We start from the raw sequence: 72,089 nt of genomic DNA, 5'->3' as shown, positions 1-72,089 counted from the left end.
CTACGGTCCGTCCTCCGGAGCGGACCCTCCGCCCTGTCCATCCCCGGCCTGTCCAGCCTACGGTCCGTCCTCCGGAGCGGACCCTCCGCCCTGTCCATCCCCGGCCTGTCCAGCCTACGGTCCGTCCTCCGGAGCGGACCCTCCGTCCAGTCCTCAGCTTCGCTCAGCTCAGTCTCAGTCCAGTCCTCAGCTTCGCTCAGCTCAGTCTCAGTCCAGTCCTCAGCTTCGCTCAGCTCAGTCTCAGTCCAGTCCTCAGCTTCGCTCAGCTCAGTCTCAGTCCAGTCCTCAGCTTCGCTCAGCTCAGTCTCAGTCCAGTCCTCAGCTTCGCTCAGCTCAGTCTCAGTCCAGTCCTCAGCTTCGCTCAGCTCAGTCTCAGTCCAGTCCTCAGCTTCGCTCAGCTCAGTCCAGTCCTCAGCTTCGCTCAGCTCAGTCCAGTCCTCAGCTTCGCTCAGTCTCAGTCCAGTCCTCAGCTTCGCTCAGTCTCAGTCCAGTCCTCAGCTTCGCTCAGTCTCAGTCCAGTCCTCAGCTTCGCTCAGTCTCAGTCCAGTCCTCAGCTTCGCTCAGTCTCAGTCCAGTCCTCAGCTTCGCTCGTCTCAGTCCAGTCCTCAGCTTCGCTCGGCTCAGTCCAGTCCTCAGCTTCGCTCGGCTCAGTCCAGTCCTCAGCTTCGCTCGGCTCAGTCCAGTCCTCAGCTTCGCTCGGCTCAGTCCAGTCCTCAGCTTCGCTCGGCTCAGTCCAGTCCTCAGCTTCGCTCGGCTCAGTCCAGTCCTCAGCTTCGCTCGGCTCAGTCCAGTCCTCAGCTTCGCTCGGCTCAGTCCAGTCCTCAGCTTCGCTCGGCTCAGTCCAGTCCTCAGCTTCGCTCGGCTCAGTCCAGTCCTCAGCTTCGCTCGGTTCAGTCCAGTCCAGTCCTGCCCTGCCCTCGGTTCAGTCCAGTCCAGTCCTGCCCTGCCCTCGGCTCAGTTCAGTCCGGTCTTAGTTCAGTCCCTCTCCCATTTCTCTCCCTCCCGTCCTTCCCTCCCTCCCGTCCCTCCCGTCCTTCCCTCCCTCCCGTCCCTCCCGTCCTTCCCTCCCGTCCTTCCCTCCTGTCTGTTCCCCTTGTTTTCTGCCCTTCCTGTCCTTTTGGTCCCTTCTGTTCCGTCTGGTCCCTGTGTCTCTGTCTGCTCCTTGGTTGCCCCGGTGGGTTTGGTTGGGTCCATGGGGCGCCGGGAGGCGCCCGTTGAGGGGGGGTACTGTCACGGTTCCGCTCCTCTGTCCTGTCTGTTTGGTTGTCTCCCATCCTCTCCTCTGCCCTGTCTCTGTCTGGTTGTCTCCCGTTCTCTCCTCTGCCCTGTCTCTGTCTGGTTGTCTCTCGTCCGCTCCTCTGTCCTGTTTGTCTGGTTGTCTCCCATCCGCTCCTCTGCCCTGTCTCTCCCCTACAGCTCGGTGCCTGAGTGGAGTCTAGCTCCTCAAGCTGACTCCACTCAGGTAATCAACGACCTGCACAGCTCCCGGACAGCTGACAACCATTTCACTAACGACTCACCCCTACAATAAAGACCGGCTCAACCTTCCACTCCCTGCCAGAGTATTGAACAAGCAACCATGCAGTTCGGTTTGGTCTCTAGCCGCCTTAGCAGTTTCTGTTTTTGAGTTCTGCCGTGTTTTTTGACGTTGTGTTTCTCCTGCTTTTGTTTAGTTCGGCTGCCCGGGAACCCCCACTCCTGCCTGGATCCCCCACTCCTGCCTGGACCCCCACTCCTGCCTGGAACCCCCCACTCCTGCCTGGAACCCCCCACTCCTGCCTGGAACCCCCCACTCCTGCCTGGAACCCCCCACTCCTGCCTGGAACCCCCCACTCCTGCCTGGAACCCCCCACTCCTGCCTGGAACCCCCCACTCCTGCCTGGATCCCCCACTCCTGCCTGGAGCTCCCCGCTCCTACGCCCTGGTTTTCCCCCACCTAGCCACCCTCTTCACCCCACACAATAAACCATTCGCACTCAGCCAGCCCTGGTAGTGTGGTTCTCTGCTCTGGTCCACCAGCTCCGTTCGTGACAAGCGTAGAGGAAAGCAGAGGCTACCACAGTGTCATAGAAAGTCCTTAGTAGAGGTCTGCACACTCCGAAGGACCTCAGCCTCCTCAGAAGGTGGAGGCGACTCTGGCCCTTCTTGTACAGAGCATCAGTGTTGTGGGACCAGTCCAGTTTATTGTTGAGGTGAACACCCAGGTACTTGAAACTGCCCACTTTTTCAATGTCCTGCCCCTGGATGTTCACTGGTGGATGTGGGAGTGTCCTTCTCCTGAAGTCGACCACCATCTCCTTCGTCTTACTGGTGTTTAGGCACAGATGGTTGCGCTCACACCAGTCCACAAACTCCATGATGACCAACCAGCTCGTTCCCCTCGGACACACGGCTCACAATGGCGGAGTCATCGGAGAACTTCTGGAGATGGCAGCTGTCCGTGTTGTAGGTGAAGTCCGAGGTGTAGATGGTGAAGAGGAAGGGCGAGAGGACGGTGCCCTGGGGCACCCCCGTGCTGCAGACTACCACCTCTGACTCACAGCCGTGCAGCCGCACGTACTGTGGACGGTCAGTGAGGTAGTCAGTGGTTCAGGCAGCGAGATGTCCATCAACTCCCGCGGGAGGATGGATAGATGAATTTACACAGTGCCTTGATGGAGAAGGTAAAAGCAGGATGACCAAATGTGGCAGAACAACTATTAAGATGAAGTTTTTTTTTAAAAAGTCTGCTGTCACATCAAACGAGTCACCATTATTAATAATGTTTAATGTAATCACTGTTGAGCCACAATGCTTTCGCATAGAGATACAACACTGGCAAAGGGAATATGCCAATTAACTACTTAGTAGTACTTTATACTAAAACAAACAAGAAAAGCATTCAGAGAGCACAGTACTCCACCAAGGCTGTTCATTCCCTATATGGCATTGTCAGAAATGCAGCATTTTTTTCCCCCAGAAATGCAGCATTCATTTATTGGTTATTGATTATCCGAAACCACGGAAACATAGTACGTGGCCATTTAATATAGATGAACCCACAAACAAAAGGACCTTGCACTGAGTATATTATGTACAGATACCGAATCACGTGGCCTAAATATGTAGTGCGTTGCAGGAATTAATGGGACTCAGAAACACCCCCACAATTTAATCAGTTGTTCCTTGTATCATTTCTGACTAATAAGTCGGCAGCAGTCAGTTTGTAGTAGAATCTCAATCATGCAATTATGAGCAGGCAGCTGATGTAGTGTTCACTTGCAGCCATAGTTACAGTGACACTGTGCTGCTATGTCGTAATGATACAGGAATCTTCAGCAAATCTGTGGATCCAGACTGTAGGTCACATCACTGCCAAAATCTAATCAGTTGGTCCTTGTGTCATGTCTGACCTTTCCTGAAAATTTCATCCAAATCTGTTTGTCTGTTTTTGAGTCTGTTGGTAACAGACAATCAAACGGACAGACAAACGTAAGCTGATCGTCACATAATTCCGCCACGTTCCTTGGTGGAGTAGTTATCTAATTTAAATTATAAATTCAAGTTAAATGGGAATTAATGCCGTCCACATCAGCAAGGGTACACGTGATGCACATCTTGTCAATTCATGGTGAACATCTATTTTTGACCACACAAAATGTTCATGCAAACTGTGCACAAGACAGGAGAACAAATGATGCTACAAAAAATGGTAAGATGAGAGATTGCATGAAGTGATTTTCTGTTATCTACATATTTGCTGATGTTAGTTGCTGAAAGACATGCTTTGATTTGTATGTTTTCCATCAGCAGAGCCTAAACACAGCAGGAAGTCCTGATATCACCAGAAATCTTGTATTATGTTGACCCACCAATAATAATCACAGATATAATACTGTAATCCAATTTGTAACCAGCTGCTGTATTCTCCTGTGCTTTTCTGTGTTCAATGTGTACTTAATATAGTAGTGGTCTGCACACATCGACATTGAAAAAAATGAATTGGCCTTAAGATGCGACCAAATTATACTTGGAAAACACAACAAATTTAAATCAAGAATTTATCCGACAATGGAGAGTGTCTTTGAAGAGGAAGAGACCACCGACAGAACCAGGATCTGGGAGGGCAGCCGTCTGCCTTGCCTGGTTGGGTTGAGGGGAGGGAGGAAAGACTTGTATTGTGAAAGAATACATACAAACAGATAACAAACAAGTAAGCATTAACACTAGAGAAGTTGGTGGAACCAATAGCCACATCAGGACCTTGTTCAAGAATCCTGATGGCCTTTCAGGAATTCGAATGTCAATTTAAACAAGTTGCAGCCTGTTCAGGCCTCACTGATATGGTACATATGTTCAATGTGAATGAGTATGTTTAAACCCAAACTATGATCTTTCCTGAATCTATAACAATGATCTAAATGACAATGATTTGCAGTCAGACTGTTGTGTTGGACAGAAGGGGATGGCTTAGCGAGACAAGCAAAATAGTTATGGAGAGCGGATACTTGTTCCCCATGTGGAGATGAAAACTTTGTAATTTCAATGGTTAATTCTCGCAAATAAAAATGCCATAAAATCACCTAAAAATCTGATAAGATTTTTACCAATTAAAGAGACAGCCATAATTTGATATTTGGTGCTCAGCATGTGAAGCTTCTCTATAGTTTAATAGTCTAGGAGCTCACAAACTCATTAAAACTGAAGATGATTTGGTAGCAATAAGACCTTTATCAAAGAGAACTTTATAAAACCAGTATTACAGAAGCTCATGTGTAGTTTAAACAATGAAGTCAGTATCACTGGCACATACTGCTGCAAGAGTACAAAAGATCAAATCAATTCTGACAACAGAAAAAGTGTTACAAATCCTCATGTAATCCTGTCATTGGTGATTCAAGAAAAGTTTGTGAATGCTAATATATAAGCAGAAGGTTTCTTCTACATTCTTCATTACCAATTAGCATTCATGTTAGTGACTGAAAAACAAAGCTATACAATACAGCGCCCTCCACAATTATTGCCACCCCTGGTTAAGATGGGTTGAAAACCTTAAAATAAATTAAATTTTTATTGCAGAAGCATACTCTCACACTGAAAATGGCTGAAAAATGCATTATAGGAGAAAATTAGGTGCTATTTGTTGGCAAAAGGGGGTTGTACAAAGTATTAACATCAGTGGTGCTAATAATCGTGGCACACATGATTTGATGTAAAAGAATTATTTCTTAATGTGTGACTTTTTTTCCCCCACTGAATAAATGCATTTGAATTAAAGGTTGGATTTTCCATTTTTTTCACTGTGGTCCTATATTATTTAGAAAAAAAACTGAATTTATTAGAAGCCAAAGAACACATCTTAATCAGGGATGCCAATAATTATGGAGGGCGCTGAAGGTCCTCAGTTGACGACGTCCTCGACTTACGGCGTTTCATGGTTATGTCGCGGTCTCCCACAAATTTATTAAGAAAATCACGTTGCATCATACCGACATATGCTGTTTGTGACGTTTAAACAAATTTTACGCGTGAGCGAGTTGGCAAGCTGAACGGACGAATACATCATCACGTAGTGCTATACAAGGAAGACGACTTTGTTTACATTTGCCGGATGTACGTCACATTGGATTGTGCTACATTCACTTTTTTTCATTTGTATTGTTTTTTGGAAACTTTTTGCCCTTCTTTATGGTTCCCAAGCACAAGTCAAGCTCTTCTGATGGTAGTGGAAGTGACACTAGATATAATAAAATGTTCTGTTTATTTGTTTATGTATTTTTAAAATTTTAACCGTACACTGTTTTATTGTCCTAGATTATGATTTTACCACTGCATTAGCGTAGGCGAGTGACAAACACTACTAGACAAAGTTTGGACACACTTTCTCATTCATTTGAAGAAAAGAAAGTCCAAACTTTTGACTGGTAGTGTAAGTACTTAAGTACATATGTGAGTTCCGACTTATGGCAAAAATTGCGTCACGTCACACAGTAGGACTGGAATTCTGGTGTAAGTCAAGATCCCCCTGTATTGTCCACAGACTTATTTAGGCGGGTCGAGAGCTGAGGAGAAGCAAACGCTGGTCCTTAGCTCTGTAGGTTGTTGCTCGCAGGTTGTTGTTTCCTGTAGGAAAACAAAAAAGCTGTCTGAAATGAGCAGCCAATGTCAGGCTTATACCCTCAGTCTATAGCAATTAAGTCAAATTAGTTTAATCTAAACACAACTACTGACTAAGATTTCATATTGGACTGACTTTCTGACTTCAGTTGAGGTAATTTTGTACTAACTTGTCAGTAAACTGTTTGCCCTGTGAATAATTCAAAATGTTGTCTGAGTGAAATATGAGTGAGAGTCTGATGGATCAGTTCATATTGAAGATATTGAGGGAAAACTTTCCTGAATAAAATAAAGAACAGTTGAACTTCAGTCATGTTTTAGGTTTGAGGGCCTCCGGGTTTGAAATTGATCAGGTATGTTAGTAATCCAGCTTAGTGAGACAGGCCTCAGGTACAGCTTGTCCTTCATTTTTAGACCATCTCTTCCTCGGAGCTATTTGGAACAAATCAGTTTTTACTGTGCCACAAGCGTTCCCTCAGAATTTAAACACTGTTGTAAAATAAACAAGTTGCACCCTCAAATAAACAAGCATACAAAAACTGAATCAAATCTTGATTGTGGTTTTCAATTTGAGACAGAAACTCTTCTTTGTAAAAATGCAAATTTCATAGTGTCTTGTTTTTTTAGTGTCCTCGTCTTTGTGTTTTTTCTACTGTGCCTTGCATGTTTGCCACATTTCAATCCCTTATATGTCCTGTACATGTGGTAGACTTGACAATAAAGTTGACTTTGATAAATGTCCTACATTTAAAAAGAACAGTTGCATCTATGCATCAGATTTAAACAACCGAAGAACATCAATGTGCAGAACAATTACCGTAGCATTGGTGACATTTGTTGTACAGACACAAAACACACTGTATACTGAAGAGTATGCAAGCTGATAATATTGGCATAAAATCCATTGTTTGATCAATCATTGTTTTTCCATTGAAAAGCCATTGAATTTACTCTAACCCTAATCATACTGTTCAATTACAGAACACCATTCTCAATTTTTTTGATGAAATCTTGGTTTTCCTGAAAGTATTTGAACTATCTAGCATTTTGTCTTGAGAAAAACATCATTGCAACATGAAAATGTCTTATTTTAACAAAGTAAACATGAAAATTTTTCAAATTTTCTTTGAAAATATGATGCTTTGATATTCTGTAACTGCCATGAATATGAGACCATAAGTGACATTATGACCTTTTGTTTTTGTTTGCTTTGACAACATTAATAAAAGCTAAAAAAAAAAGAAAAAAAAAAAGAAAGCTTTGTGAGAATAGGCAAGGCAAGACAAGGCAAGATTATTTGCATAGCACCTTTCATGTCCAAGACAATTCAAAGTGCTTTACAATAATACATCAAGAGCCTTACAGTGAGGTGCAGATAGTTAAACGATATTGTGCAGATTTCATGCATAGGCGCATGAGAAAAGAAATGTTTTTAACCTGGATTTAAAAGTGTCTACATTTTGTGAAAGTTTAATCTCCACTGACAGTTTGTTCCACATGTTTGAAGCAGAACAGCTAAATGCTGCTTCATGTTTATTCCGGATTCTGGCCTGGACTAACTGGCCTGAGTCCTTGGATCTAAGAGCCCTGCTAGGTTTGTATTCTTTGAACATATCACAGATGTATTCTGGGCCTAAACCTTTCTGCCCATCCAAAAAACAAAACAAAAAACAGTAACACACGCTGCTATTTCACTGGACCACCTTTAGCTTTGAGAACAACAAACATTTGCTGTGGCATCGATTCAATACGTTTCTGCAATGTCACAGTATTTATTTCTGTCCAGAGTTGAATTCATTTTCTGGCAAGATCTTTCATTGATGATGGAAAAGTCGGGCTGCTGCACAAAGTCTTTTCCAGCACAACCCAAAGGTTCACAGTGGGGTTGAGGTCTGGACTCTGTGGAGGTCAATCCACGTGTGAAAATGACGTCTCATGCTCCCTGATCCACTCATTCACAACGTGAGCCCCATGAATCCTGGCATCATCATCTTGGAACATGCTCATGCAATCAGGGAAGAAAAACTCCACTGATGGAAGGACCTGGTCATTCAGGATATTCAGGTATCAGCTGACCTCATTCTTTGGGAACATAACGTTGCTGAACCTGACCAACCCCAGATCATAACCCTAACCCTCACAGGCTTGTAGGCACTAGACATGATGAGTGGATCACTTTATCCACCTCTCTTCTTACCCTGATGCCCCCATCACTTTGGAACAGGGTAAATCTGGACTCATCAGGCCACATGACCGACCACATTTGTTCCTCAAAGATGATGGTTCACCACTATCCTTCCAGGAATTAATAATGCATTGGACGGTTCTTAAGCTGATTTTAGTCATTTCAGAAATCTCCTTAGTTGTTGTTTTTTTGTTGTTGTTGCTTGATGCAGGCCAATAATTTGATCCTTCTGAGACAGATTAACATCCATTCCATGACCACAGGATATGTCTTCCGACATGGTTGTTTAAGAAATGAGAAGCTCCTCACTGCTTCAGCTAGAGTTAAATAAGTTGTTGCAGCTGAAACATATTTGTCACTGCAGTAATTATCCAATGGAATGCTCTTACCTATTTGCTTAGTTAAATCCAAGAGCTGATTTTTTGCATTTAATCATATTTAATTAGGGTACAGCTTGTTCTTGCACAACACCAGAGTCGTCAGTTAAAACACAGAAATGTGCCAAGAACTGTCTTGTCCTGTTTTATTTAGATATGACTCATTTTTTATATTACAATTTGTTATGCTGCTTGTTTTTGTGGTTTTCCCACCAGTTTGATACATAATCTGTGTGGAATTAAATCACTCCTTTCAATAACTTTTGCTTAAAAACTTTCAGACTTCTGCCTTGCTTCCTTTCCAACCTGACTCCTGTGCTCAGCATTTGTTTCTCTCCTCTTTGAACTTATCAAACTTTTTGTATGTGTTTGAATACTTTTGTATTTCAATATATCAAGACATGTCCAATGACACCAACCTTCTTAGATGTAAAAGTTGCATCAAAAGCTAAATTTAATTTTGTACAAATATGCAGAAAAAAAATCCAGAATCGGGAGATATTACTACTTCCAATAAAAGGTCAAAAAGGAGGTTCAATGAAGTGAGTGAGACCTCACCATTTGACCTAGAAAACATCTAAATCTGTTATTAATCTCTGCATTTGTGTTCAGCATCATGTTTTGTTACAGCGATCACCAATCTTTCCTGGCTAATTTAAATCTCAGAAAAATATAGTTTAAGCTGATTTATTGTGTTTTTGCTGTCACTCTGGTAAAGCAAGATATGCTAACTATCTTTGAAATGAAATACTTTGTTTTAAAGTACAATGTATGAATGAAATTTGAATAGGTTGAGTGGAAGTGGAAGAACAAAGCCCAGAAAAGTGCAGTACCTTGAATGGCCACATGAGGCTGACCCAAAGTCATGAGTCAATCCTCATAGACCTCCATGTTAAAATGCCAAATTTAACAGCAGAGCTAACTATGTCCTCAGTTTGACAAAAAAAAATGACAGTATTAGTCTCTATAGCTAATTTCACTTTCCTGACATCTGCACAGAGGGTGAATTTTTATATAACTCACCCATTTTATTTGTATTAAAGTTTGTAATTATGCTGCTTTAAATGATGGTCCATGGTGTTCAAAACAGGAATGCAAAGAGTGGCATCACAGAGGGTTTGTTTGTCTTTACAGTCAGCATCTGCACACTTTCTATGCTTGTCCAGAATAACAGGAGCTTGCAACTCAACACTTTCTGGATTTATATTCTTGTTGATCATCATGTCTTAGGCAACACCAAAGGGCTGTACTATGAAGCCAGACTAGTGGGTTAGCAGGTGTGTTGAGTTGAAAGTCACAGTTTTCAGTATCACGAAGGCTAGGTCTCCATGGTAACTTCTGCTGTGTAGCTAACCTGGTCCAGGTTCTGTTCAGAGTGTTGGATTTAAATCCTCTGTAAGAAGCATCTCTGTCACGACTCCCTCTTCTCCCTCTCCCACCTGGCTCCCCCAAGACCCTCTCCCTCCTCCTTGTTTTCTTTTCCTCCCTCGTTTCTCCCTCTTCCTCTCTCCCTCCCTCCTTCCCTTCCTCACTGTCTCCTCTGCAGGGCGTGAGACGGAGTACGGCCACCAGCTGCCTTTCATCAGCCTAATCAGTGTTCCCTGGAGTCCGGACAGCTGACAACCATATCACTAATCATCTACCTGGCAATAAAAGACCGGCTCTCACATCCATTCTCCGCCAGATTGTTGCATTAAACTCACGAGTCAGTGCTGTCTAGCCATTGTAAATTCTGTTGTGTTTTGAACTTCAAGCTAACGTGTTTTTCTCCTCTGCCTACCTCAGATCTGCTGTCTGGACTCCCCATACCTGCCTATTCCCCTCAGAACTGTTTGAACCTCGTTTCCCCTGAGCTCCCTCCTTGGTTTTCCTCAACACTCCTGCCTGGATCCCCCACTCCTGCCTGGATCCCCCACTCCTGCCTGGACCCCCACTCCTGCCCGGATCCCCCACTCCTGCCTGGACCCCCACTCCTGCCTGGAACTCGCCGCTCCTCTGAACCCATCTCCTCGTCCACCTCCATCCTTACAATAAAACCAGTTACTACTTCACTTTGCCTCAGTAGCGTGGTTCCCTGCTCGAGTCCAGACCTGCCTGGTGTGACAGAACAATCTGGCCAACGACATGGACTCGGGGAACCCGCTGCCGGGGCCGGACCACCCATCTGGACCCGATCTTTTCCACGCTGTTTCCGTCCATGGACAGTTACTGGGCCAACACGGCAAGACCCTTCGAGACCTTAATGACGCAGGTATGCATTTAAATGCTCAGCTAGAGACGCTAACTAACCAAATGGCACAAGTTGCTTCAGCTCCAGCCATTCTAACCCAGCACAGCCATGCACTGCAGGAACTCGCTAACTCTACCAGACACACCAGTTCACAAGTCGACAGTATTACAGCCCAGCTTAGCCAGATAGCTGCCACGCTTGCCCAACAATCAGTCTCTTCCAACCCACTACCAAGCCCTTCTCCTCCACCTGGACCCCCAGCTGCACCCGCTGCACCGCCGTCCCCGACCCGCGAACCACACGTTCCCCACCCAGAACGATATTCAGGCAGTCAAGGAGCCTGCCGTGAGTTCCTAATGCAGGTCTCTCTCGTCTTCGGCATGCAGCCCCAAACTTATCGCACCGATGAACAAAAGATTTCCTATACTCTCAACCTACTTACCGGGTCAGCACTCCGCTGGGGGACGGCGGTGTGGCAGAATCGGAGACCAGTCTGCCTGTCTTACGAAGCCTTCACCGAGGAGATGCGGCGAGTGTTTGACCATCCTGTGAAAGGAGGAGATGCATCAAAACGTCTGGGGAGCCTGATTCAAGGGGGGCAGAGTGTGGCAGATTACGCCGTAGAATTCCGGACCCTGGCGGCAGACACCGACTGGAACGATTCTGCACTGAAATATCAATTCCAAAGAGGGTTGAATGAGGATTTGAAGGATGAGCTCGCACCGAGGGATGAAGCACCGGATTTGGATGCTCTTATTGAGCTAACGATTCGTATAGACAACCGGCTGAGGGAACGTCGGCGTGAGAAAAGGGCTCACCCCACCCAAGCCTCCCGATCTCCTCAGACCTACCGCTCCAGTCTCCCAGTCCAGCCCCGCTCCTACCCCGGCGGACACGGCTCCAGCCCCCCGCTCAGACCCAGTTCCTTAGCTCGTCCCTTGCCCTCGGCTCCGATCCTACCAGTGCCGGGGAGGAGCCTATGCAGCTTGGCCGGGCCCATCTCACCGAGGAGGAGAAGGCGACCCGCCGGCGACTGGGGGTCTGCCTTTACTGTGGTGGGATGGGTCACTTTGCATCCACCTGCCCGGCCAAGCCGGGAAACGCCGCAGCTCGCCAGTGACCGGGGAGGTCCTGGTGAGCTGCACTACGGTCTCCCCCCCGTCGACTCACCTTCGGGTGACGGCCACTGTCCTGTGGGGTGTTCACCAACATCCAGTCGCGGCGCTGGTGGACTCCGGGGCTGAGGGCAATTTCATGGCTGAAGTCCTAGCCAAACAGTTAAAAATCCCCTGTGAACCAATTCGACCTCCCCTCAGTGCAATCTCTTTGAATGGACGCCACCTAGCCCGAGTAAAATACCAAACCGTCCCAGTTACCATACGCATTTCTGGAAATCATACAGAATCCTTGGTATTCTGCATCCTGCCCGATTCTCACACTCCCCTAGTTCTAGGTTTCCCCTGGCTCAGACTACATAACCCCCACATAGACTGGACTCAGGGAAAGATCCTCACCTGGAGCCGGACCTGCCATGCCTCCTGTCTTGTTTCTGCCCCCGCCCCGGTAGTCCCACACCTCCAGCCCGACCCCCACCTCCAGACCTTGCCGGCGTCCCCTCCGAATACCATGACCTTGCCCCGGTTTTTGATAAGGAACAAGCCCTGTCCTTACCCCCGCACAGACCCTACGATTGTGCTATAGAACTTCTGAAAGATGCCCCCCTACCGACAGGGAGGCTCTATAACCTGTCCAAACCCGAACAAACAGCCATGGAAGAATACGTCAAAGAGTCCCTGGCCGCCGGCCTGATCCGCCCTTCCACATCTCCAGTCGGGGCAGGATCCTTCTTTGTTGGGAAAAAAGACGGCGGACTACGGCCCTGCGTGGACTACCGGGGGCTGAACAAGATCACCATCAGAAACAGGTACTCCCTTCCGTTAATTGATTCGGCATTCACTCCCCTTCATGGGGCCCAGATTTTCTCTAAACTCGATCTCCGTAATGCATATCATTTGGTTCGGATTCGGGAGGGGGATGAGTGGAAGACGGCATTTAACACCCCTCTGGGGCATTTTGAGTATTTGGTTATGCCATTTGGTTTGACCAATGCGCCTGCCGTCTTCCAACATCTCGTGAACGACGTCCTGCGGGATTTCCTGAACCGGTGCGTCTTTGTTTACCTCGACGACATCCTGATCTTCTCCCGCAGCTTGGAGGAGCACCGTCGACACGTAAGAGAGGTACTGGAGCGCCTTCTCGAAAATCGCCTTTTTGTTAAGGCGGAGAAGTGCGTGTTCCATGTGTCGACGGTGCCCTTTCTCGGTTACATCATAGCTGCGGGAGAGGTCAGGATGGACCCAGCTAAGATAGCGGCGGTGGAGGATTGGCCGGAGCCCGGGGACCGCAAACAGCTCCAGCGGTTCCTGGGCTTCGCCAATTTCTACCGCCGCTTCATTCAAAACTACAGCCAGATCGCAGCACCCCTGACAGCCCTCACTTCCGCGTCCTGTAAATTCTCCTGGTCCCCTGCCGCGCACCATGCCTTTGTTACCCTGAAATCTCGCTTCACCTCCGCTCCTATTCTCATTCAGCCAGACCCGCACAGACCGTTCATCGTCGAGGTCGACGCCTCGGACACCGGGGTGGGGGCGGTGTTGTCGCAGCGCACTGACGGAGATGGTAAACTTCACCCTTGTGCTTTCTATTCCCGCAAGCTCTCTCCTGCAGAAAGAAACTATGATGTAGGCAACCGGGAACTGCTGGCGGTGAAGCTGGCGCTGGAGGAGTGGAGACACTGGCTGGAGGGGGCTGAGCAGCCGTTCCTGGTGTGGACCGACCACAAAAACCTTCAGTATCTACAAACGGCAAAAAGACTGAATCCTAGGCAAGCCAGGTGGGCCCTATTCTTTGACCGCTTTCATTTTTCTCTGTCTTATCGCCCAGGGTCCCGCAATGGAAAACCGGACGCTCTTTCTCGAGTTAACTCAAAAGACAACTCCCCAGAGAAACCAGGAAATATTCTGTCCCCGCGCCACCTGGCTTGCCTCACATGGGATATAGAGACCACCGTCCGCCGAGCCCAACAGACACAGGTGTTCCCTGAGGTCGGTCCCCCAGGAACGCTGTTCGTCCCGGAGGCCGCCCGCCCAGACGTCCTCCGGTGGAGCCACTCCGGTCAGTTGTCATGCCACCCAGGGGTGACCCGGACGCTGGAGGTTCTTCGCCGGAGGTTTTGGTGGCCTTCCATGCTCAAGGATTGCCAAGAATACATCGCCGCCTGCTCCGTCTGTGCACAAAATAAAATCTCCACCCAACCCTCCCCAGGACTGCTTCACCCTCTCCCTATTCCTCGGCGACCTTGGTCCCATATTGCACTAGATTTTGTAACCGGCCTGCCCCCGTCCCGCGGCTTTACCACCATCCTCACCATCATTGATCGTTTCTCCAAATTTGGTCACTTTATCCCACTATCCAAACTCCCTTCCGCCCGAGAAACCGCAGATCTCCTCGTTTCTCACATTTTTCGAGCCCATGGTATTCCAATCGACATAGTATCCGATAGAGGTCCCCAGTTCACCTCTTTAGTCTGGCGTTCGTTCTGTTCTGCTCTCGGGGCCAAGGTCAGCCTTTCATCTGGTTTCCACCCTCAAAGTAATGGCCAGACGGAGCGGCTAAATCAGGAGATGGAGGCCACCCTCCGGTGTATGGCATCCAAGAACCCCAGCTCCTGGTGCTCACAGCTCCCCTGGGTGGAATATGCTCATAACACCCTCCCCAGCGCCTCCACTGGCCTGTCCCCCTTCCATTGTGCCTATGGATACCAACCGCCCCTCTTCCCGGATCAGGAGAGAGATATTGCCGTGACATCGGTGAGGGATCATCTCCGGCGGTGTGCCCGCACCTGGCGACAGGCTCGCGCCGCCCTCCTCCGGGCCTCCCGTCGTACCCAGAACCAGGCAAACCGACATCGGTCCGAGGCGCCGATCTACGCTCCCGGTCAGCGGGTCTGGTTGAGGTCCAAGGATCTGCCCCTCCGTGCTTCCCCTAAGAAACTATCCCCCCGATTCATCGGTCCATTCACTATTGACAAAATTATCAATCCCGTCGCCGTCCGCCTTCGCCTGCCCTCCTCGATGAGGATCCACCCCACTTTCCATGTGTCCCAAGTGAAACCGGTTCAGGAGAGCCCGCTGGCCCCTCCGTTCCGCCCCCCCCCGCCCCCCGGCTCCTGGATGGGGATCCCATTTTTACTGTGTCCCGCCTCCTGGACGTCCGCCGCCGGGGTAGGGGCCTTCAGTATCTTGTGGACTGGGAGGGCTATGGACCGGAGGAACGCTCTTGGGTCCCTAAATCCCGCATTCTGGACCCTTCCCTGATCCGGGACTTCCACCGAGCCCGTCCCAACCACCCCCGTCGGGCGCCGGGAGGCACCCCTTGAGGGGGGGTACTGTCACGACTCCCTCTTCTCCCTCTCCCACCTGGCTCCCCCAAGACCCTCTCCCTCCTCCTTGTTTTCTTTTCCTCCCTCGTTTCTCCCTCTTCCTCTCTCCCTCCCTCCTTCCCTTCCTCACTGTCTCCTCTGCAGGGCGTGAGACGGAGTACGGCCACCAGCTGCCTTTCATCAGCCTAATCAGTGTTCCCTGGAGTCCGGACAGCTGACAACCATATCACTAATCACCTACCTGGCAATAAAAGACCGGCTCTCACATCCATTCTCCGCCAGATTGTTGCATTAGACTCACGAGTCAGTGCTGTCTAGCCATTGTAAATTCTGTTGTGTTTTGAACTTCAAGCTAACGTGTTTTTCTCCTCTGCCTACCTCAGATCTGCTGTCTGGACTCCCCATACCTGCCTATTCCCCTCAGAACTGTTTGAACCTCGTTTCCCCTGAGCTCCCTCCTTGGTTTTCCTCAACACTCCTGCCTGGATCCCCCACTCCTGCCTGGATCCCCCACTCCTGCCTGGACCCCCACTCCTGCCCGGATCCCCCACTCCTGCCTGGACCCCCACTCCTGCCTGGAACTCGCCGCTCCTCTGAACCCATCTCCTCGTCCACCTCCATCCTTACAATAAAACCAGTTACTACTTCACTTTGCCTCAGTAGCGTGGTTCCCTGCTCGAGTCCAGACCTGCCTGGTGTGACAATCTCCTTTTAAACAAAGCAATTCCTGATGAGTATTTGAGCGATACAGATTCTCAGCTGATGAAAAAAGTTTTATCTGTAAACACCCTGAGCTGTACCAAACCACTGAATGAAACTCTTTAGTTACCGTACATACACTGTATGCATTGTGTTGCCATGGGAACCCAACGTGTACTTAGTTGATGATGAACAAATCGTATAAATATGTGAAAGTTTGGTCCCAATTTACTGCCAAGTCTTTTTACATGCTGGTACTACGGCTGGTAGAACAAGCATTAAAATATTTGATTATTCTACTGGTATTTATTACAGTGAATTTTCAATCAGTAACATTAATTCTACTTTGATTTGGCCACAGATTAAAGTGATTTCCTGCATTATGGGAAACTGTCAGACCCAAATGCATCATGTTTAAATATATATGAAATTGAAAGTGTAATAGTTTTATTGCGCAGCTGTGAGTTATCAATAATCAGCTGCAGTGATCAGTAAAATAAATATGCAAATTTAACAGTTTTTTTAATCAGCATTTCTGCCTTGCATCATTTCCAGTAACGGCTTTTTACCATCATAAATTTTTATATTCCTCGTAGCTCTCTATAACCTGTTGACTGAAGCAGCTGCACACAATCTGTTCATTTACTGCAAAAGAAGAGTCACATGATGCGTTAAACTCCTCCTTTTATGTGAACAGAGTTTGAAGCAGAAAGTCTGAGTAAAAAATGAAAGTTGAAAGCCTCGTTTGTGATACTGGATATTTCTGACTGTGGTTTTAGTTTTTGTCGAGTCGACTTACATAAAGAAAGCCTGGATATGTTGAACTGTCTTTGTAGTGCAGCCCTCAAGGATCAGGTAGTTACTGCATAGTGGGTTTGTTATGTTCATACAATTTTGTTAATGAAAGGTTTTCTTTCCAAAATGGTGACAAGTGTTGGATGTGTGTTTGTGCTAATCTGCCATTGTTGTCTCAGTGAGGCTGGATGGGATCACGACGAAGTCAACAGAGCTTTGGAGTGGGATTGGCAGATAAATATCATTAGCATAGTAATAGCAAGAGAAAACTAATGAGCAGGTGATCCAACAAAGGCTGTTTTGTGTTAAAGAACAGGTCCAAAAAGCATCAGTTCTTGTGGTGCACTAAAGAATATGAAGTAGTCTAATCTGTCCTCACCTCACATTTTTAATCAAACCAAAGCAGCGTTGTGTGAGGAGACAGCGAAAGATTTGGAAAGATTGGATTGGTCTGAGTGAAATGAATTCTTTTGTGGAAACCTGAGACTTTTGTTGTGTTTGGTTCAAACGATCAATCATCATTCTGTCACTAAGTATTACTCAAACTACAACAAGTGCTGGTTTGAATACATTTCAAGATAGATGGAATTTTGCATATCTATGGTGACCCTGAGAGGGGTCTGTGCTATGAGAGCTCTGAGATGATGCATGTAAATCAACAAAACACAAGCAAAGGGTTAGCTTTAGGGTACGGTTTGGAAATAATACGGATTTTTTTATTTGCTTGTGTTTTGTCGAGCTGCACATGTAATGAGCTGTCAGGGCCACTATAGTTGTCACTACTGTAGCATTCCAAAAACTGGGGTAATTTAGAAATTAGATAGATAGATAGATAGATAGATAGATAGATAGATAGATAGATAGATAGATAGATAGATAGATAGATAGATTAGGATGGATGGGTGGCAAGATTAAATCTATATACGTACACTACTGTTTAAAAGTTTGGCGTCACTTAGAAATGCCCTTATTTTCGAAATGACATTTGACATTGTTAATGTGGTAAATGATTATTCTAGCTGGAAACAACTGATTTTTAATGCATTATCTACATAGAGGTACAGAGGAACATTTCCAGCAACCATCACTCCTGTGTTCTAATGCTACACTGTGTTAGCTAATGGTGTTGAAAGGCTCATTGATGATTAGAAAACCCCTATGCAATTATGTTAGCACATAAATAAAAATGTGAGTTTACATGGAAAACATGGAATTGTGTGGGTGACCCCAAACTTTTGAACAGCAGTGTATGTCAAACATATCTTGTGTGTAATTTAGGTGGCAGTATAATACTGCTATTTTATTACTCCACCGAGGAACGTTTGTCCATCTGTTAGTCTGTTAGTCTGTGTGCAACATTGCTCAAAAACGGAAAAACAGATTTGGATGAAATTTTCAGGGAAGGTCATTAATGACACAAGGACCATGTGACTACATTTTGACAGTGATGCAGCTCATAGTCTGGATCCACGGGTTTGTTAATGATTTCCGTATCATTGCGAGATAGCGGCAAGGTGTCATTGTAACTATGACATCATGTGAACACTACATCAGCTGCCTGCTGACGATCACATGATTGTGATCCTACTACAAATCCACCGCTGCAGACTTATCGGGACTTACCCGTCGGAAATCATACAACGGCTGAGCAGCCTTAGCAAAGTACTGCGCTCTCTTTGTGCTTTTCTTGTGTTACCTGTATTGGAAGGAAAAATAAATGTGAAAGATGCAGAATTATTCCTTTAAATGAATGCATGTGTTGTAGTGTTCCAGTAGCATAGTTACTGTAATACTGCAAAGTCACAAAGATGATCTCTATTATGACAAACAAAAGTGCACAGTGCTTGTTTTTTTTAGTTTAAAGGTTGCAGAAAAAAATGCAGTGAAGCTTTCATCCACTTTATCCTATAGATTGTGTTTTCATCTCCATCATGCATTCAGTCTCTTTTTATATCTCTACGATCTGAAGACGTCTATATCATCATGTGGTCAGGCAGAAATCAGAGCTGACATGTCCTTCTGGGAAATGTAGTAAAAAGTATCGGAAAATGACTTCCATGATTGAATGAAAGCTGGAGAAAGCAAGTGAGAGCCTTCGAGAGAACATGAGGCTTTGTTGCTTCTTTGTTCTTAGTTTATATGTTTTTTGCTCTCTGGTTTTTAATTTAAGTAGTTTTTTGCCTTTTATATCTTATTTTGTACATTACATTTCTAAAGTTGTACTATTTCTTTTATCTCAGAAGTGTTTACTTAATGTCTGCTGTTGCACGAAGAGAGAGTACTGTAATTTCGATTCTGAGTATGCCATGTACATATTGAAGAATTGACAATAAAGCTGACTTTGACTTTGACAGCTGTGGGGAAAATTCAGAGCCCTGGACAGCAGCAATGACTCACCTGTGGATAGAAGAACACAGCTGTATCATGCAACATGCAGCAACCATTAACTTAATGATGGTCAACAGTGTAATACCAGCAAATAATGTAATGAATTTGGCCATTTTAAAAGCAGTAAAGCCAATAATGTAATAACTTGCCAATAATGTAAAATGTTAGTATGTTCTTGGTTGGTTATTACGTCAGTGGCCTATCATTAAAAAATCTTGGGAAAAAATCCTTTGAAAATGTAATAACTGCAGCCTGTACTAATACATAAACAGGACTGCATTTCTTAGAAATAAAAGATTTTGTTCACAGTTTTTGTGCGGTTTGCTCATCAAAAATAGGTATCGTGGATGGCACAGTTGTCATATTCATTCATCCAGGATATGTCCCATGGAGAGCTCACCCTCTTTAATTATGTTTGCAAGAGTCGATTTGAGAATCATTTGTTGTACAAAATCTTTATTTAGAATATTGTTTGTTTGATTAGATATCAAAATTCATAATTCCATGTCAGCATCTGTATTGGATGTTGCTTTGTCAAATTAATTTATCACATGTTCTTCCTCGGAAAACAGTTCATTAAAACTATTTCAAACATTTCTCAAGGAAAAGCGACTCAGTCCTCACTTAAAACTGTATTTAAATAACTGGACTGGTACTATAATGGCACAAAACTCCAAAAAACTGAAAAGTTTTATGCACATACTGAACTAAGGGAAAAACATCAACATAAAATTGACATCCCTTCTTCCAGAAAATGTTCATAACTTTGTACATTACTGAGAAGAATCCCGGCTTTCATCCACCAATTGTCCTTGCAAAATAACTGTTTTATTTATAAAGTAGACCACTGTTGGTCCAGCAGCCTTGTAGAGCTTTATAATACCAATTTAAGAGTCATTTTCTGTCAAGTTCAAGGCTCTCTGCAAGTGCTTCTTTTATTTATATGAGACGAAGTGCAATCCTATTTATGTATTGTTATGTTATTGGCTGCAATACGAATTTTCTAAATGCTAGGTCAATAACATTCAATGATATTATCACATATTAAATATTGCATAACATGTTGGTCGCTGACAGGTGTAGATACATGCAAAATCATAGAATCACTCTAAAAAAACCACTAAAATTCTTGATAAAATGTCATATGACCAACGTCATATTATGCCCGTAATGTCTTCAAGAAGTACAACTTATTGAGAATATTTAAAATTTCAAATTTCCTTGTTTGATGTAAAAGGTGCTATAAGGAGTCTCCCCACTCCCCATGTCTGACTTTCTCCAAAGAAGGGCTCACAGTGGTCTCAGGACCAGGTCTTCCTTTAGAGGGGACTGTGACGTCCCACACAGAAAAACAACCTTTGGACAAAATGCTCTGTCTGTGAAGGCCAGTAAGATCTGGAACAGTCTTCCTCTCTCCATAAGGGAGTGTCCCATGTCACCAACCTTCAAATCTCTCCTGAAACAGTGGCTGAAAGTGAACCAGTCTTGTGACCATTGACTTTTAACTTCTTTGTGCACTTTTTGTCATGTGCTTTTATTGTGACCTATTGTCTGATGTTTCACTGTTGTATTTTGTTTTTTACCTGCCTAGGGACTGCAGATGTAAATTAGCTTTGCTGCTAAATCTGACATATTTACATCTATTTCTCTCTAAATCAACATTCATTCATTTGCACTGTCCCTATCAAATGAATACATAACATAATAATCAACCAATAACGTAGTAACTTATTACATTATGGCCAAAATGTCATCACTTTATTGGTTCAAAAACTTCAGTGCATTATTGGCAAGTTATTATGTTTCTTACTTCATTACATTAAAATGGCCAAAAATACTACGTTATTGGTTGCTACACAGCATCTTAGCAAACAGACATGAAAGACATGTTCCAGACAAAAGGAAAATACACTGCAGTGTCACAGTCACACAGCTGTGTAGTGACATTATCCAGAGACAATTAAGAGATGAAAGGAAAACTAAATGCATTGCAAGAATGTTTCTAGAGTTACTGCTCTCTTTCTACAGTAAATGTAGAATCAGTACTTTGGCATCCAAAGCTGCACATTAACCTCCAGATCCTGAGTGGAAATTTGGGGGTTCTTGGATTTTTCTTTTTGCATCAAATGGACGGCTGTTGAGCTGAATTGCGCCGGGGCAGTGGGTCCTTGACAAATTCCCTCTGAATCTCTTTGTAGATGTTTTTTTTCTGACAGTGGAGTGATTTATTTCAAATAATTTGGAGGTCTTTTTAAGTCTCTTGCCAGAATCACAGGCATCCACAACCTTTTTCTCTGAAGGCATTAGAAAGCTCTTTATCTGATCTTGGCACGATGATACCACACACTTCAAAACCAAAAGAACACCAGACCTAAGACTTCACAGGTTTAAATAAGACTCCCCGAGGATGTTCGAATCAGTGGTACTTAATCTTGAACCACTGATTCTAATTTTACAGATTTGACCATGTGATCTGATCTATGCAGAAAATAACTATGCAGATGTTTTGTCATCATTTTTGTTAGTTATGGGACTTGTGTGTTTTATTGGTGAACTGACCCTTTAGAAATCACTTGGTGTGCTTTTTATCCAGGCAAATTTCTCCCAGAGAGAAATATGCTTGGCTATTCTTGTATTTGTACATCTCTATTGTAAAGATATGCTGCTATCATTAATGCTCTTCTTCAACAATAACATTTTTGCAGAAACTGACATCTTTCTTGTGGAGACTTTACAAAGACTGCAGAACCTGAAGACATGAAGCTGGACTGGTATGTGCTTTAGTGTGTTTTTGCTTTCAGGAGGTAATACTTTACTGGGGCTTTGCTGAATGGCCTCAATGCAGTGAAGGACGCATTCTATTCTCTGTTTTGTTGGTATTGCATCAGTGATGGAAGATGAACCTAAACCACTGCCATTGCTCCTGTAACACCTGACTTTTCTCTTCCATTTTGTTGTTCATCCAGGGCTATAAAAAATGCTGGGCCCAGATTACTGTATGACTCTGTTTGGGGGCAGCGTAAATCCCTGGGATTTTTACATTTGCTCATGCCCAACCCATTCAGTCTTTCCTACCACACACAGCTCTTGGGATTAAACGGATAGAGAAGGGGGCAGGGAATCCACCGGGAGCTGGCTCTTTCAGCTCTTGCTTTGAGGATGATGGTCAGCGGCCGTTATGTAAGCCAAGTGGATTTCAAATGCATAGTTGAGCCATTCTCCTCTGCGGTGCACGGTGCCTCTGTCTGTGTTCCACGAACTGGGCTGCCCACGCACACTATGCAACACATATGGAAACACTGGTGTACAGTAACCTATAGAGTCCCTGCCTCCCATGCAGAGCCTTTCACACGCTGAAGGACACTGATGCCTACAAACACTTTTTTATCATATATTTATGTTATTGTTTGCAGACAGAACCGGACAGCTCATGTGTTGAACTGCCACATATAGGACTTAGACAACGCAGAGGAGACAGGAACGTGTCTTGTCATATTCAGCGGTTGTTTTTAAGCTAATGATGAAATTAATGATGAAATCCCATTACTCAGGCAGGTTTGAAGCAGGGCTGTCACACTTTGGCAAAAATAGAAATATAGGACAAACCAAACAAAATCATTTAAAAGTCTGTGTGCTTTCCAGCTACTATCTGGTTTGGACAAAACCAAATATTGATATGCTCTGATGCCAGCTTATTATAGCCACACTGCTAAAAACTGATTAGGGATGTTATCTTGAAACAGCGGTAGTAAAAAAAAAAAAAAAAAAAAAAGACTAGCTAACTATCCCTTCTGCATCATGCTTCAAACACACACGCTTGATTGTACACTTCAGCAAAAACATGGACATTGCGATGCTATGGTTAGCATAAGGCTAAAGTATTGGTAACACGAACAGCCATTCATTGCCAGTTTGCATGGTAAATCTATGACCGTTGCCATGAACTATTACAGGTAAATAAAGTTAGTGGTTTACCTACCCAGAAGAAGAAAGACAAGCACAGAATATATTAGTTATTGCCTCTTTCTATGATGCTTTGGAAAACTGACCAAATGGCAACCTCTGGGACTGAATGATAAAATTAATGTGCAAATTCCAAAGGCTGTAGTTCCTCGAATGGCCACTAGAGGCTGGCTCCAAAAACATGTCAAGCCCCATAGACCTTCACATTGACATGCTCAACTTTACAGCTGAAATAAACACGTTTACAGAGGTTACAAGTAAAGGTTTGATGTCCACAGCTAATGTTCACTTTTCAAAACAACTCTATTAGGGTGAATTTTACATAGCTTCCCCATTCAGATTGTATTGAAGCGGAAAGTTATGCACAGTCAAGGGCTGTTTTTATGTTACCGTCATGATCAGACTCTCTTTTTGCTAAATCTGTTGCAATGCAGTCTAGGCAGTGAGTGCATATACTGGAATAACAACTTTTCCTGCATGATTTTTTGCCATTGATTCATGGTTTTCACCATATAATGGGAAATGCTCACTGAGGAGAGGAGGTACAGAATTCTAGTTTCTTTACGAGACCACTTAATATGGAATGACACTTAAAAAAATCCTGCCAACTGCAGCTTTAAAATTTTATAGACCAATAAGGATGTTGGCCAAAACTATGTACATGGCCAAAGTTTTAATAAACCTAAATTGTAATAACCTTGCATTTGTGAGCAAATTGAACACAGTTCTCGAGCAAATCTTCCATCAATATCAGATTTTATTTTGCATATGAACAATTCCTGATATCCATGCATACAGTATATTGAGCTCACAAGGTGGTAGATAGAAAGATAGAGAGAGCAAGAGAGAAAGATAGAGAGAGATCTTTCTTACTAAAATATATATTCCACCTAATGTAAGGGACAGTACTGTAGGGTATAATAAGACAGCAGCAACCCACATTGCTTCCACTCAATTAGTGTTACAGTGTCACAAATGAGATTATTAAAATTGGTTAACTTCACTTAGAAACTTGCAGTTATATTTTCAACCAAGTTTTGTATAAATCTTTTTTTTTATTGGCCTCATAAAACGTTGCTTCATTTAACTGTAACCTGATGATATACCTTATTATACACTGCTCAAAAAAAATTAAAGTAACACTTTGAAAACACATCATATTTCAATACGGGGAAAAAAAAACTGGATCTTAGCATTGATATGGACTGGATAATGTGTTAGGAATGAAAAGTGCCACATAGTTTGATGGGAATGAAGATTATCAACCCCCAGGAGGGCTAAATTCAAGACACCCCAAAATCAAAGTGAAAAACTGATGCGGCAGGCTGGTCCATCTTGCTGAAATTCCTTGGCAGCAACTCAAAATGGTATTCAGTAGTTTGTATGGCCTCCATGTGCTTGTATGCATGACTGACGATGCCGGGACAAGCTCTGAATGAGACGACAGATGGTGTCCTGGGGTATCTCCTCCCAGAACTGGACCAGGGCATCGCTGAGCTCCTGGACAGTCTGAGGAGCAACCTGATGGTGTCGGATGGAACAAAACATAATGTTCCAAAGGTGTTCTATTGGATTCAGGTCAGGTGAGCATGGGGGCCAGCTAATGGTATCAGTTCCTTCATCCTCCAGGAACTGCATGAGTTCTCTTACCACATAAGACTGGGCATTGTCGTACACCAAAAGGAATCCAGGACCACTGCACCAATGTAGGGTCTGACAATGGGTCCAAGGATTTCATCCTGATACCTAAAGGCAGTCAGAATGCCATTGTCCAGCCTGTAGAGGTCTGTGCGTCCCTCCATGGATATGCCTCCCCACACTATCACTGACCCACCACCAAACTGGTCATGCTGAACAATGTTACAGGCAGCATAACGTTCTCCACGGCTTCTCCAGACCCTTTCATGCCCGTCACATGCGCTCAGGGTGAACCTGCTCTCATCTGTGAAAAGCACAGGGCACCAGTGGTGGACTTGCAAATTCCTGTGTTCTATGGCAAATGCCAGCCGAGCTCCACGGTGCCGATCAGCGAGCTGTGCTCCACTAGAGGACGGTGGGCCCTCAGACCACTCTCATTACATCTCTTTCTGATTGTTTGATCAGAGACATTCACACCAGTGGTCTGCTGGAGGTCATTTTGTAGAGCTCTGGCAGTGCTCATCCTGTTCCTCCTTGCACAAAGGAACAGATACCTGTCCTGCTGATGGGTTAAGAACCTTCTACAGCCTTGTCAAGCTCTCCCAGACTAACTGCCTGTCTCCTGGAATCTCCTCCATGCGCTTGAGACTGTGCTGGGAGACACAGCAAACCTTCAGGCAATGGCACGCATTGATGTTTCATCCTGGAGGAGTTGGACTGTCTGTGGAACCTCTGTAGGGTCCAGGTATCACCTCATGCTACCAGAAGTGACACTTACCCTAGCCAAATGCAAAACTAGTGAAAAACAGTCTGAAAATATTGGGAAGGAAATAAATGTCAGTGGCCTTCACCTGTAAACTCATTCCTGTTTTGGGGGTTGTCTCATTGTTACCCCTCTAGTGCATCTGTTGTTAATTTTATGAACACCAAAGCAGCTGAAACTGACTAAAAAGCCCCTCAGTTACTTACTTGACCAGATCAGTATCCCACATGTTTCACTGATTTGATGCAATACTTAGATTAAAAAGTGTTCCTGTAATTTTTTGGAGCAGTGTATATCTACATGACATTTCATACAAAATAAATACTTATATAATGCATGATACATTTATATCATCACTGTAAACATGAAAACAAAACAGACCATATATTTACTGTACTACAGGTACTGCAGAGGCAAACAAAAGTGCTTGATAAAAGACAAGGATTATATGCACCTCTGTTCTTACTGTGATTGTTCAGAGGTCAGATAGCACCGTATGACAGTCTGGACAGCTCAAAGGACAGAAGCTGCTTTAGATTTATATTTGGTATTTTTCTTACTCAGCTTTTTTTTTGTTTTGTTTTTTTAAACTCTCACTAACAGTATATCCATCCATGTCTCTGGATCATGGTTCAGACAGAGTCCACCTTCACCTGGTTATTGTTGGTCATGAGCGGCGACGGCTTACTCTTCAGCCTCTCCCCGGCATCATTGGAGCTGTCCTGGAAAAAGATGCGAGCTGTACACACCGACACGACAATACGCTTGTACTCGCGTCGAAAGTTCTGGTTCAGCACACCGTACACGATGGCATTAAGGCAGCTGTTGAAATAGGCCATGAAGTAGCTGGACACAAATAGCCACTCGGGGATGAGGGGAACCACCACCTCTGGTCTGATCGCTACAGCCAGGCCGATGAAGTTGAGTGGCGCCCAGCAAACAGCGAAGAGCACGAACACCACGAACATGGTGATAAAGTTTCGGACGTCGTGCGGTGTCAGCTTGGGCCGATTGTCTGGCTTGACCCGCCTCCTCACCTGGATGACCAAGATCCAGATGCGCAGGTAGCAGTAGGTGACAATCATGATGGGCAAAATGAAGTGAAAGAAAACCACTGCGATCGTGTACGCTGAGCTGGCCGACTGTGCGAAGGTGCAGGAGTACACGCGTGGGTCGTACTGAAGCGAACCCACAAACAGGTTGGGCACGATGGCCACGACAGTCAGCGCCCAGATCAGCATCACATAACACACAGAGTTTTTGTCGCTGTACAGTTTATCGTATTTGAGGCTGTGGCAGATGTAACAGTATCGGTTGATGGCGATGCCGGTGATGTTGAAGATGGAGCCGATGACGCTGACGCCCATGAGGAAGCCGCTGATCTGGCAGTGGACGTAACCCAGGTTCCAGCCATTGTGGAAGATGGAAGTGAGGACCAAAGGGTACGGGTAGATGGCCACTACAAGGTCTGCCACCGCCAGGCTCACCACGAAGATGTTCCCTGCAGATAAAACAAACACCCACAGGAGAGACGGAGGAGAACGCATGAGTCACTGACAACAGCAGCAGAGCAGGCTGAGCATCCAAACAAAAAGAGACAAAGAGACTGAGTTATTTTATCCACTGACTGCCAATTTTTTTATGCAGAATCCTTTTAGAATTATCTGCCTGTAACGCGGCTTTGTTTATCTGAGCATATTTGCTTTTTCCCACCTTTCTGGGAGCCATTTGTTTCATTGTAGAGAAAGACAAACAACAGAGCAAATATCAACTTACAGACAACATGACACATTGAAAATATAACTGAAAAAATAATCTCTCATGTCACCCATGGATGAATGTTTGATGCTCGCTGCCATCTCTGCCCTACTTCAGTCAGAAACTCCGAATTTGGGCAGTGAAGTGGAGTTATGACTGCATTATTTCACTGTAATGGCTCAGTTATCACACTGAAGATGCACTGTGTGATGATCTACATCAAGGCTCACGGCATTTCATAGAGTACCAGCTAGGCGAGAGGACAATCCCTTTGAAAATCAAAAATCAGTGGAAAACATTTGGAAGTAATTTAAGAACGCAAAATTTGTAAATATGCTAAAAGATGCAAAAAAAAAACACCAACACAATTCTTTGGAGACTTCCGTTTGTTTCTGTTGCAGCTTCGTTAACATAAGCCGCAGGGAAAGGGCCTCAAGGCTGGATGTTGAGAGGAAATGCGTCTGCAAATCAAAAATTTGAATTGTTTGTGTGAATGTGTGTAAATGCACAAACACACTCTCTAGTTTCCCCTGATGATTTGGCGCATGTGAACTTCAACTCACATTCAACTGTCACCTTTTGATGTCGGTGAATAATGAACGGGAGGGAGGTCCCCGTCTCTAAATAATGCATGCTTCTAATTGTCAGCAAGGACGCCACAATGTGCGTGGCAGGCAAACATGATCTACAGGCTGGGCAGCAATCAGGAGCACACAAGTGGATTCTTTGTCCCCGGTGGAGAACACACACACTTATGCACAAGGAGAGGCGGCAGAGAGCGACTGTGATCCTCAGCCTCTTCCAAGTGAAATACATGAGGTGCACTCAAAAGACTCAAAAGAGCAAATATCCAATAATGTGTGTGCATTGGACACGTACTGTAGCTTCCTTTAATTGCATACACTTGTGTATTTTAGCTTTATTTACCGTTGAGCAGCCTGTCATGGTGATGTCAGAGGATCCCGCCATCTAGCCACGCAGCATTTTCACAGCTGTCACTTCTTTATCAGTGGAGCGTGTACAGTAGTAAGCACCATATTACAGAGCCTAATGACAAGCCCGGATTCAGCTTTGCAGATGTGACAACACCCTGTCACAGTTGATAAAATGCGTTTACTGCATGTCAGATGGTAAGTGAGCGCATCATATATCTCTACAATCACCCCGGCGCAAGAGGCAATTTCATTTTCGCACTGACGTTTGGGCGGTTGGTATCAGACGCACTCCCCCAACCTGCAGACAGACCTGTCAGTCTCACCTGGGCATTAGAAGCACACTGCTGATCAGCTCAGCGGCCTGTTATCTGCAATGGAACATGCCAACCATTCTGCTGCCAGGGATCACATGCAGCTATTAATTACGTTTTGTCCTTTTATATCTGTCATTCAGCTGCCCTCTATAGGGAATTAGGTGCACCTGCTGTTGTCACAAGACCTCCTGGCTGCTAGAGAGCTTGGCTGTATGTGAATGTGTGTGTGTGTGTGTGTGTGTGTGTGTGTGTGTGTGTGTGTGTGTGTGTGTGTGTGTGTGTGTGTGTGTGTGTGTGTGTGTGTGTGTGTGCAGTCTTGTACATCTATTGTTGTAAGGATTTTTCCATGCTTCTCATATGCTTGTGCAACATGTGTGGTAAAGCACAAGGAAAACCCCATCAAAATCCTGCTGTATTGTACCACAGTGGTCAAAATCTCCACCGGACACCTTTAAGACTTTTGATTTTTAGGTTAGAATTAGGCTTAGCTCAAGTACTCTCAGTAGTGTCGGTAATTAAGTGGATTTGGACGTATCAGCTCAGTTGCTTAACTGTTTGTCGACATGTTTGTAAGACACATAAGCCTCGTCGATGTTGTGTTTAGAGCTTGTCAATAATTGCTGCTTCAACTGTCACAACAGGAATTGGTGATCGGTTTATTGCTAGGTACACCTCGCTAACACTCATACATTCTAATAAATCCTCCCTTCATGAAGGTTATAAGGGTCAGTTGTGGTTGTCTGAGATGTGTGGATTAAACCACAGTTTGGAGGCTATAGTTTATGGTGCGTTTCTATTATTTTTGTCTATGCCAATGATGGTAACCTAACAAATAACATGCACGCAACACAATACAGTCTGACAGCAGTTCATGTATATGGATTATGCAAAATTAAAACCGCTTTTTTTTATGCTAAAACAATATAAAATTTATGCAACCAACACAGCTGCTCTTCCTCTAGTAGTCACAATTAGTGTTCACCCTGTCTTTAGCTCTGTGTTGGTCTCCAGTGATACCTCAGGAAAATAGCTCTTTAGCAGCTAAATGCTCCACTGTGTTCACTGTGTCTACCGGCACCACATAGGTAGTGTGGGTTTATGAACATTCCTGTTATAACTGGAAACAAGGCTGATATGAGTGGTGACAGTGAATCATAACAGTGAAGTGGTAGAGCATAGATGTTACGCCCTCTCCCTCAGATGCCAGGTAGTGACAGGCCCTCTTCCCTTCCACCCTCCTCTTTCCGTCTTTCCTCTCCCTTAGGTGGACGTGACTGTGGTGTGTGGCACGGCCAGGTGCTTCCAATGATTACCAGCGGAACTGGCGTGACAGCAGGTGGGACTGATCTCCACAATCCCCCTCTCTTTCCATAAGGAAAGGAGATGCCACCACTCTTTGTCGGACCGTTGAACTGCATGTTCAGTATTTCTGTCTGACCCTTATGTCCTGTTGTGTATTCAAGTTACGAGTCCACCTGATCCGTTTTTCCCACATGTAAACATGCTGCATCTGAAAATCGCTCACTTGGTGGCCGGTCACTAGCGGGACACTAAACGGTCACATGACATCGCTTTCAGCTTGAGTTCGACAGACGCGTTGGACTAACATGGCGGCTCGGTTGCAAAAGTTCTCTTTTATTGTGAAAACATTCAAGCGAGAAGTATTTCTAGAACCATTTGAGGCAAGAAATAAGCTGTACAGTTGCTGAATCTGTCCTCGTTTTAGTTCGACGGCTACACTACCAAGCAAAAGTTTGGAGTCGCCCGTAATTTTTCTGTGATTGGTTCATATTACCTAAATTATGAGCGCAAATTAGCCATGTTTCATTTCTAATCACAGTAGAACTATAGATAAGAACACTGATAACAAAATTGAAGAATCTAGCATATAATACTGTTAATAAACTATCTAAATCTGTGACTCATCAAAATAGCCTCTTTTAGCTTTGATAACTGCTTGACAAATTCGAGGCATTCTTGCAATCAGTGACATGAGATAATCACTTGAAATTTCCTCCCATGCTTCTGCCAACAGCTCATATAGGTTCGCAGCACTTGTGAGTTGCTTGTTCTTGACGTTTCTGTCCAGTTCATCCCATGCAAGTTCAATGGGGTTAAGGTCAGGGGATTGAGCTGGCCAATTCATAATCCTGAGCTTCCCCTCCTCGTCTTTCTTGGCCAGATACCTCTGACACAGTTTGGAGGTGTGCTTTGGATCGTTGTCTTGTTGTAATGTGAATGGCTGTCCCACTAAACGCAGCCCAGAGGGAATGGCATGCCTCTGTAAGATATCCATGCTGATTTAGAATTCCTGTGACTTTGTGCAGATCACCAGTCTGACCCCCTGCAAAACAGCCCCAGACCATCACGCTACCTCCACCATGCTTTACTGTGGGAACAACACACGCAGGAGTCAAGCGTTCTCCAACCCTACATCGAACGTACTTGCGCCGTTTTGATCCAAACATTTCAAACTTTGACTGGTCTGTAAACAGAACTGTTTTCCATTCTTCTACAGTCCAGTTTCTATGTTCTTTAGCCCACTGAAGTCTCTTCTTTATGTACTGCTTTCTTAGCAGTGGTTTCCTGGCAGCTACCCTGCCTTTCAGACCAGATTCCCGCAGTCTACGCCGCACAGTATCCGCTGACACATTATTGCTCCTGGTTGAGTTTAGCTGAGTTCTTATTTCTGGGGCTGTCTTTTGTGTATTTCGAAGACTGGTGACCCTGATGAACTTCTCTTCAATGAACCAGAATGAAATCTGTCTTCATGTGAACCTGTTTCTCTTCATATGTTTTTGCAACTCCACTTCGTGAGACTTTAACTTTCTGAGCAATTTGTCTTGTAGAATAGCCTTCTTTTTTACAACCTGAATTTCAATCCTTTTTTCTTTGCTTAACACAGATTTTCTGGCATTTTTGTGCTACTTCAGATTTAGATAATTTTCAAATTAGCTAAAGACATTCTTCTTTCCAGAAATTGTCAGTCTTTAATATCAACTCAAAAAGGTAACACAAAATATTTGTGAACAGAGTAAAGAACTGTGAATCAAGGTGTGAAAAACATTCTATTGGGACGGCATAGTTATTACAGGGGACATGCAACCCTTTGTAAAGATATTTTAAGTGTTTTAACCAAACAAAAGATGTTCTAGTAATGCTTTCATCAATAAATGCTTAGAAATATCCCTACTTGAGTGCCATACTTGATTAAATTGTGTTCATAGCATACTGATGAATGTTCTTGCAATGATTAGAAATAACAAATTGCTAAAGTTAGCTCTTAATTGGGCTATTTTGACAAAAATACGGGAAAATTAGGGGCGAGTCCAAACTTTTGTCTGGTAGTGTAGTTCAGATGTTTGACGAAAATTTTGCGATGCATCAGACCTCTGCACGTCGCATCGAATTTGCATAACGTAGAAGTCGAAGTGATTTTATGCAAATGAGCTCCAGGGAGAGGCACCGCAACAGAACCAGCATGCAATGCAGTGTGTTTCACATCGACAATGAATGGGATGTGGGAAATTGATGGATCAGGTGGGCGCGTAAAATAATTCCGATCTCCTGTGTTACAGTTCTGGACACTCAGGTGCTTGTCTCCACCTGCCTGGATCTTCTGCCTCGTTCCCTCGTCAGTCTACACCGTCCTGGATTCCACAGACTGCACTCCGCCATTCACAGCCACAATGGAGATGCCACCCACTGCTGTGCAACATACCACCTCTGTCCACTGTCCTCCTGCCTGTCTTCCCTCCTCAGGCTCGTCGTCAGCTAAGTTTTTCATTTCTCCCTGTTGGAGCCAGTCAGTTTAGTTATTTCAGGGTTTTCAGAACTATTTTCAGGATTCCTTTGTGCTCAAGTTTTAGCATCAGTTGTAACATTGAGCCTTTGAACCCATAGGGGTCTCTAGTGAGTCGAGTCGTGTTTACATCAATCCCCCCTCTATTCAACTGTGGAAGTTTCTAAAATCTTATTATTATTTTAGAGAGATTGAGGCACTGTATTGGTGGTTTACAACAAAATGGGGAAGAGTGATTAACATTTTGGGTATTCAGTGCAGAATGAAATAGACTTGGTCAAGGGAGTGGTCTGCCCAGGCCCAAGTGCAAAGGACCCTCCTGATTACTCTGTGTGTGTGTGTGTGTGTGTGTGTGTGTGTGTGTGTGTGTGTGTGTGTGTGTGTGTGTGTGTGTGTGTGTGTGTGTGTATATATATATATATATATATATTACAGGCAGAATTAGAATTTTGATTTCACCTAGGCTAGATTGAAATTTGAAGGGTTTTGAATATGATGTGCTCTGTTAATGTAATTATTTTTCCCTAAGGTTATGTACCTTGAAATTTGGTTTTAGATACAAGGTAAAAAATTGACTTTAGAAGTAATGTCAACTTTTGTCCTCAACACTTGAATTGTGTTGTCAAAGCAGTTTCTGGGTTGTTTTTTTCATATACTGTATACCAAAATACCAAAACAGGGTTAGGGTTGGGGTTAGGGTCATTCTTTCTAATATACAGGCTATTGATATATCAAGATTGAAATCCGTACAACAACCATGGTAGGATTTTGATTTCGCCTAGGTGAAATCAAAATTCTAATTCTGCCTAGACGGATTCTAAATCTGCCTGGATTCTAATTTGGCCTGTGACATATACATATATATATATATATATATATATATGTATATGTACACATACACACACACTATAGTGAACTCTTGTTTCTGTTCTCTTTTTTAAAATCCTTTTTTCACTGTCCTGAAAAATCCAAAAAAAAGAAAGTTTAAAAAAAAATGAATGAGAATAAGGTGCAGTCAGACCATTCTGCAGTGCTGTGGAGATATTTCTAGCTATGTGAGGCTATCTTCTAATCAGCCACAGTGTTGGTACAGTATCTAGTTGCTCAGTCAATATGGTGACAATGGACAAATAACTGATCCCACAAGATAAACATTAAATGTTCTGGTCGAGGTGTGACTGTTGGCACAGCTCAGTATTAGATTAAGACTCCGGTGAATAGATGTGAGTGCATGGTGTCCTAATGGACAAAAACGAGAGAGCATGGATGTGTGTGAGTGTGTGTGTGTGTGCGCTGTAAGGGAAGCTGCTTTTGTACTGCCAAATGAAAACATGCGTCCACCTTCAGAGAAGGTGTAGAAACAGCATGCAAACACTCAACTTCAGGGAATTTCCCGTCTCTTTCTTTACTGTAAAAACCCCATTACGGGATTTTAAACTCAAGTCACTCAGTATTAACAGGCCTGACCTTGACAAGGTGAAATGCCTACAGGCAGCTGGCTCTTTTGGCGGCTGGACTCTCTCACTCACTGTCTCTGTCAGTGTGACTAGTCCTGTGATTGACGCATCGCTCTGAGTTTTCATTTGGCTTGAGGAGAGATATGGTCCGGTGCTGTGTCTCTTTTCCATTTCTGCAATCCCACACTTTCAACCAATTTCTGTTAGGATTTAGATACAAGTGAAGCCCATCTGAACATTTTTTTGCCACTGTAGCTCGCAATGAATTTTGACACAGCCTGGTAAGCTGAAATATACAGTTCATTTAATGTCAGATTGACTTTTTCCACATTTTATGGTGTTGCAGCATAATCTTAAAATGGAATACGATGATTTATTTTTTTCCACTTCATGACAAGCGCAAAAAATGCTCTTAGAACTGTTTTGGAGACATATTGAAAATGAAATATGGGCATCACATCCAAATTACTTTTCAACAATCAAAGTCGACGTTAATTTGGGCGGTAATGACAACGACGGCCGGGAACATCTGAAGTCGGACTTTCCGTCATTTTTCAGTGGTTTGCCCAGTTCAGTCAAGCTGTATGTGAAGCATCTGTGAGCAGCTATACTGAGGTCTTTTAACAGATTTTCTAAAGGGATTCAGGACCTGACTTTTACTGGGTCATACAAGGGCAGCCACTTTCTTGTCCTGAAGCTACTGCAATGATCAAATCTGCGATTTGATATGGGGTTTAGTGTAGGTGCAGAGAGACTACTTTATTCTTGTGCGTCTTGTTTCTCTTGTTTGTTCATTAGCTGCTTTTAACCGTCTAATCATTTCAGGTCTGCCTCTTGGCTCCTCTCCATTCACAAATCTCACCTCTTCTTTGAAGTCCAATCATCCATCCTCGTTTACATTACCCAATCAAACAGGCTTGAAACTTTCCACTCATTATCTCCATGTACTAATCAGCGTGTATGTTGTTTACTCCAATCATCTCCTCTGGCAGTACGCTGTCTCCCATCTCATAATGGTGACCTCCCCCACAGACACCAACATACAGGAAACACCGGCCAAGTCAGCGGGCCGACCAATTACAAGGATATTCTCCATAATTGGGCTTTAACCCTGAATTAGGTCTAAGCCAAGAACTGATCTACGTTTAATCAGTGGAACTTTGAATTCATAAACATAGTCTCTGCTAAAAGAGCTGGCTGTATATCTTTTGTGTGGGAACACAAACTGTCACCATAACATAAGGCTCCACATTTGGCTGCATTTATTTTTTCTCATATCTAACATGTTTGCCGTTCTTCTGCAGTGGAAAAAAAAATGCACCCACAGCATGAGACTGCCACCTTCATGCTTCAAAGAAGTGCGGTGTTAGACAAGTGGTAAGCTGTCTGTTTCCTGCAGACTGCTTTGCATTGCAGCTGGAAAAAAATACCTTTTTCATTGTAATAGCAGACCGCTGTTTCGCTCTGAGAGTCCTGCTGTGTTTTCCAGCAGCAACATCTTTCGGTTCTCTGACAAGCTGCCCTGTAACTGTCTGTCTGATTGCTGTCATTCAAAATGTGATATCTCAGCAAGCTGTAGTTCTGTCAGTGAACACTTTTCTGACAGAGGTCCTAATCGCCCAGTTGGAATATATAAGATAGGATATATACGATACGATATATAGATACACTTGAAAATGTCTATTATAAGCCCAGTTTAAATAAACAGTCAAGCTCCACAGACTCTTTCTTCATAAGCATTTGTTTGAGGTCCAGACTTCTCCCAAAGTTGTATAAAATGTGTTTTTTAAGTACTTTAGTACTTTTTTTCTGGCAAAAATATCCTTTAACGATGCCAACCGACATTACAGGCAATCTGTGCAGACAACTGGCTACCAACTGTAGACAGACTCTTACACTGGCGAATTAATTCATTATTAATTTGATGCCGCCTTCTTTTAAAAGGTATGTGAAGCAAACTTTCTGATATAAACTACATATTCCATTTCCAAACATGGAAATAACGTATCAAAACCAAAGTTAATTTGATTTTTGTAGTCAAATCCCACTTTGTGTGAAGCAGGCAGGTAAAAATGTTGCTCATATGTGAGTCTCCAAGCAAAAAAAAAAAACAACAAAAAAAACAAAGATATCAGTGACACAGTCCATAGTGGTGGGTGGTTGTGGTTGTGAGTCATCTCATGGCTTGGTAGCCACCTGAAGGGCCAAAAAGGAAAGTGACGAATGGTGAGGCAAGACGAGAATAACCATTGGTCCAACAATAACACGGTGGAAGGCGGGCTTCTTCTTCATTCAGCCGGTGAAATACTGTAACCTCTAATACAGCCTTCTTGACCTTCTCCTTCCTAAAGAACCCCATCCTGCATCCAGGAAGTTATCAAAACGCAGCTATTTTTCCAGGATAGCCAAGCATTACACATTCAATAAGAAGACCATCTAGTTCTACTCTGAGCGAACAGGATGTAGAATTTGTCATGCATTGACAATTTTAAAAACAGGCTCAATAGCATGTTTTTCTCTGACTCACTGGCTGTTATTGACTCTTAAGTAAAAATGTCCATTTTTGGTGGATTTTTTTTTTTTTAAAATCTCCCTCTGGCCTGACGCTGTGGCCAACGAGATTCCAAGTTTTTCCATTTTAGTCTTGCTTACAGCCATTTCTGCAAAAGTGAGCTACTGACAGTCGGTATTCCGTCACCGCTCCACATTAAAGCCCAGCAGAATTTAATGCACCAGAATCCTGTGTTTATTACTCATGGCCACAGAGGCCACAGTTCAGCAAAACATATATTGTTTTGCTTAAAATGATTTCTGAAATTATGTGGGTGTTTTGCTTCATAAAGACTTTGAGCAGTTGGTATACACACGGCACCATCCGCTACACCACTGTAAGACTCGGAGGCTTCACGTAAGGTACAATGTGCATGTGCTGAAGGTCAGCAGCAGGTGGAGCCAGTCTGAATACGTTAGCCTTGACACATTGCGCCCTTGTGTCCCGACTGCACTATTGAACTAGGCATTTCATTACTCACGGTCAGAAGTCAAGTCTAACTGCATACCTTGTCAGAGGAAGTTATTGAGATCAGAGTGAATATGCAGAAAAAGCATGAAAAGGCGCTTTAGTCTGCCGCCCTTGGCAAGAGATACTGCAGAAGGTTCGTTTTAATGTATGTTAATGTGTGAAAAACCACCCCTGGAGTGTGAATACATTTCAATATGACAAGATTATGCTAATTCCGATAAAAATGACACTACATGTAGAGTTGAAAAGGATACATCATAGGGGTTTCAATTAGAGAGGACTATTTTCATGACACTGCAAAGTTTGGCGAAGGGATTTTTCTGACCAAAAGCAGGATTAAGAGACGGCAGGTCCGAGCACATACGACAGCACAAGGTGATAGGTTTGCCCACTCTAACTGAAGAACGCCTTTAGCTGCAGTTCATTCAGCTGCTGCTTGAGTGTTGACCAGATCAAAGAGATCAGAACACATCAGTCCAGTTCTAAAGTCTTTAGAGTGGCTCCCAGTCAGTCATAGAATAGATTTTAAAGTTCTGCTGCTGGTCTATTCAATTCAATTCAATTCAATTCAATTCAATTTATATAGCGCCAATTACAGGTCAAATTGTCTCAAGACGCTTTACAGAACTCTATAAGTCACTGAATGATTTAAGTCCAGATTACATTAATGACATGTTAATGGAATATAACATCAGTAACTCTGAGATCTACAGACTCAGGTCAGATAGTCGAGCCCAGAGTTCAAACCAAAAAGGTGAAGAATCATTTAGCTGTTATTTTGCAACCAAACGCAACAAGCTACCAAGGGAACTGAGGTCAGCACCAAACATCTATATTTTAAAAATCCAGGAGGAAAACTTTTCATGTGCTCATGGGTGAGCTCTTTTAAATCACTGAAATTTTCTTTCATCTGCACTGTTTGTTCTAGTAATAAGTTCAGTGCAAATTATTCTTTTATGTTCCATTCATATTTATTTTTCTGTACTTTGTTTTCATTGTATCCATAATCAGGTTTTATTTTATTTTATTTTAGATTAATTTGTATGTTTTGATTCTAGGGATTTTTTTGTTTCTATGTAAAGCACATTGAGCTGCTCCTGTGTATGAAATGAGCTATACAAATAAAAATGTCTTGCCTTGCTTTTAGAGCCACAACAAAAGTATCCTTGCAAGACACTGGAGCTTTTTGTAAAGCTATATCTATATCTATCTATATCTATCTATCTATCTATCTATCTATCTATCTATCTATCTATATATATATATATATATATATATATATATATATATATATATACACGCTGATCTGCCACAATAGTATGACCACTGACAGACAGGTGAAGTGAATAACATCGATCATCTTGTTATAAAGCGACGTTCTGCTTGGAAACCTTGAGTCCTGACATTCATGTGGTGGATGTTTGACATGTACCATCCACCTAAACACTGCAGGTTAAGCAACCCTGCAACGCCTCACCCGCCATGGAAACAGCAGTCCTTGATGCCAGTCGCTACCCTCAGCAGGACAACGCACCCCGACACCCTGCAAAAATTGCTGAGGAGTGGCCCAGGGAACAGAGCTAAGCTGTTCACACTCCCCAGATCCAAATCTAATTGAGCATCTGTACAATGTACCAGGATAAGCCTGGTCTAGGTAGGCCCCACCCTACAACCCACAGGACCCACAGAATTCATCGCCAGCACCCCGATGCCACAGGACATCCCCAGCGGTCCTGTGTCCATGTCCCACTGGGTCAGAGGAGTTCTAACTGCATGAGGGAGACCAACACAATATCAGGCAGGTGGTCATAATGTTATGCCTGACTGGTGTCTTCCCACTCTGAGAATTGCATTGATCCTATAATGCACCATTATAAACGACACTGCAGTGAAAATGGAATGAGAGAAAGAATGCGACCAACTGAGACGGTAATCAAACCTATCTGACTTTAATTCCACTTTGCTGGAACACCTTTCTGAGCACAAATGCCGACACACATGGATACACATTCGCTGACCTTGCCACCATGATCCATTACTTTGTGTTGGTCATCACTCCATTAAAACAGAGACATCAAAGTATCGCACCTTTTCTTTCTTGGTAGGTAAAAATTCTCCCTGTCATTTCCTTTCATCATTACTGAGCTACTGCTTGCTCATGCATGATGCAGGGATCAGTGACTGTGCTAATAAGAAAGTCCTGAATAAAGATGAGCGCTTGATGAATAAGAGGATGTAATGTCTTTTTTTTGTGGAGTTTTGGCGGCCATTTAGCGAGGTCTCCTGGAATTCATTTGGAATATCTCCTATCTGCCACTATGACAGGGGGAAAAAGGGAATTGGATTATCACGGTAGTCTGTCCTGGCAGAAGTAGAAGTAGAGCTCCCGGGTGTGCACACAGAAATGTGACAAAATGCACACTGATGCTCGAAGTTTAATTGAACTACACTGATAATAGCCCAGAGAGAAACAGAGAGAGAGAGAGAGAGAGAGAGAGAGAGAGAGAGATGGAGGCAGCCCTATAAAGAAGCAGAGTGATTATATTCCTGGGTCACTATTGGATTTGCGGATATTGTGTTTATGAATGAAGCCAGCGACAGGCGTGGATGATGAGACTCTCGGCAGGTTTAATCTCCTCACTTCTTTAACAGAAGCTATTTCAAGAGCAGGATGGGTACAAAAACACACTCCATATAGTACATTAATAATGAAAGATGCAAGAGGAATACTGTCAATAGTTTTCCTTTTTTACTGTGTGAGGAATACGTTTTTGGCTGCCGCAAGAATATCATAAAACGAAGCACTTCTGCTTGACGTGGGTTTAGGTAGAAGTGGTTTGTTCCTACCTCGGCGTGGAAAAGCAAAGAAAGGATTTACAAACTGACCTCCAGTGCCCTCTCTGCTAGACAAGTACCGCCCAGAAATAGCAGAGTGGAAAGCAGCATTATGCACTGCCAACATGATTTTTGTTTGCATCCAGCAGCAGGCCTCTTTTTAACAAGCAGCTGCACCCAAGTAGCCTGAAGAATTTTTTTTTGAATGTCAGAATAAAGTGTTAATCACTGCGTTTAACACCGACACACAAGCAGGGTCAAGTTAAATATCTTCTCACTGACCATGGCAACAAAATTCTTCTTTTCGTGGGCTGTGTTTTAATTCAAGCTTACATCCTGACTCGTGACATCCAAGAATGTTTAGCTGTGTATGCTTCCGTGCAATTATCTTATCAAACTGAGAAAGTTTTCCCATTGGGCAGGAGATTCCTTCGAGATACTCACAAGTTAGCACACAATGTTCTCTGTCTTAGACAAAACTGAAACAACAGAGCTTTTTATTTCTCCAATAAGAGGAATTTTGTTGCAGCTACACAATTCAGAGTTTTGGTAAGCATTGTGTCTTTATTTAGGGGGAAGAGTTATGAACTCATGTGTTCAGATGTCCTGTGGGTTTTAGCATTGTGATGCAACCCGGGTGAGACTGAGGTTTAACACCAAACTGTCCAGCCTTCAAAACACCTCGAAATCCCTTAACTAAGCAGTTTCAATCTCAAATTGCTGGACCTCTTTCTTACAGCCACCACTGCAATGTTGAGGATCATGTGTTGTGAAAATACCTGTCCGCCACACTTACTCTCTCTGTTCAGGGAGCAGAGATGACAAAACACCACGGGTGGTGTCACACTGGATGTCAGCCAGACCCCCACAGCTGGTGGCCTGACACAGCCTGACAGGTCCAGTCACGTCTTCCATAAAGCCCCCTAGACAAGTTGTCCAATGTCATGTTGTCAATCTGATAACACCGTCTTCATGTATCATGGACTAGTGGCAAAACAGGAGCTAAAAACATTTAACCGTTTTCGACCTGCTATGAAAATGAACTGTTATTTGCAGCTCTGATATCTGCATTCAACAACAAACTGTCCTGGGTGTAGTAGCTTTCATCTTTCTACTACACTGATCTCAGTGAACATCAGGTCATGGTGTGCAGGATACTGTACTTCAGATCCCCCGGGGAGCTGTGGGTTGGGTGCACCATGTGGCCACAGCTCTTGTAGCTGCTGGTGCTGCTAAGATTTACAGTATCGCAGCTGCTCCCCAGTGAGCCACATTCAGCAGTGCAGCGACAGCATCACATTTGTATGAGGTTCCCTTATCAAACCTTTCACTGGCGTTCTCTGCTTAATTAGTCTCTTTTGACTCTCTCTGTGAAGCCACAAGCATGGGCAAAGCAAAAAAATAATAATTTAAAATTACTGCATAGAGAAATGTGTGGTACCTCAATGACGCTGTTGCAAACAAACACGGAGGACTGGCTTAAATATTCCAAAGTCAACATCAAATTCTGAAGATGTGCAAGCTTGTTCACAACTGTTTAAAATATATATATATATATATATATATATATATATATATATATATATATGTGTGTGTGACACTAAACCATCTTGGAAGTAATATGAGGTTGCATTTTGGATTCAACAAGACAGATGGAAATATCAATGATAGAGATAAGGGGGCGCTGGAACTATTTTGTGAGGTCTGTGAAATGACTGTGAAGGCCACACGTGTTCTTCACAAGTCAATAAAGATCACCATCTCCTATGCTTGCAGTAGGAATTTGAAATGAAGAGCCACTGTGGCTCACTCATAAGAATAACAATGAGCCACAAAAAGCCACAAATTTCTATGTCAGTGATAGCGGAAAAAATGGAGTCTTGCATTCTGGTTTGCTTCATGCTGCAATTAAAGTATTTAAAAACACATATGTGAATGTTCGTGATGGGGTTGGGGGTTGGGTGGGGGGGGGGGGTCGTCAACCCCCCCCCCCCCCCCCCCCCCACAACGTGAAATGTTTAAGTCTAAGTCCTGAATATAAATATCATCACAAAGTGTGAGTCTATATCATTTTGCTAAACTTTCAGATCCAAATTTAATGTTCTTTTCGTAAAAACAGGCAATCAGGGGTGAAGACACATTCCCATGTACATATGCATTTGGCCATTTAAAAACTTGTACCTGAAACAAGTTCATGATCAAAACTTTTGACCCATAAAAATATTAATTTCATGTCCAATTTACCTTCTTTTCCTCCTATGTCCAATTCTTCAACCCTCACTATGTACCATATCTCACAACTGTAGCATAAACTCAACAAAAACTTCCTCTTTCTCGCTTTTCCTGATCGCAAATGACTCGCCTTGTAGCACACCGTTCAGAGATTTCACGCAGTAAAAATAGCATGCTTTTCTGTGATTGGCCGAGAGCGGGTCATGATTCGAGTGGCTTTGACCATTTTCGACGCCTGCCAAGAGAAAAAGTTTCTTTTTCTTATATTATCGCTCGGGCGTTTCCAAGAAAAAGTAAGTCGAACCCTTTTTTGTTGCTTTTTACAAGAAAAATGGAGCGCCACTGTGGCTCACACGGTTCAGAATGACTGCGCCATCCAGCAAAACGATGCGCCAATAGCACTGTGGCGATTGGCTAGCGCAAGCCTAGATCTCAGAGAAAAGCTTAAACTCTTCCACTGAAAATGAAAAACATCACTGTTTTACACATACAAACACACGTCACTGACAGCGAGGCCCTGACCCTCCCTCAGGAGCAACTTTGGGTTCAGTGCACATCTGAGTTACAACAGAGACTTAATCAGTTCAATAAGAAAACTGCTTGATAGATAGTTTCATTTCAATGCAACAGATGCAAACAGCAATGAAGAACATAATGAAAAGTTCAGTTACACGAAGAAACTACAGGCCATTCCCCCTCCATGGCTCACAAACAGCCTTGACAATAATAGTGAAGCCCAAAGACTTCACTTTTATGTGTTTTTCATTGCTAAATAATTGCAAAATAATTACCTGTGGACCTTCAAAAGTAGGCAATAACAGGGTGATTATATTCTCTGAGGTTAGTACCTTACAGCTAGAAGATCCCTGGTTCGCGTCCTGGCTTTGGCCTGGAATCTTTCTGCATGGAGATGGCATATTCTCTCGGCTTCCTCCCACAGTCCAAGAACATCCATCCATCCATTATCTATACACCGCTTAATAGTCTGACCTGTCCTGGGTGTCCCCTGCCTTCGCCCTATGCCAGCTGGGATAGACTCCAGCCCCCATGACCCCAATTAGGATTAAGCGGTGTATAGCTACTGGATGGACGGATAGATTTCTTTGCCTTTATTAAAAATAGATTATTTAAAACTTAGCAATTATTATACTGATGGAAATAAATGTTTTAGCATTACAGACTTTCCATCCGTGCTTCACTGTCTTGTTAAGGACACTTTGAAGTTGAACCCTCGATCCTTCGGCTAGTGAACCTGAACCACAGCCTACTACTACAACACCGCAATCATCAAAATAAAAGCCAGCAGTTCCCAATGTGCTTCTGTCTTGTTTGAAAGTCCATTCAAATGTACAAAGAACACACGCAAGTGTGTGAACACAAAGCAACCAAATTATGATTTTTCTAATCCACCTATCAAACTCACTGAAAAAGACACCTTTACATTCACCATGCGTCAGTCTTCCACAGGTGATTTGAGTCCAGTAGACTATCTGTCTGAAAGGCAGACCAGTGCTGAGCATGGCAGGGTCTGACGGCTCGACCCAGATAGAGGGAGATGCACTTAAAGTTCAACCAGGACACACAGGACTGGTTTGTATACAGTGTAATGGTGGCTTCTCTATCTCTGCATCTCTTTCAAACACTCACCCACACGCACACACAAACTCACTTAATGCACAACCCCACTGATGCTAAAGTTCAGGCAAAAACATTCCAAAAATTTGCCGTGTTGTTTAGCCACCTTTACTGTTTTACTAACGTATGCTCCTACAGATTTGAGTGCAAATCATCTGGAGCAGAAATATAAAAACAAAACAACGTATCGCTTCGATTCCTGACGAGAACGTGAAAACTTGAAAGACAACAAACGTCATTGTCAGTTAAGAGTGTACACATTACGCTCTGCAGACAGAAGAGCTACTGTATAGAAGAACAGAGGTACTGTCTGCAGATGGTCACATGGAGGGTGTTGAAACATTCAATTATCCTCCTGGTTGTACTGACACTGCAGGAGGTTAGAGTATGAAAAAGAGTCCTGAGGCTTTAAATGGTTAGATGGAGCCACTTTTGATGGCTGAAATGATAAACTGCAGCTCAACCTAACGTATATTGAATGTTTGTGTCCCAAGCGACCTGACATCTAATCCCAAGACCAGTCCAAATGTGAAGAGGGAACAACAATAAGCAAGGAGGCACTGGTATTGTGATGCGTATACTCAGGTATAAGTTGGATATCTCCAGTCTATAAACTAAGCTACACACAGCCACAGATGTACACTACAAGTCAAAAGTCTGGACATATATACTGAAGACATCAAAACTATAAAAGAATATATATGGAATTATGTTGTAAACAAAAAAGTGTCACTCAACAGTACTAACCTTTTGATGCGCAACATGGGTCAAAATACCAAAATCCAACATAAAATGGGTATCTCCTCACATACACTGCATATCAAAGGGTAAATCTACAATGTATAAAAGAATACAATAAATAAAAAGCACTGAATGAAAAGGTGTGTCCGGTACTGTATGTCAGCGCACATCTCGCAGGGCAGAGCTGCAGTCAATCACGCTGCAATCTTTCATAAAATCTGTGTCCTTTGCTGAACATAGAGACTTTTGTTGTCTGGTTATAGCCTTCGAGGCATTGTAAGTCATTGTGTAAACTTTTCCAAGTCTTGGGAGAAGCACTGCTCCGTAACAAGCAAGTTTCATAGCTCACACAAATACAGACACGAAGCAAAGACAAGTAAACCTTGTCAACATAAAGCTGTCCGCTAGCATGCCAGACTGATGATCCCTGTAAGATATATGGAGACAAATCTCCCTAACAGATACAGGATGTGTGGTGGATAAAGTACCAGTAGTAGTAGAACAAGAAAAGCACTCAGAGAGTGCAGTACTCTGCCAAAACTGTTCATTCTCCATATGGCATTGTCAGAAATGCAGCATTGTTTTTAGGAATGCAGCATTTGTTTATTAATTGTCAATGAACTGAATTGCATGACCTAAATATGTAGTGAACGGTGGGAATTGATGGGAAACACCCCCACAATTTAATCAATTGTTCCTTGTATCACTTCCAACAAATAAGTCCTGATAAGTCTGCAGTGGTCAATTTATAGTAGGATCGCAACCATGTGATCATCAACAGGCAGCTGACGTAGTGTTCACTTGTTGTCATAGTTACAGAGATGCCGTGCTGCTATCTCACAATGACACAGAAATTCTTCACAAATCCGTGGATCCAGACTATAAGCCGCATCACTGCCAAAATCTATTCAATTGACTCTTGTGTCATTTCTGACCTTCCTTGAAAATTTCATCCAAATCCTTTAGTTCGTTTTCGAGTAATGTTGCGAACAGAGAGACAATCAGACGGACAGACAAACGTACGCTGATCGTCACATTCCTTGGTGAAGTAACGATAGCATATTCTACAAGTAAGAATTGTGCAGTGGAAGTGTTGACAAAAATACACATCTTGTGATTGAGACCAAGATAACACAACAATTAACTGATTAAAGGATGCATAACAAGTATGTGGTAATGAGCCTTTTAAATGCTTGTCACACAGATTGATTAGTCTGCTGTAATATTAATATCATTATATTGTGTTTCGATATACACCAAAAATCAAAGAAAATGATGCAGCAAACTTCATATACATGTTTTCATGAAATAGGCCTACTTGGAGTCTTGGTAGTAAGGCTAGCTAGCCGCTAACATGCTAGCAAGAGAACAGGGCAGTTCCAGTAAGCCACATGTGCACTACAGCAGCAACAGCTTCAGGGCACAACACAGCAACACAGAGTCACATGAACTGTACAATTTCCTTCAAATAGAAACAGACAAAATGACCAAATTTGGCTACTGAAATACCAAAGTTAACACTGGCACAAAGCCTCCTCTAAGTGCTTGGATTTCACCCAGTCACACACACACACACACACACACACACACACACACACACACACACACACACACACACACACACACACACACACACAGAGCAACCAATTACAGGGTGGCTTGGATTCCCATTTGCAATTACCAAGCAGCTTGATCCTGTCAGAAGATTGGATTGATCCCATTTATGTCATTTAGGTCCCTGGAAAGCAAGTATTTAATGAGGAGTTACCGCCACTCATTATGAAATGAGCACACTCATCATGCTTCAAGGTTATTGAGGTTATTGAACAATGAAAAAAAATGTAGCTTCAGTGGAATTCAGAATGTTTCTGTTTTAAATTCTTGATGATACAAATTACTGTGTGGTAATTACATCATTATGAATGCAGATTCCATGCTTTTCTGCACATTTTAAATTTATTGTAAACTGCAAATAAGAATGCAAATAATACAAATGTGTGGAGAAGTGTTTCCAACAAGCGGAGATGAAAGGGAATTTTGGTAAATTTGAAAGAGAATGAGCATAAGGCAATAAAGCTAAAGGGAGTTGTTTCCTCTGTTGCTCAGAATTTGAAATAATCAATATTAAACTACTGGTAGGAGTCAGGAAGGGAACCTGCCCTGATATCAGAGGCCACATGTTTGTGCAGCTGACTACACCCATCAGCCTCCCTGACCTCCACACCCTTATTGTTCACGCGCTGCCCGATCCTCACATTCCTTCCTGGACTGAGGCTGAACCTGGACACAGGAGAAACACTAATGCACAGCAGTTGCAGACAGAGCAGGATACCTCGAGGAATCTATCTCATATTTTGTATAATGCAAGATTATTAAAACTTACTGCTCAGTACAATCTTTCCCCCATGTGACGTAAATGAGAGTACAGTACGAGACTGTGGAATAGTAAATATTTATTGGAATGAAGTTATTTTCAGCTGACTGCGGTTGTGGAAGCAGTTTCATACATGGTGGAAGGTCAGAGCTTATCGCATTGCACAGCTGATGCCGAGTGTGTATCTGTGTGTGTGTGTGGAAGTGCTGTTTGCTCCACTTTCTCACAACAGCTGCTGTACAACTTCAGGATCTTGTTTCGGGTGAAATATTTGCAGCTTAGTGATGAGAAATCATGAATTCTCTGTTTTCACCAGTACCTAAAAACCATCTGTCTCCATAGCATGGATGTCACTGTACAGCTGCTGATGTGTTGATGACTAGGGGGAGCAACGAATAATCAACACAGTCAACAAAAATTGATAACTGGTAAAACTGGTAATAAAATAAACATAACTGTGTTTGCAGAATGCTAAGATGTGACACACTGGTGTAAAGTGTGTCACTAGCTGATAAGAGTCGATGAAAACATGGAGTACCTTCTAAGAGTTCTGTTGCTAATCTTGTACAGGACAACTGGAAGAACACTGGATGAACCAAAAACTCATCCAGGTTTACTGCCAGTAGATCGCAACTCTGGCAGGCAACCAGTCTTAAGCTGACCCCAGCTAAACATTGAGGATGATCTTTTAAATTGCAGTCAGGTGGCTCGGTTAAAAAGATCACCGGTGACGTCTAACATTCAACTGTGTCAACAAACAGCAGCAAACAAGCACCATGTCCTCAGTACAGCCGCGTACCTCATCACAAAAACAACCCAACCCTAATTCTAAAACTGATTGTCACTGATCCATGTAGGTCCCCATTTAAAAGGGCCCGTCAAAGCATGCATAAAGTATTTATCATCCCTGTCTGTCTCTTTACCTGCTGAGATGCTCGTTCTGGTGCAAGTTGCTGGGTTCAACAGCTGTTTAACAATATAATAATATAATTTAATAAAGACGGGTATCAGAACAAGCAGAAATTACAAAATCAAGAGTGCGTAGGTTACGCAACAAATCTTTAAATTGGCTTGTTTGCATATAGCACCTTTCACAGATACAAAATCACAAAGTGCTTTACAACAATATTAAAACGAGGATAAAACAAAAATGACAAAGGCAATAAATTGTTAAAACAGGGGAGCAACAGCTAAAAGAAGTTTTTTTTAAAAATTAAATAAAGCGGCTACAGGTCAGCCAAAAGTCTGTCTGAATAAAAACGCTTTCCTCATAAAAGCTTCATAGGAGTCAACCGATCTCAGCTGTAGAGGAAAAGCATTCCACAGTTCTGCTGCGAGAGCTTGGTAAGCACAGTCACCACGGGTTACTTGGTTAGAAGGAGCAATTTTTGTTGGCTTGATCTGAGAGCTATATTCAAGGTGTAAAGGTGAAGGAGGTCACCATGTTTGGCCATGCTAAGCTGTGAACACCAGTATTTTAACCCTCCTGTCATCCTGCAGGTCAAATTGACCCGTTTTAAAATTTTAAAAATGTGGAAAAATATATATGTTTTTGCAGTGAAAACTTCCACATTTTCAAAATTTTTTAAGGACATTTTTGAACATTTTTTGGTGGAAAAAAAACAAGTTAAAAAAAATGTTTAAGAACATTCAGAAAAAAAATCAACCAAATTCCAGTGAATTTCGCTGTCAAATTTGGGGATTTCTTATTTTAAAAAATAAAACTTTTGAGGGAAACTTTTCAGGAATTTTCTTCCTGAAGATTTTTCAATTTTTTTATAAATTTGGAAAAAATTTTCAGAATTTTTGGATTTTTTTCAGACAAGGCAACAACATTTTTTGGTAAGGACAACATGAGGGTTAAAGTGAACACAAAAATTGACTGGGAGAGAGAAAAGGACTGGAGTGATGTGGGCTCTCCGGTTAGTTCCTGTTAAAAGACGAGCAGCTGCATTTTGGACTGTTTGAAGGTGGTTTAGGGAGGATTGATTAAAACACGTATAAAGAGATTTACAATAATCTAAAAAGTCTATAAAGTAAAAGCGTGTAAAATCACCTCCAGTGCCACCTTGGATACCACAGATTTTAAGTAAACTATGTTGCGCAGATGGAAAAAACAGGATCGTGATAGCTGGCTGACATCGCTGTCTAATGACAGACTGGTCAAAAATCACACCTAGATTTCTAATGTAAGGTTGAACACAGTCTCTTAATGGCCCAATATGCTGCTTAATGGACGCTATCCATTTGTAAGGGGTAAGTATAAGCGTTTCTGTTTTGTTTGTGTTTAACTGCAGGCAGTTGTGAGACATCGAGATTTTAATAGCCTGCAAACAGTCATTTAAAATTGAGCATTTGTTGGGTGTGCCTAAAACTATCCCAAGCTACATATAAAAAGCAGATAAAACCCACTGAGTAATTGGGTCATAATCCAAATAGTCAGCTTTTGCCTTTTATATTCAATGGATGATTCGGTTGTCAAAATAGCTGTTAGTTGCAGCACTAGTGATAACATTCCACCGCAACATTTCACAATCACTGATCAATATCAGCGACAGAGATCACTTATGACAAACAGCTGTGCAGTTGGTGTGTTAGTGTAGCTTAGCTTATCTCTGAGTTTATTTTAAGTCTGTGGTTACACTGCTTTGCTTGTCTCACCGTTCCCCTCAGCCTTAATGTTTGGCAGGAAAACATTACAGACCAGCTAGAAGTTGATGGAGACCAAAGCAGACCCTGAAACATTACTTCATCTCTTCCTTCATTTCTTTACTGGTATCTTCCCAGCATGCAAGTGTGTTTTTCATTTGGCATAAAACAAGAGCGATGCACTAACAAGCAGCAAGTTAAGCTCATGTCTGAAGAGATACTCAAGTGAGAATCCACGGTGCATATCTCTGCTGATGAGAAATGCAACAGACAGGAATTTAGGTGATGCACTGGTAATGTAATGAGTTATGTAACTGTCCTAAAGCTAACAATCTTTTGTATATTTTGATATATGGTTGCTGTTCCCATGGAAAATTGAGGTCAGACCGGAGCTTTAGCATCTGTTGAGCTTTATTATATATGATTGGTTTATGCAGCGGTTATTTCCATCATCCTATCTGACCCCAATTGACCCAAAAGAGCTCAATGTAATCTCCTTATACCATAGTTGAGATTCTGTCTGCATTTTTGGAATGTCATATTTTAACCCTGTTTTCAGACTTACATACCATAAATTTGAGGGCTTTGAAAAGATAAGCCATACTTTATTGCTGTGGTTAACGGCTTATCTCACTATGTTTTTTTCCAGAATGTCACTCAAAGCATAAGAGTTGGACACAGTATCTAATTTCATATTTACTGAATGTAAGAGCTTTGCTTCAGCGTCATGCAGCTACCGAGCAGCCAGAATGTCAGAGTCTCTCTAATCCCTATATTAAAAAGGAACTAGCATTTTGCATCACTAGTAGTTTCCGCATTTCTGTGTCGCTCAACTGCTTCTCATGTGCAATCATTCCCATCATACTTACGACGACAAGATCAAAAAGTCACCTAAACAGAGTGTACACAGTCACACAGGCGTAGGCACACAGAAACTGTATCTGCGTGTGGAAAGACGCTTCACAGAGCGACAGTAAATGCACAGAAAAATAAGCATCATGTGTAAACACTGTGAGCAGCTGGGAGCCAAACATCAATCACACGCCCACGCTGGTCATAAAAACCCTTCTCTGCTTCAGTTTTCGTGTTTCACACACTCGCAAAAAAAATCTGCAACAATGGCATCAACAAGCTGGTGTCGGAAGGAAGAACCAAAACACGACTGTGCTCTTGGGAGACGACATTCCTCGTAAAATATGTTCATTCGATTGTGTTGATGCACGAAACAAATGGACCCATACACATCTGAGGTGTGTTGATTTATTGGTGGAGCGAAACTTTAAGGAAGTGAGGAAATAAACAAACTAAAATCAGCATAGCATAACTGTAGCTAATGGAAAATTCTACATATAAAATGATCTCCTCATGTTTTTCTATAAAGCAAGTAATTGTTTAGGCTGTGCAATGTCAGAAAACCGTGAAATGTATCTCAAATGAGCTCAGAGGGACATCTCCCAGGAGTCCAAACACAAAAGTCACCCAAATTGTCATTACATGAAACGCAGACAAGCAGCACGTCTTTAAATTTGAGAAGCTGGAATTATACAGTTTTGCACAATTTAGTTTGAAGAAAAACTTTAAAGCTGCACTAATCATTGGTTGGCAGAAATCTGCAGAAAATGATCTCATGGCCCTGTAATTCCCCCGAGACCTGCAGGCTGTCACCGAATCTTTCAGCTCATTGTTTTGGCTTTACGAGCCACAATTCCACTGTTTCAACTCACTCACTCGTCAACCTTGTTTTCAATCTCAGCAGACAGCTGTTTATCACTTCCTGCCAAGTACCCAACAGCAGACTGACGACTTCTGCACACACACCAGTCAGCCACAACATTAAAACCACCTGCACCTTCTGCCAGAACATCTCTGATCATTGTTACACAAACATGGGACCTCTATGGGTGTCCTGTTATGTCTGATCCTGGGACATCGGCAGTGGATCCCTTAGGTACACTGGGTTCCTGGATGGGGCATTCATGGGTTGGGTTCGTACCAGTAATAACTGTGTGGAGGGTGCCTGGATAGCTCAACTTGAAGAACTCAAATTGAAGCTGAATACAGAGATCTGATAAGTGCCTTCAGTGACTGGAGTCACAAAAACTGCCTGCTACTCAACACCTCAAAGACAAAGGAAATGTTCATAGATTTCCGCAGATCCAAACCCCCTCTTCAGCCAGTGAACACTTGTGGCGTGGACATCGAGATGGTGACATCATATAAATATTTAGGTGTCCACCTTGATAATAAGTTGGACTGGTCTACAAATGTAGACTTCATCTACAAAAAGGGCCAGAGCCGACTTTATTGCCTCAGAAGACTTAGATCACTAGACATCTGCAGTAAGATGCTGCAGATGTTTTATCAGTCTGTGGTAGCAAGTGTCCTGTTTTATGCTGCAGTCTGCTGGGGAGGCAGCATAAAACAGAAGGATGCAAGGCGTCTGAACAAACTGATTAAAAAAGCTGGCTCTGTGGTTGGAATCGGATTGAACACATTGGAGGATGAGGTGGAGAGACGGGCACTGAGCAAGATGGAGGCCAAACATGGATCATCCACTTCACGTCTGCCTCAATGAACAACGAAACATCAGTGGACGGCTCCTATCCCTGCGCTGCAAGACCGAAAGATTTAGGAAATCTTTCTTGCCATCAGCAGTCAGGCTATTCAATTCAACATTAAACAGATAAGAACCCTGACAACTGAATTTCCCTTCAGGGATGAATAAAGTGATTCTGATTCTGATTCTGATTCAACTGGTTGATTGGGCGACCCATGAACAGGTTCCATGGTTCCCAAGTGGCCTGGGCTCGATTCCCGCTCCTGGCCCTTTATTGCATGTCTACCCCCTATTCTTCTCCCCGCTTTCCTGTCTATCTCTTCACTGAACTAAAAATAAAGCCACAAAGGCCAAAAAATAACTTTAAACAAAATGTGCTGGTACAAAAACTGTGATCTATTCCAGACTTAGCCCATCAGAGCTCACTGGCTTTTGATCTGGACATGGTCTAAAGTGGTCCAGATGCAGAAAACACGCTAAAATCTTCATGTTTTTACATTCTAAACACAAAAATAATGATGGTTTTCCATATAAAAAATGTGTGTTTTATAGAGTCTTTAGCCTTTGTATGACAATCTACCCAAGATTTGGCTCACCTGCACTCACTGGTTTTCGATCTGGACTTAGTCTAAAATAGTCCAAAAGCAAAAAAAAAAAAAAAAAAAAAAACACATTAAAATCTCTGTTTTTTTTTTTTTTTTACATTCTAACACATAAAATAATGGTTGCACAAATCAAGAAAAATGTTTTGAAGAGTCTTTAGCCTTTGCACAACAACTTATTAAAGACTTGACCAACCTAAACTCACTGGTTATTGATCTGCACCTGTCTAAAAATACTGCACTCAAATCTCCATGTTTCTACATTTTAACACAAAAAATGATGGTTTTCATATCAAAAATTGGATTTTACAGAGTCTTTAGCCTTTGCACAACAATCTATTCCACACTTGGTTGTCCTAAGCACACTGGTTTTTGATCTGGTTCAATGTGGTCCAGCTGCAAACAACACAACAGTGAAATCTCCATTTTTTGCTTTTTCACAAATAGAATAGCAGTTTTCCTAATCAGAAAATGTACGTTAAATAATCTTCAGTCTCTGTATGACAATCTACTTCATTCACTTCTATCGGTCAGTGGTTTTAATGTTGTGGTATGTAAGAACATTGTAGGGTTTAGTGATATTTTCCTCAGTTGATCGGCCTCCAAGTGGCACAAAAAACTTAGTGAAACCTAATTTAAATATATGTATGTGTTCGTTTCAGCTTTCCAGAAACACACACATTCGCAACAGACTTGCATTTATGCATATACACACATGCACAGGGCGAAAGGTTAATTCTTTAGTCATTAATCCTCCACTCCACCCTCAGCACTGCAGGTCCAACCTCAACAGTTCACCCAAAGTTAACCTGCATCCACTTCCAACACTCATTATTCCAGCCTGACCTCAACTGCGAAGAAGTGAGGATCAGTCAAAATGACCCACTTTGCAAAAATGTCCTCAGTCTGAATCTTGAGATTGTTCCTAAAAGGGACAAGCGCACACGCACGCACACGCACGCACACACACACACACGCATGCATGCACGCACGCACGCACGCACGCACGCACACACCTGATCTGGGCAGTAATTTGGATTCCTGACAGGATGATTTAGCTTAGATGGTATTAATGGGCACAGATGATGAATGGATGATAAATTACTCATACTGGCTCTGATGATACTGTATTTAAGGCCAAGCACAGAATAACTGACAGCATCTGCTGCAGCTCTTTCTGAAACCTAATTGAATCATAAAGAAAAAGAAGCAAAGAGCAAACTCATATTTTGCTTTCACAACATCTTTCACCCTCAGTGGGTAGCTGTTCACCTCCTCTGGCAGCATCGTCACCCTCCCCCTACGGTTGTCCTGCCAACTATGCATCTCTCAGCACCAGTTCATGTAACTTCCCCATCGCAAGACTACTGTGGGCCAAAATCTGTTCTGATGTAATGATTTGATGTAACTCGTCTCCACTTTGGTTACATCAAATCTAGTCCAGGGGATTTTTCTAACGTAACCTTGACCCCAAGTTGGGGATAATTTCATGTTGTTGTGAAAGTATCAAGATAACAGCGTGCCTCACCCTCTCTGCACGTCTCTCTGTGAGTAATGGGGTGATCTCATGGTATGAACTCGCTTGTTTTAGCTGCTGGGCAGGATCTGTCTGATGAGCTCAAAAAGTATTTATTGGTTCACACCTAAAATACAAAGTTGCTGGGTTGGTTAGCAGTTGGTTAGCTCAAATAATCTTTTGAACACACTGTACAATTTCTGTGAAGTTTTATGTCATTAACTTCATGTAAATTGCTGCTTTAGCGTCAGACGAGGCAACAGGCCTGACAGCTATTTAAACTGACATTTTGTGGTGAACTCAATGCTTGTCTGTGGTCAAAACGATCATACTAAATCACCCTGATCCATCACGAGTGAGCAACACAAAGAAAAGAATGAAGAAGCAACAGCATACCGAGCTAGTGCATAAAAATGACACTGACAGGTTAAAAGAAACCATTATACTGAATAAAATTACAGATTTGTCCAGGATTGGACACTGTCAACATCCATCCATCCATTCTCTATACACCGCTTTATCCTCACTAGGGTCGCAGGGGTGCTAGAGCCTATCCCAGCTGACTCAGGCGAAGCCAGGGGACACCCTGGACAGGTCGCCAGTCTGTCACAGGGCTACATATACAGACAAACAATCACTCACATTCACACCTACAGGCAATTTAGAGTAACCAATTAACCTCAGCATATTTTTGGACTGTGGGAGGAAGCCGGAGTACCCGGAGAAAACCCATGCATGCACAGGGAGAACATCCAAACTCCATGCAGAAAGATCCCAGGCCCACTCTGGAATTTGAACCAGGGATCTTCTTGCTGCAAGGCCAAAGTGCTAACCACAACACCACTGTGCAGCCCACACTGTCAACAACATTAAAAAAACAATGAATGCAACAAAATATACAACACAGAGCTACGTTTTTTTTAAAGGTATTTTAACATAGGAACCATGCTTACATATAATACCCTGAGGTATTTTTTTTTAAACAAAAGTAGTTGTAATAAATGGAGTTTCAGACACTAGTAAGTTATTATTTCTGGAAAACTGTTCAGCATCCGTCCTTGTTTCAGTTCAACGACAACTACTTTAGATGTTTAACGAAGTTCCACGATGCGTCAATCCTCCACTCCCTGCACCGCTTTTGCATAAAGGAAACTACTTCATTATAAAATTATCCCATGTTTTTGTGAGTAATTGTTCAGGCTTATACATGCACGGATGCCTCTCAGTTACACATATAGTCAAAAATCTACCATGTCAAATTTATTGGGCCGAAAAGAGCTACACAAAACAAACAGAAACAAGTCACCTGAATGTATCAGTTGGCCTGGAACGAGACATTTATGGGACTGCGCTGTTGTGTTTCTGCTCTCCTACAATAATGTTCCAAAATCCCTCATTTTCCGCAAAGCCTCGATAGGAGTTGATAGCGTCAGAGCTCAATAATTTTAAGGATCCAGACAATTTGGGAGCAGCTCTAAATGGAAACAAATCTCTCTCTCAAATCACATTCTTAATGACCTCATCAGCAACATGCTCTCACTGGCATCAGCAAAAACACCGTCCTCTCATTAGGGCTTCGACTAGATATACAAGGTGATCCTGTCTGCGCAGTATAATGGCAGGACAATAGGTTAATCTCCAAAAGTGTCCAAATGTCACTCCTCATTAACATCTACATATTAACAGGAGAACATGTCATCTTACCTGTGATTTATTAGCGCTGGATGCTTTTGTTTGACCCTGCAATCTACCTGCTTTAGTTGCAACAACAAAATTGTCTAATCTGTCGCCACATCGATTCTGGTTAAAATTAATCAGATAAGGACGCAGAATCAGCAAACACTCTTTTAATACACGTCCCAAAACAGCAATTACATCAAATACATCTACAGTTTTTATCGCAGTGCAATATTTTCCATAAAAATATATCAGATTATTTCTTCATAATACTGTGTGCCACATGGGTTGAGTCTCATATTCTCAGAGATAGAGAGGCTTAGACTAGGTCACCGAGCACTTAACGGCGAGAGCATGCAACTTCCTACTGCATAATTCCCCATTGCTTTTGGACAACACCCAAAGTATGCTGGAATGAACCCAAGCGAAGTGTGAATGTGTGTGAAAGTGTGACAAAATACACCCATTTAGACAATGATCGCAGGGAGCATGTTTATGGGTCATTAAAGGAAAGCATACTGTGATGAAGAAATCTCACACACTAAGCTCCTGCTCATTAGGGGGAAGCAGAGGACTCGACTAATTACTTTACAAACATGACAGGCCACGAAGAATGTGTCATAATCTGCCTCATGAGAATTAGTGTGCACCTCTAAAAAAGGGTCATTTCAGAATCTGTGTTGTTTCATAACTCTACAATGAAAACAAAGTGTAGGAGTCAATGAAATGCTTCCACAATAAGAGCACTTGACAATGCAAATCTTAGTGGATATTGAGTGATGTTAAGCATTTAAAACCTGAGAGAAAAAGAAAATAAATGGGACTTGACTAGGCTTGATTTAATGGAAGATAATGGCGGGATTGGTGGTTGGATCATTTCACAGCCACAAATACTAAACATGTAGATGCAGCATCACCATATTCAACCAGTTTCAGCTTAATGTCACATGCAGATTGGTGATAAATCTAAGAAAAAAACAACACAAAGTGTCTTAGTAATGTTTCAGGCCACCATAACAGCTTCAAAGTGTCTCTGAAACTCAACTAGTCGGATGAACACTATTATTTCAAAAAGACAAGGGGGTTAGAAGCAGAGTGGTCTAACCCACAAAAATCCAAACTGAGTTTTATATAATTTCTGTAATATTTTATGGTCTAGATCAGGGGTCTGCAACCTTTAACACTGTTCACCAATTCAGTCATCCACCAAAAATTATTTAAATTGAGAAACTTTACTGATGATGTCAGATATTGCTATTTGATGTCATCAGTCGAGATTAATTAACTACAAAGCCTCTAATTAGATAGATTCATTTTTTAAATTGTGTCCTTCCACTAATATTTATCTTACTTGGTTAATGTCATTTTTGCTCCTGGACCTCATATGTTACGTAATGTTAGCTGGAAATCAATATTTTGCGAATGTCTATTTAACTTGTAAAATCTATTTATCTAGTTATCTTAAGCTAATAACTTTTCTCCGGTAAGTCGCTGCCCTATTTTCCAAGATGACACTCGTCTGACTCTCTGACCTGCTGCCTGGATGCTGGACGTGACGTCGAGCCGTGCTCCTGCGAGTAACGTCGTATTAACCTGACATATGAAAGAGTAGATACTGAGCAAGACAATTATCCGTAGTTTACCTTAGTACTCACAAGTACCCGACACAATGCAGGACCCTGCTTTGAAGGTGGAGACGTGCGGCAGTGGTGTATATGCGACAATAAAAAACAGAAAGAAATTAGAAGGAGCGACGGCTAGGATTTAGGAATGGTGGCCCGCCACTGCTGAATGAATGCAGAGCAAACACTGGGATCCAACGATCAACAGGACTCCAAATGAATACCTGCAGGCCAGCGAGTGTCGGAGATTGACGGCTGGGACGCATATTTTGACAGACAAAAATTAAAACGTTTTATTTTGATGTTACTAGATCACCATAATCTTCTAATTTAGAATTAAATTTTTAAAACTAACAAACTAAAATAAAAGAAATGTTAATTAAATAGCCTGCTGATTATTTATTTTCCAAAGCTACAGAGTGCCGCAACAGAGGGATGAAAGAGCCGCATGCGGCTCCGGAGCCGTAGGTTGCCGACCCCTGCTCTAGATTTTAGTTGCAAAGTGGTCTAACCCCAGCCTAGCCACGCTAGACAACCCACGGCAACGAATTTAATTCTCTGCCAGGGTGGGTCTAGTTACCCTCCATAAGGCTCGAGGCTGGATGCTCCTAAAACTAGCCGGACGAATCACCATGAAGTGTAGAGTCAGAAGGTGGGCGTAACTAAGTGACGACAGAGGCGTGACGATTCTGACAGAAACAACCGGCGCACAATAAACAGTTATCTTTCGACTCGGCTTTGGCCACAGCCCTTAAAGATTTGAAGCTAAAATTCAACTTGAAAGATAAACAAAGGACGGCACTTAAGTGTTTCATTGAGAAGAAAGACGTATTTGGACTTATGCCGACGGGATATGGCAAATCCTTAATATACCAGTTGGCTCCGCGGCTCCGCTGGTTGGGAAGCTAATGGGACTTAGCCACAATCCGCCGGTGCTCTCGGAACTACGTCAGCCTATTCGTTGCGTTGATTGGTTGTATACCTACCCAATTGCTGCAGAGGGATTTGATAGACAACCTTTTAGCCCGCCTCCCTCCCTGTCGAGCTTCCCTAGACCCTTGTGCCGTCAGAAACATGGGTGTAGCATGGCCAGGCTAGTCTAACCCACAACCCAAAAAAAACTTTGAACTAATTTATCTCTAAAACTACAAAGTGGGTTAGACCACTCTGCTTCCAAACCCTTCAGATATTTCCTCATTACTCCACTACATTCCTTCGTGGAGTTATGTGACGATTGGCGTTCGTTTGTCTGTCTGTCTTTTAGCAACATTACTCAAACACAGACAAACGGATTTGGATGAAATTTTCAGGGAAGGTCACAAATTATGCAAGGATCAAATGATTAGATTTTGGTTTATCATCTGGATCCACAGATTTGTTAAACGTTTCTGCATCACTGGAATACAGCAGCACAGTGTCACTGTAACTATGACTACAAGTGAATGCTACGTCAGCTGCCTGCTGTCGATCACATGATTGTGATACTACTACAAATTGACCACTCCGGACTTATCAGAACTTATCTGTTGGAAATGATACAAGGAACAACTGATTAAATTGTGGGAGTGTTTCCAAGTCCCACTACATATTTAGGTCACACGATTCGGTATCTGTACATAATGTACACATGCATAACACATGCCTATGTTCAGCACAAGGTCATTTGTTTGTGGATACATCTATACTAAATGGCCAAATTCGATTTCTGATCATCAATAACTAATAGCCAAATGCTGCATTTATATTAAAAAAAATGCTGCATTTCTGACATGCCATATGGGGGAACGAACACCCTTGGCAGAGAACTGCGCTCTGAGTGCTTTTCTAGTTTGGTGTTTCAGTGATGGTGTTTTGATCCAAAATCTCCCATCTGCGTTCATTTGGTTGTGATCTGGTGACTGTGAAGGCCATAGCGTACCATTCACGTGCTTTCTATCCAACAACTCAGCGCCCTAGAAATGTTCCATTACAAGATAAAGGTGATTGCTCAGAACAACTTTGTATGGATTTGCAGTGACCTTTCCCTCTAAAGGCCTCTATAGGTGGACCCAAACCATGCCAGCAAAACTGTCGAACTGAGTCACCTGACTAGGACTGGCCCGAATAGAAACTTCTGGGCTTCAGATATTTGGCCCCAATAAATGACGAACATCAGAAAATTCGGAACGATCGGAGGGTGGAGGGGGGTAGACAAAGGGACGAGCCGGATATACGGATCATCCAACATCGTTTGACGGGAAGGGCAACGAACGGACAAGCTGAATATTCCTATCGTCCAATCGAGGTGGAGGGGTTCCCAATATGTGGAACTCAAAATTAATATTCGGATATCGTCATAACGACCAAATATTCGGATATTCGGATTTTCAGGGTCCAGGCCTACACCTCACCAAATACATATGTGTGGTAGCTGACTTCAGAAACCTGGGTCAGCAAACACAAGCTGTAAATCATCTTGTTATAATATACATACTCAGAGATAATACCATTTTCTGTGAAGCAGATGCATATTTGGACACAGCACAGAGTTTGATAGATATCAGTCTGGCATTCACTTTATGGCTCTTTATGGCTAGTTGCTAATCACTGGTCTCCTTCAGGAGGTTTACCAGAGGGTTTTTTGGAGTTGCTATGTTGAAAAAACAGCTGTCTGCTGCCATAAGTGGTAAGAAAGAACCAAAGCAGGCCTCAACGCCCAAACAACGAGGTAAAACACACTGAAATGTTCGATGTAGCTCTGGGAAACCGCAGAGCTGGGTGGTGATTCTCTGTAGATTTTTTGCGACAACTGGACATATGATCCATTAATAACATAAAGATATTGTTTAAAGCAGCTTTAATACTTTAATTCATGAGATCCCAATAATATCAAGACTTCATTCAGTAAACAGATGAGCTGCACAATGTTCCAATAAGAAAAGCCTCCAGTGTTTTCCTAGTTGAAAAAACAAATCCTGCTTTTTAAAAGATAACAGTGTGTTGTAAATAAATCTTCTGACATTTACTGCTGATTGGTCATAGTTTACTGAATAAAGGTTCTTTTTTTTAAACAAACATTAGGCGTTTCACAGTGATTCCAAGAACAGAAAACATTTCCAGCTACTGCTTATTATCCAACACTAAATTTCACTGAAGGTTTGGGGGAAAATGCAGAATGAATGTGGTCTTGTGCCGACTAAAGGTTTAATGGGAACAATCATGTGGCCAATCAGAGGATCATCACAAATCATAAGTAGTGAAATTTCCGCTTCAGATTCAGGTGATATCAAACCAAAGACTTTTTTCTATTTTAGACTTGGCTTTGTTTGAACCGTGTTATGTATTTACACAAACAACATGACCTCTGTAGCCTCTGGGTTATTTTTGGAATGCAGCGCCCTCACGTCTTTGTGTTGTAACTGCTAAAATAGTTTTTGAATGGTGTGTGTGTGTGTGTGTGTGTGTGTGTGTGTGTGTGTGTGTGTGTGTGTGTGTGCGTGTGCGTGTGCGTGTGCGTGTGCAGACCGACAGCCACCACACTGAACCCAGCGACGGGGTTCTGACGGGGCTGAATGGGTCAGTGTTCATGGGCCTACATCAAATGGTATTCATGTGTCTGCCATAATAACCGTCATTACACGCCACTCAGCTGAATCACCCCGGCAGCTTGTAAAGAGTGACAAGGCTTTCTGATTGAGCTGTTTGCGTGTTAACATTGAACTGTGCCCTGTTTTTAGACCTATTACTGAGAAATAAACAACAGGGACAGTGATAAGGGAGAAAACTTTTGGGAGATAAATTTGTCCTTTTAAAAAATGTTATCTAAGGGAGATTGACTGAGCCTGCATGTTTTTTTTCTCCCATCAGTGCCCTGCTTTAACAATCACACAGTCTGACGCATCCACAGCTGGAAGCTGCTGACTCCATCCAGTCTTCCACTGTTGTCCAATGACTAGCAATGGTGGACCAAGCGCTTCATTCAAGGGCACCTTGAACACACATGAGAGTGTTTCTCGCTTTTTTGTTTGGATTCTCTCAACTGGGATTCAAACTGGCACCCTTCCCATTACCAGCTAGCATCGCTAACCTCTAAGCTCCTGCAGCCTCGTGTATGTGTGTAACCAAATAGTTACCGCTCTACTGTAGGCACTCTACAGTATGCATGTGTTATGCATAGTTCCCCTTGGATGAGCATTAGGCCTTACTTGATCTCACAGCCCTAAGCTTCCCATGTGCGTCATGCCAAGCTCCTATCGAGCAGAAAGAAGTTTTCACTGTATAACGTTGTAAATGATTAAAAATAGCACGGGGAAGCATGGAAACGAGGGGGGCACTGCTGGAGTGGTGGCGGGGTGTGCAATCTGAAGCGGCTGCAAATATGCTCTCTTGTGTGTGAAAGCATTTATAGTGTTTTTGTATTTTGCGATTTTCTCTTTCTGAAGTTGAAAACACTCTCCGTTATCAACACTCTGAAACAGAAGGAGAGAAAAGAAACATGCACAGGGAGGGTCACGACAAAAGAGGAAAAAAACAGATGCCAGATGCCTGTTCTTGTAAAATCCAAGCCATTGTTTAACACTTAGCAAAAATAACGGCTTTAATCCTCTTTGTCCACTTTGCCATTATCTGGGGTGGATGAGGTTCGTGTGATAACCGCCTTATTGCCTGACTGGGTTGATGCAAAACGCTATTGGCAGAATTCCTCCACAGGTATGCGGTCTGACAACATAACGTCCTCAGAGAACGGTGGGGGTGTTAGATCAAAGTGATGCAAACAGACAGGGTGTCATGGAATATGAAGCCTGGAAGGTCAAATTTAAGTGAAAAGAAAAAAGAGTGTGCATGCGTGAGGCTGAGTAAGCTCGGGACGAGGAGGAGGAGCACAAAGAAGGTGGGAGATGAGGCACAAAACTTGGTGAGTGGAATGTGAAACGCTACGCAGAATGTCAACCAGAAAAAGGAAAAGAGAAACAGTGTTTTCTCGGAGGAAAACAGCCTACATTCTTATCATACAGCAAATGCAAATCATATATACAGAATGGATTACCGCTGGCAGGCTTTGTGTGTTCAGGTAATCCTGTAAATATTAGAAAATCGTGAAATCGTCGAGATGATGGAGCCCCCGGTAAAGAGTGGAAGAAGTCAAACAGTGCTTGCTGGGTCAATTTTTCTTTCTCAAATGACCCTGTTCAGAGGCCTAAAGCCAGCAGGACACTGTGGCACATGCCGAGACTGAAATAATCCAGTCGCACTGAGAAAAACACAGTTTCTGCAGAGCAGTTTCCCATGATCGTTACCATTAATGTTACACAACATTAGCCCACCCGGTCAAGCATCAAGCTAACATGACTGAAATGGCAATTCAGTGGCTTTCTTCCAAAAACAAACACTGTCTCTTTCATGAAGAACTCATGCCAATCTGATGCCGTCCCTTTTTGTCTTTATCTGTATAATCATGCACCCTGTGAACCCTCTCCTCTCTCTCTCCCTCATGCTGTGACTAAGAACGAAAGGCAGCAGCAAACAAGCCGAACAAGGTTGGCAACACAAACAATGATAACATCACAAACGCAGTCCCAGCAGCGGAACCATAGCCGTGCATATATCTGCTACCTAATTAGATCTGTGTGCGATCTAATGTTTGAGTTTTAATCCTTACGACAGCCAGAAAGCAGTCTGACGGGAAATCTTTACAAAGCAGATCTGCAAGTCGGGCATAAACATATAAAGTCGTTTATATGTTTGAGGACACACAGGAGAACTGGAGGAAGCGGTTAGTGCTGATTGTAAGTTATCAGGTGCAAAGCAGCCCGCAGGGTTTGCTAGCAAGCGCTCCTTTTCTTCGTGTCCTGGCTGACTGCAGGGGCATTAACTAATCTATTGCTGGGAGTTAAGTGCCTCATGAGCAAAAGAAGGAGATCCTTATCCTCTCACACTCAATGTTCATTTATTCAGCTTGGGCAAACTGTAAATTAATTGCAAAGTCATGACCTGCTGGCTATTGTGGGTCCCCAATTAGTCTGTGTTTTTCACCCACTGAGACTTTTCCTCTCCGTTCTTACACTGCTAAGCCGCTCCACCACACTGCGCCGCTCCGACGCTTGTCACAGCCATCGCCGCAGAAACCGAGAAACCCAGCGAGCAGATACGGCTTCTGCACCTCCATGTACCTGTTGGAGAGCAGCAAGAATGATATGACACCGCTGGCCGACCGTTCGCCAAGCATGGGGCCTTAATTAAATAATGTTGCTCGTTGCCGTGTTTCGATTGGCTTTTGTTTTCTTTTACATTATACTGATCTGTGGGATAAATACCCAGGATGGTATCAAGTTTAAAACTAATACCTCAGTCATGATGAGCGGCGTGAAATATGCGGCTGCTCTGAAATTCTGTGTATTTTCTTAGGAAAATAATCTGATTACGTCTCAGCAAAAGCCACAAAGTACCTCTTATGTGAACTTGAGCACCTTAACCTGAGGCCTTTTCAGCAACTTCAACTATGAGGCCCACTTGAACTGGAGCTGCAGGCGTGTCACACACGAAGGCGAAATTTCAGGTTGCTACAAACGAGACACGTTCTGTGGATTATGTGCATTTGTTTTGCTAATGTTCATACAGCAGGTTTATATTTGTAGTTACCTCCTTCATGCAGTTGTTTTCTTAGTGTTGGAGTGAACTTGGAGTGAAGGGTTTTCTAGTCATTAATTAGCCTTTCAACACCATTAGTTAACACAATGTAGCATTAGAACACAGGAGTGATGGTTGCTGGAAATGTTCCTCTGTACCCCTATGGAGATATTCCATTAAAAATCAGCCGTTTCCAGCTACAATTGTTATTTACCACATTAACAATGTCTAGACCAGATTTCTGATTCATTTAATGCTATCTGCAGTGATAAAAAATGCTTCTCTTTACAAAAAAAGGACATTTCTAAGTGGCTCCAACCTTTTGAACGGTAGTGCACATCCAGCATCACTGCTTTATAATTTCATCTCACTGATCCCTGTTTACTGTTCTTATGGAGCTGTAATAAGTTCCTGCTAATGCAAACAGAACATCAGCTTCAATTCAGTTGGCACCAAATCAAGCAGGATTACAGCTTCTTTAACCCTTAGCTGTACGAGTGATTGGACCCCACACTCCTCAATAAGTGGGTCAAAATGACCTGTATAAGGATCAGTGTGTTTTTATGTCATTTTTGTTATTAATTATTGGTTAAAAATAATCGTGTATTATTGTTTGTATTGTATTTTGTCCACACAAGAATGATTCATGTTTGAAATACGTTTATTTTTCACTTCATAACAGATTTCGAATGTTTTGACAATTGAAAAAGAAGAATATTACACAGAACAGTAATAGAAGTATGTCAACATCCATTTTGTTGACAGATTTCCACTGTTTTCCTCCAGCTGTTGCTGCTTTCCGTCCCTCCCAGTTTGTGTGCTTCATCTCTTGTATGATGCCATCAGTGATAAAGAGCTTGGAGTAGTAATACAAATGTTATAAGTTCTTTAAAAGAATAGAAGGTAACTTAAAAATTCAAATGGAATACAAGAAAATGACCTCACCGGGTCATTTCTGATCCACTTTTGCATCTAAGGGTTCAGGTGCGTACGGAGAACTTTGTAGGAAAACCTTGAGGTCAAACATCAAAGTGAAGCAATAACAATTGTAATGGGAGGAGGCTGGAATTAAATACTGTGATTCCCCATCATAATGTGGAGTTCATTATCCTTTGCTTGATACAAAACTGCCCCTTCTTGAAGCTGCGGTTTGTAAAACAAGGAGCTTTGATCATGCGGCAAATGAACTGTGAAGGCAAAATTATTTTTAGACCCGACGACACAAGAGCGGCACAACTTCCAAGCCGCAGTCGTGTGCATCCACAGCTCCGTGTGCCTCGGTCGCTGTGGGTGAAACCGTAGCTCTGTGAGCCGAAGGGGGCTCAGCGGACCTCGCAAAGAGGCGGCCTTGTCATCAGAGGTGAGAACACATGATGCAGCCGGCCGATACCAATACCGCTGGCAGAGGATCCGTTACCCAGCGTGGCTCTACAGTGGCTGCCACCTTTTCAAACAAGTCCTCCTCAGTGATTCTAAACTCTGCATCCAGACTTTAGCTGTGCTGGTGTAGTAAAAACAGTCATTCAAGCGAGAGGCGCTGCAGATGGCTCCTACGCTCAGCACGAGTAGAGAAATTAATGTTCATACTGCCTGAACTTTTCAAAAAAGAAAAGGATGAGACAGATTTCTATTTCAGATGCAAGTGAAACATGAAAGCCTCCTTTTAAAAGAGGAGCCTGCCACCCAGTTTCAACTCGGCAAAGACTCCTGCTGTAATTAAATAAAATTCTGGATTTGTCTGTAAGTACGTTATTTGCTTTATCTCCGTTGAGGCATTAACTAACTCACCCTGTAAAAACTTCTCGTTCTTTACTTTAATCACAGTTTTAACTTTGACAGAGATGCACGAGGGTCTAAAGGATTACAGTTTCTCACAAAACAAGTCTTTCAAATAGCTTCCCTCATGATGAAAATAAAACAGGAAGCTGCGAAATCAACATCTACTGTATAACATCTACAGAGGGGATTTGTTTTCTTTTCACAGTCATCTCTTTATTAAGCTCCACAGTGCTGAGCCAATTTCCGTTTAGAATCTCTCAACAAAGCCGATGGATATTTAGAAACCTAAAACGTTCATTTTAATTAGAGACACATGCAAATACCACTTAATTCTGCATTAATTCCTCCAAATATTCATTACACTGAGACCAATAATACTCTAACAGAATCTAGAGGTGTAATGAACGATCAGAAATAACATTCTGCCGGCGCCGTGCCAAGTCACGCAACGCTGCATAAGGATAAACACTACATCTCACTCCAAAACAGACAGCCGCGCTCCACTGTGGAGCTCTTTGGTTTATTTTGCAGCAGCAGAACTCAGCACACCGAGGTATCAGTACACTAAGGCTTGTTTTTATCTGTCACTTCAGATTGTGAATGGTACAGTAGGTAAGTCACTGACTGTTTCAACTTTCCTGTGCTGCTGAACTCAGTAAGTTTTCTGCCCTCAGATCGGCACGAACAAAGAAAACAAAACAGTAAACGAGGCCTTTCAGATTATTTGCGTACTCTTCACAGACACCTGCCTTATCTGCACTCACTGGCTCGAGTCACTAACACGTGTGCGAAGGTGTGTCCAAAAAGGCATTTTCTTGCGAGGAATGGCGACAACCCGCCTCGCAGGTCACTGTCGGACGAGGATTGCTCAGTTTTTCACTTTCCCACAATGCTTCGAAATTCAAATGTTAACCCTTTTTCGCAACATGTCAAATCTGTTCATTGTCCTCTGAGAAATACAGCGTTATATCACAAAGTAACCTACAACTAACACACCCAATCAAACTGATTGCCCTGGACGCAACTCCAACCTGCATGTTTCCAAGGAATAAAGGTGTAGGTTTTCATTGGAGTTGAATGACGAGCAAAAAAGGTTCAAATGTATCGAATAAATACTTGAAATATGCTTCAAGTTGCATACTATTTGCATGCAGTCCAATGACATTACGTTGGAATAAACAGCTCCAGTTCAGTGTAGAAGAAGCAGCTCAGAGTCAATCACATATCTTGTTTTTCTCTTTGGTTTTTAAGATACTGGGTATTTCCTGGTATCCAATGCGATATTGATATTTTTTAACTCATTTTGGCCGATGCTAATGTCGGATGCACATTTTTTTTTTCCCCCATACAATGACAGAAAACATTAAGTCACTAGTCACTTCTGTAGTGAAAATAACATTCTGTTATGTCTGTTAGCAACATTACTCAAAAACAATCTAACAGTTTTAGATAAAATTTTCAGGGAAGGTCAAAAAGGACAAAAAGACCAACCGATTAGATTTTGGCAATGATGCGGCTTATAGTCTGGATCCACAGATAAGGTTAAAGATTTCTGTATTACTGCGAGATAGTGTCACTGTAACTATGACAACAAGTGAACACTACGTCAGCTGCCTGCTGACGATCACACGATCGCGATCCTACTACAAATCTACCACTGCAGACTTACTGGGGCGTATCTGTCCCAATAGATATCATATTAAATCTGTTCTTCACTCAATTCAAACTGACTGAATTGTGGGGGTGTTTCCAAGTCTCATCAATTCCCACCACTCACTACATATTTAGGTCATGTGATTTAGTATCCGTACATAACATACACATGCGTAACACCTGCCTGTGCTCAGAGCAAGGTCTTTTTGTTTGTGGGTGCATCCATATTAAATGGGTACATTCTGTGTTGCTGTGATTTCTGCTACGAATCTTTTCAAGATTTCACCGTCAGAAATGATACGACAGAGCAGCTTTGGCAGAGTACTGCACTCTCTGAGTGTTTTTCTTTTTTATTCTATGCAACATTTCAAAACAAATGTACAAACTATTAGTCCAGGGGTGCCAAACTTTTCTTAGCACAGGGGCCACATACAACCCAGTTTCATCTCAAGCAGGTCGGATCAGTAAAATCAGACCATAATAACCTATAAATAACCACAACTTCAAACAAATGCTTCCCATTGTTTTAGTGCAAAAAAGTACATTCTGAAAATGTTCACATTTACTGAAGTATCTTTTTGTAAAATATTATGAACAACCTGAAATTTTTGAATAAAAAAGTGCAATTTCATCAATATTATGCCTCAGTTTATCATGAAGATATTACAACTTACAGATCACAGAGTATCTACAAAGGCACAAAACATTTAGTCACAGATATCTGGAAATGAACGATACAATATTTTAGAAGTGGTCAAGATCCAGAAATAATTGTAAATTTACATTAATTTCCACATCTGTGTAGTAAACTTAACCACCTGAACTGGTCACTATTAAGGAATAAGGTTAAGTTATCCCCTCGCCTTATAAATGTATCAGATTCAGAAAACTTTATTTGTCCCCAAGGGGCAATTATAAAATTCATACACAAAAAATACATAAAAGTTGCGTCAGTGCATGAACAATGGGGTTCTATCAAACCAAACTCTTTTATACTGAAGCTGCTGACTGACATTATGCTGCACAATGTTCAATGTCTTTAAATATTTTCACAGTAAGGATCCATTTTCACCTCTATAACTTTTACACCTTGCAAAGTGGGACTGAATTGGACCATCTGGCGGACTGGTTTTGGTCTTGTTTGTATTAGTCCAACAGGCATCATCTTCTCATTTTGCCTATATTTGATTTTAAAGTCTTCATCAGCTGATACACAAGGCGTGCTGATATCATCCCATCTCATATTAAAGTCCATGAGGTAATGTCCCCTGGCCAAAACCATCAGTTGAGACAATTCCTCGCTGGCATGATTTAATTTCCACTCAGCACGTATTTAAAAGCTTCCCCATATGCATCAGAACAGGTACATTTAAGATGATTTATTGGCATTCTGCTGAGCTCACAGCATTCAGTTTCCAGCCATGCAGCTCCAGACCGCTCACCATGTGCTCACACTCGCTCACTCTCTGGCCACTCCGTGCGCTGACAGAGGGTTTGGCTTTGGAGAGGCAGAAGTGCTGCTGCTGACTGCAATATGTGGCCACAACGCCTGCCAGCTTCTCCACTGAGTATATTTCATTACTTGTTATTTAATTTATCCCCTTGTTGTTGGACTGCTGTGCAGTTTCTAACAACATTTAGTCCATGCCAAGAAAATGTATGCCCACTTGTTTTTCCATAAAGGAGATTTCATCTATTCAACAAAAGGAAATTGAACTCCTTGTGGATGGAAAACGTGGCTGCTAAAACCCACTCCTGAGCTTTTAGTTTGTCTGAGTGAAATCTGTGGCATGAAATTCCCACAGATAAGGTCCGGTTAAAACAAATGGAGATTAAAGTATGAATGGAAAAGTTTTCTGTGTCAATCAATATGTCTGCCAGTTCGCACACCATTTGCCAATGGCTTTCTGAGCAGACAATTGTAAGAGCCTTAAGTTAGTCATGCACATCCTCAGAACTTGAATGAAAAGTAGCAAATGCGCTTCAAAGGCATGAACTTGGGGAAACGCGTCACCAGCCGACGTAGATCTTGTTAACTTTCACAGAGAGTTTTGCAAAACACAATTAAGCTGCTGGTTTGTCTTTTTTTAAATCCTCATTTTCTTTTGATCCTCTAACATCAGCCTTTTCTCCATGATGGATACAGGAAAGTCTACTGTCCAATGTGCTGATTAAATCACTGGTAATTGCAGTTGCTATGCTCAATCATACACAACATTAAAGTGGATTGAATATAAGTTAACCTCACGCTTGATTAAATTCCTGCTGCTGCAATATGACCTCCTTACATGTGATTAGCCATAATTAACGGAACAACTTCAAAGATGCAGTTTTCCTAAATTTATCTCCCCTCTTGTCTTTGTTCCATAAATTAAGATGCAAAAAGCGTGTGTTACAATTTCTAAATAACACACATACACACACACACACACACACACACACACACACACACACACACACACACACACACACACACACACACACACACAGATTCACAGGACAACTACCGTTGCTGCTTATCATCAAAGCTCGCGTGTGTTTGTTAGATAACATTTAATATTTCTCACAGGAGCCCCTCTGCTCGGCTCTTCCCTGTGATGGAAATCTATTCTGACCCGAACATTTGCGCACCGAGTGAAATAGTAACGTCAGGAGTGTATTTAGGAAATCAGCCTCCTCCAAAAAAAAAAAAAAAAAATGATGACAGTGGAGCTGCCAGTCAGCGTGAGGTAACCTGAGCTCGACAGGAGCCTCTTGGGTTTCCTCGGCAGCCCTCCGTCCTGTCACTATTACATTATGAGCCTTTTACCAACAAACACCGCTCCGTCAATCCTGTGCGCACTCAGGGGTGCGCGATTTAATCCATAACCCATACCATAATTACATGTGACGCACAACACACACACATACACACACACACACACACACACACACGTTCCTGGTAGTAATTTGATCATTTTGCTGTCATTATTAAGTTAAAGCTCCTGGCTGGAATAACAGTGATAGTGGGGGAAGCATTAGTGGGCTTCCCTCGTGGATCAGACAGTGTCAATAATTGCTATAGTGTTTCTCCGCGCGTTGAGCTGCTCAGCTGCCTGGTGTGGGTCAGTGAAATTATATCCGCTTCAGAAGTGGGCTATAAGCTGAGTTTAACTGTCCATTACACCCAGGAGCCGAGTGAAGAGTTTTCTGGGGTAAATGTGGCTCCTGCGCGCTGATTTACGGCTGATTCCAGAACATCAGTGCGAGTTGTTTTTATCTACGACACGTTCAGTTGTTTAAAAATGACCAAATAAAATGTAAAAGTCACAACATGTGCAGTAAAAGTGCGTCTTCCGGTTCTTACTTAAAAAAAATGCTATAGGGTTTTTGTTTTGATTTGTTTTCCTCTTTTACGCACGCCTCATACTGTTATTTTTTCGGGTTTTTTGGACTTCCCAGACTCACCTGCGTTCCTGAGCTTCTTGTTCCGATACACAGAGAAGATGACCAGCAGGTTGCCCAGGATGTCCACGACGATGGTGAAGATGAGGAAGCAGCCCAAAGTTGTGGTGACCCACGGCGGGCGGCTCAGCACGGCGTCACTGGAGCTGTTCAGGTGGGACCCATTTATCACCATTGTACACAACTTTTCGCAACTGTGCCAAATTCAACCTGCCGCCGCCCGTGGAGTTCCCGCTACGGTCCCGGTTTCGGTGCTGGGATACTATATTAACCTCCCGTGGGTTTCAGCTCCATCCTCTCCCAGGCACACGCTTCCCCTCCTTCTTCTTCCTCTTCTTCTTCTCCTTCCCCCCCGTGGAGCGTGGGCTTCAGCCGGCTGCCGTGGATGCGCTGTGGCGGTGCTGCTCGCCTCGGTGTCACTCCTGCGCCCGTGTGCCATTCACTTTGTCGGTATGCATGTGTGACATGAAGCCGCCACTTCCAACCTTCCCAGCATGTGACCAGACAGTCCGGAGAGCAGCGCTTTTATTTCGCGGGGGAAACACTGTCGCTCGGTGGCGACGCGTGGAAGCGCAGCTCCGAGAGCGTCCTATTTTCTGCGTGTTCATTCATGGCTTTGTGGCAGTTCGCTTGCCTTATTTCAGCAGCCCATTCATTATTATTTTGAAAAATCATTCATGGTTAGTTCCCTTTCAGGAAAATAAGAAGCACAAACCTGCAGTTTATCTAGCAATAATAGAATTGCGGCGTGCGTGAAAGCGCAAGGACGCATGATTGGAAGGTGTTGAAATGATCCTAAACTTAGATTTCTCACAGATTATGACTATATCCACAAGGGGAAAATTTAAAGATATTGTATTCAACATTACAAAAGCAACTTTGTGCCAAAAAGTCAATGTAAAAATGCATCTTGAAAGAGCATTTCCTATTTCAGTGACAGAAGTATTGGACAAATATTGACCAAACTGTCAAAAATGAATACTGTTTGATCCCTTACATTGTGATTTCATTGGCGCCCCAGATTCTTCTTAGTCTGACCCACAGAAAACCTCCCCAGGAATTAGTCTAATTCTTAGACCATGCGAGCATTTACAACACCATCTTCATTCCAAATCTGGACCAGATACAGCACCTAACCTTTGTTTAATCTGCAATTTATTGCAGGTTGTAATTGATTATAAATTATATTTCTAATCTATTCTAATTTAACCTGCAGCTTTATCAACTTTTTCCCATCACTTCTGAAATCTGTTGAAATCTGCTGTACAGGAATGTCCTTTTCAACCCAGGGTGTTTTCAGTACA

The 72,089-nt window shown here is 42.7% G+C and overlaps 1 protein-coding gene across 1 annotated transcript; it reads right to left on the bottom strand.

The window, feature by feature from the left end:
- Nucleotides 1–23,913: 23,913 nt before the first annotated feature.
- mtnr1aa (melatonin receptor 1A a) lies at nucleotides 23,914–71,322 on the bottom strand. The gene is made up of 2 exons (XM_022217102.2): nucleotides 70,789–71,322; nucleotides 23,914–27,076 (listed from the first exon to the last, which is right to left on the bottom strand). The coding sequence occupies exons 1-2, from the start codon at nucleotides 70,958–70,960 to the stop codon at nucleotides 26,208–26,210; spliced, it is 1,041 nt and encodes a 346-aa protein (XP_022072794.1). The 5' UTR covers nucleotides 70,961–71,322; the 3' UTR covers nucleotides 23,914–26,207.
- Between the last annotated feature and the right edge of the window lie 767 nt (nucleotides 71,323–72,089).

This window comes from Acanthochromis polyacanthus, chromosome 3, assembly GCF_021347895.1.
Source record: "Acanthochromis polyacanthus isolate Apoly-LR-REF ecotype Palm Island chromosome 3, KAUST_Apoly_ChrSc, whole genome shotgun sequence".
In the NCBI taxonomy this organism is placed as follows: domain Eukaryota; kingdom Metazoa; phylum Chordata; class Actinopteri; family Pomacentridae; genus Acanthochromis; species Acanthochromis polyacanthus.
Note: the sequence above shows the minus strand (reverse complement) of the source record. Positions and strands in the feature narration are given on the sequence as shown.

Coding starts and splice junctions, on each gene's coding strand:
- mtnr1aa (XM_022217102.2), bottom strand. CDS start 70,960: ATGGTGATAAATGGGTCCCACCTGAACAGCTCCAGTGACGCCGTGCTG. Junction 27,077..70,788: donor CAAGAAGCTCAGGAACGCAG/GTGAGTCTGGGA, acceptor TTTTATCTGCAG/GGAACATCTTCGTGGTGAGC.